The 72089-nt window shown below is 31.6% G+C and overlaps 3 protein-coding genes across 4 annotated transcripts; 1 reads left to right on the top strand and 2 right to left on the bottom strand.

The window, feature by feature from the left end:
* Positions 1-5629: 5629 nt before the first annotated feature.
* On the bottom strand, positions 5630-7353 carry SRG2 (salt responsive protein 2). Its single transcript, NM_001247299.2, has one exon. It carries the CDS (start codon positions 7286-7288, stop codon positions 5789-5791), a length of 1500 nt encoding a protein of 499 aa, NP_001234228.2. The 5' UTR covers positions 7289-7353; the 3' UTR covers positions 5630-5788.
* Positions 7354-28595: 21242 nt separating this feature from the next.
* LOC101262831 (uncharacterized) lies at positions 28596-33419 on the top strand. 2 transcript variants are annotated; one of them, XM_004243693.5, is made up of 5 exons: positions 28596-28815; positions 31868-32042; positions 32613-32696; positions 32779-32982; positions 33062-33419. In XM_004243693.5, the coding sequence occupies exons 1-5, from the start codon at positions 28771-28773 to the stop codon at positions 33154-33156; spliced, it is 603 nt and encodes a 200-aa protein (XP_004243741.1). In that variant the 5' UTR covers positions 28596-28770; the 3' UTR covers positions 33157-33419. The 2 variants fall into 2 exon arrangements, with proteins under 2 accessions (XP_004243741.1, XP_010324039.1); XM_010325737.4 differs by having other exon boundaries at positions 28630-28815; positions 31868-32088; positions 32608-32696.
* Positions 33420-34350: 931 nt separating this feature from the next.
* On the bottom strand, positions 34351-40184 carry LOC101263332 (U-box domain-containing protein 34). The gene is made up of 9 exons (XM_004243695.5): positions 39869-40184; positions 38549-38670; positions 38350-38465; positions 37329-37450; positions 36985-37220; positions 36736-36837; positions 36040-36468; positions 34941-35684; positions 34351-34839 (listed from the first exon to the last, which is right to left on the bottom strand). Exons 1-9 carry the CDS (start codon positions 40059-40061, stop codon positions 34663-34665), a joined length of 2241 nt encoding a protein of 746 aa, XP_004243743.1. The 5' UTR covers positions 40062-40184; the 3' UTR covers positions 34351-34662.
* Positions 40185-72089: the final 31905 nt, after the last annotated feature.

The raw sequence follows: 72089 nt of genomic DNA, 5'->3' as shown, positions 1-72089 counted from the left end.
CTCACCCCACCCCTACCCCATCTACCTTACGTCCCTTTTTCCTCCCCAACTCTACAACCATTTTCTTGGTTCTTCTTCTTTTTTTAAAAAAATAATCATTAGATCTTAGGCTTTTTTTTAATTTATTTTGAAAATTATATATGACATTCTTCTAATTTTTTGAGAAAAAATGTGTCTTGTTCTAAAAAATCTTTCCAAAATTAATGTGATTATTTTTAAAAATTTTGTTCTTAAAAACGTTTTTAAAATTAGTGTGATAGTTTTTTATTTTATTTTTCATATTTTGTAATGATTTTTATCATGATTTTTCATGCGGGGGGGGGGGGTGAAATAAGTGGTAGGGCTAAAAAATGAAGAAGAAGAAGAAGGAAAAAAATTCAAAAAAACAAAAAACCTCACGCGCTCAAAATGGGTGCATCACACGCAATATGTCAAGTCAGCAAAAAGTGTCAAAATGACACAACAAAACTCAACATAAAGTGTCTAAAATAAACAACGTCTAGTTAGAGTGTCTAAGTGAAAATTGATATCAACTTTAGAAAGGCTACTAATTGATTTAGCCTATAATAATTTGTAGTGTCAAATATTTATGATATTACTTAAATAGTGGGGGTAAAGGGTTAGCCAATATGCATTGTATATGTACATTAATAATAGGAAATGTCATTGATATTAGGAATTTTACATGGGGTAGCAAATATTACATGTACTTCAATAATCATAGTTATACTTCAAAAAAAGTAAATTGTACATGCTTATAGTTAGTTTTTTCCAGCATCTCTTTACCAATTTTATTGGTTTCTCTCCTCTCCTCTTTCTCCCTTTCTTACGTGTCTCCCTCTCTCCCTCTCTCTCCCTTTTTAGTTGTTTCTCTTGCTCACTCCCTTCTCTCCTTCTCTTGTTTCAAATTAATGAGTAATAATTTAGATATAAACACTCATTATAATTTAGATATAAAATTAAAATAAAATAGCTTTTTTTTGCTTTTTACGCATTAATTGTAGGGGTGTATATGGTCGAGTTGGTTCGAATTTTTTAAATATCGTATCAAATTATTCGTGTAAAATTTTCAAATTTTTAAACCAAATCAAACTAATAAACAAAGATTTTTTTTTGGATTTTTTAACCTCGGGTTGGTTCTGATTTTTCAAATACCAAATCAAACCATTGTGTTGAATTTTTAAATTTATAAATCAAACCAAACTAATAAACTTCGATTTTTTCTAGATTTTTAGATTTTTTGGTAAAGTTTGCATACAAACATATAACTAACTTGTGCTCCAAATATTTCTTTAGTTCAACCAAAATACAATTATCTAAGGTGTTTCTTAAAAAGATAACACAAAATATGAGAAGAGTATTGATGACAAAAAAATATTCAATGAAAAATAATAATGAAATCATCATATAAAATAAATATTGTAAAGTTATAATGAAAATAATCATAATTTAAAAGTATTAAATCATTCTAAAATAAGTTTAATAAGTATTAGTTACATTACTAAATATTTAAGGAAAATTAAAATTAGATATGTATTTTAATTGTCTAAACCAATGTAAAACTAAAGAACAAATATTCAATATTATTGTCATTATTAGTGTTAAACTGATTTTTTTTTTTGCATTAATATTAATTTGATTTTGATTTAAGTTTTATTATAATTATCAAGATCTATGAATTATAATATTTATTGGACCATTTCGAATTCTAATTTGATGTATTAAAAGATAAAATTATGAAATAGTATAAGAAATATTTTAAAATGATATCAAAGTAACTATTTTTATGTATAAAATAAAGTTTTTAAATTACATATATAAGTCGGGTTGATTTAGTCTCGAGTTGACTTTTTTTTAGCAAAAATCAAATCAATCCTAATATAGTTAAAAAAAATTCAATATCAAATTAAATCAAATCAAAGCACTAATTAAATTTTTTTTTTTTTTGATTTAACTCAATATGTGATTTGATTCGATTTCTTATTCTACTTTTTACACCCTACTTAATTGAATTAAATACCATTAATTGCACAGAGTATATTCAACAAGATTGTTCGTTGTCAACGTATTGTTGGTTGTTGCTGTCATCTTGACTTATTCTAAAAATAGTAACATTAATCTAAATTGAGTTAACCTACATAAGATACATAAAAAAGAAGAAAGAAAAGGAAAACGTTATTGTAAATGTAACAGTGCCCACCGGCCAAGTTGTGAACCCAACGGTGGTCCCTATTATGTTATTTTAATCAAACATGGCATACCTCTTGTTTCACGATAACTTTTTTTTGTTTTTATTTACTTGTTAATTTTTAATTTGATATATTTATTAAAAATAAATATTAATATAAATAATTTATTATGTTATCTGATTAATTGACTGGCTCCTAATTACATTTACTTAATAAATTAAAGATATATTGGTCGAGGGTCGTTCAATGCCTTTTAAAATGAGACAATCAATTATCATTTTGTTATAATTATTTATAGGCTCCTAAACTATATTTATGTACTGTGTTAATAAATTGAGGACATAATAGTAAGAAGTGGCTCAATATCATTATAAATAGGCATGAATTTATCATTTTATCCCGATTAATTTATAGGGACCACAATATAGTTACTCACCACATTAATAAATGAGGACATAATAGACATTGAAGACTCAATGCCTTTAAAAATGAGGCATTAGTCTTAGACCTTTAAATTTACGGTATCGTTTTTTTCTAGTAATAATAGAATTGTTATAAATATTTTTTTAATATAATTAATAAACAAATTATCCATCTTTCTTTTCGTTCATTTCGAAACATTAAAGAATGTTTCTTTCTTTTTATCAATTTAAATTTAATCTTCACCTGTCATGTTTAAGACCAAAAGATTATATATATATATATATATATATATATATATATATATATATATATATATATATATATATATATATATATATATATATATATATATATAAAAGTGTGAGAGAGAGAATTTAAGACGATAAGGAAAAATTATTAAAAAGAAGAAATAACCTTGGATTTTAAAATAAAAAAAATAAAAGCTAGAATTCTCATTTATTTTTGACTTAAAAGTCACTTATTACCTTGGCCGCTATGATAATTAAAAAAAAATTATCTTTTTTAATTGACAAAAATAACAAATAAGAAGATAAATCAAATTTAAAAATATTTAATAAATAATTAAGAATATAAAAAGCATCTTTTACTTCTCTTTTTAAAGCGAGATAAAAAACTCTATTATACTTTTTATATGGGCGCCGTTTTAATTTTGTTTAGTTCGTCATTACATTATATTTTGTAACCAAAAAAATTTATCTATCCAAGTACAACAAAAAATATATAACAACTTCGTTTGTAATGAGATGATTCAATTTTGCTCGAGTGCACAAATTCAGTAGGAAAAATAAAGGAAAATGCAATTGTAAGTGTGAATTTTTTATAACAAAAATTTCGTATTATTTTTTTGTCCCAAGTTATGTCATTATGCTCTTTGGGAGTTGAGAAGTTTATTCTACAATATTTTTTACAATGTCTTTTAAGTTATTAATTATTATAATTTTGTAATAGCTTTTAAATAAGTAGATTTTATTGATAAAACTTTTGTAACTTAATAATTATCAAAGAAAATAGTGTTTATTAACTTGTTAAAAATAAAAATAGTGTATTCATACGGATAAAATTAAAACGAAAACTTTAGGATCATCTCAATTAGAGTTGTCAAAATAGGTTGACTTAATCCAAACCTAACAGGCTAGGGAGTTAAATGGGCTAGTACGACTAGCTCTTTTAATTAAAGGGTCGATAAAATAGAGAGGCCAATCCAGTTTTAAGCGGACCACGGGTTGACCCTTCAACAAAAAAATAGACAAAGTATTGAACATTGATGTTTGATGAACAAGACATCAATACATCCATAAATTCATCCATAAATTACGCATGCTTCAGTAAATGCTTACATAATAGCCGAGATACAATATTCATAAGATTCATCCAAGCAAAAAAATATTACGCGATCACTATTTTAATAAACGGGATAATAAAGGAGAAATGAAAAATTAAGTGTAAAAATAAAGTAGAAAGAATAATAGAGTAATGAATATAGAATAATGAGAAATTTTAGTAGGCTAATGGCCGTAAATTGTAAAAGATATGCAAAGAAATTAGACTTGATTTTATATTTATAATTTAAAAATATTTATTGACAAAATCTTAACAAATAAAACACTACTTAAAATACATATAGTAAAATTTTGAATTTACAATCAACGGCCTGACCTCTGAAGCTTGTGGATTGGATCTATGAGGCTAGCGGACCAAATAAAATAGATTAAAAATTCTCATTTCTAAATTAGCTGAAAAATTTAAGTCCAACCCCCTAAATTTAAGGGTTAGGCCGATCTAACGGATCAATCCTATTTTGACAGCTCTAACACCAATGTGTCTCGATTTTCAATTAAAAATGCTTTTGTTAAGACTATTGTCTTCTTGTGAAAGCTATTCACCGTCATATCTACATTAATTATTTATGTGATTGACTGATTGACTTATTATATTAATAAATTAAAGACATAATAGTCCGGGTTGGCTTAATGTCTTTAAAAATGAGGTATGAATTTATCATTTTATCTCGATTAATTTATAGGGTCCTAAATATATTACTCACCACATTAATAAATTGAGAACATAATTGGCATCAAAGGCTCAATGCCTTGCAAAATAAGGCATCCATCTTAGGATTCCAAATTTGACATGTTCCTTTAGAATTAATAGAATTGTCATAAGTATTGTTTGATAAAATAAATAAATTATATTATGTCTTTTTTTTAAGTTTGTTTCAAAATATTAAAGAATATTTGTTTTGGTCAAATTTTAAATTTAACTTTCACCTGACATGTTTAAAATTACAAGATTAAAACAATATTTTGATATATATATATAGTTTAAGACCATAAAAAAATAAAACATTTAAAAGGGAGAAATAAATTTGGATTTCAAAAATAAAAGTTAGGGCTCTGATTTATTTTTTGTTTTAAACTACTAATTAACTTGAGCCACTATCATAACAGATTAAAATTATTTATTTTATTTGAAAGAAATTAACAAATCAAATTTAAAAATATTTGACACATAAATAGGAATATAAAGAGCGCCCTTTACAAAGAAAATAGATGTTTAATAACTTGTTAAACAAAAAAAAAAACTTCTACCCACACAAATGAAATCGGAAATCAAAATTTAAATTGAAAATCAAATTTTAGGGTCACATCAAAACAGATGTGTGTTGATGGTCAATGAAAATGCTTTTGTCAAGAGTAGTGTCTTCTTGTGAAGATAGTATTCACTATCCTATTTATGTGAATTAGTGAGGTGAACGAATGTTATTAGGGTTTATGAGGTTTGTTTAGTATGATATATTTTTATGGAATTTGTGAGTTATGTTATAATTGACAGATTATCACAAAGTACTCATCACATTACAGAATGCTTATCCACAAAAAAATTTGAACTCTCAAATGAGTGAAACTGAAACCACACAAATTCTCCCCAATTTCACTTGTACTAATCTCTATGATTCAAAATTATATATGAACATAAAAAGCAAAACATAGATATTATGTAACAACAATTGAAGTTTCCATTTGATATCCAAAATTTTGCATCATTTCTATGTATTGTATTTGACTATTATTCTATAACGTGACACCATATGGCGATAGAAATAAAATTACTCGCTTGCCCCTTATACATAAAATTGGAACATTTAGAACTATTTGTTAAAGGAAATTAGTGCCTGCATGATTTTGATGCAAGAGTTGGTGAGCAATCTGATCCCTAGCTTGTACAGCATTCATTGACCTCACAATATTTTCTGGAACCATTTCATCATCGAAAAGATCAAATCTCAGCCCTGGATTCAGTTGTTCACCTCTCATCTCGCAAATATTATGCAATACACAGCAAGCCCCCAATACCACAGGCAAATCTTGAAGCTTCACTTCTGTTCTCTTGCGTAAGCAGCTCCACCTAGCTTTCATTCGCATAAACGCCTCTTTAGCAACCTTTTGGACTTCCCCTACTTTTTCATTAAAAGCATGTTGAGTCCAAGTAAGATTTTGGCGTGTGTAAGGAGCTAATACCCAATCCATTAATGGATACCCTGAATTTCCTACAACCCAAGTATCCTTCAACTGTCCCCTGTTTGCTCTCTGATACAGAGCTGATTTTTCCAATACTTTGTCATCAGACATCGAACCAGGCCAACCGATGCAAACATCTGTGAAAACCCCTTTTGGATCCACAACACCTTGAACTGTAACGGAGTATGAAGTTTTCTGATTCCTTTCTGTATGCCTTTTGTTGAAATAAGCAGCTACACTTACTTTTGGGGCGATTATTGGAACATGTGTTGTGTAAATAGATCCACCTACATTTGGCATCCCGGATAACATCTGGAATTCACTTTTGATCTCGTTCATCTTGTAATCCTCATTAGGCCATTGCACGAATTTTGGCATGAGTACGCCTTTAATTGCAGTGCAAACCTCTAGAACAAGCTTATGACATGTAGATATGCCTAGGCCAAAACGCTTGGAAACTTCACGAAGTGGCTCTCCTGTAGCCAATCTCCAAATGCAGACAGCAACACGTTGGCGAACTGGAATTGCTTGACGAAGCATTGTGTCCTTTTTAGTGACTACAGATTCCAATTCTTCACAGATCATATCAAAAGTTGCTCTGCTCACCCTAAACGCCTTTTTAAACTCCTCTTCTGGAAAATCAGGGCTATTACACTGTTCCCACCATGCTTTAGACCTGTCTTTCACCCATAACCTCCTTTGCTGTTGAGGCTGAGATTCCTCCTCCGAAGTTGAAATGAATTCAGCAGAACCCTGACGAGACCTTTTGTTATTCGTACTCGCCATTGGCTTCACTTTCTCATTTATCATTATTAACCCGGTAGGTTGTTGATTCGAAAAGTCAAAAACAGATTGATTTTGATTTGTGAATTGCTTAAGGTTCGTTTTGTCTTCTTCCTTATCAAATCCCAAAAATTTGTTTAATATATCCTCAACACTCTTCAAAGAGCCCTGCTGTTCAACAACTTGTTCCAAATCAAAATCAAAATCATCAACTCTTTGCTTTTTAGGAAGCGGTTCAGCAACTATCGGAGCAAGAGTATCAGTAGTAGGGAAGTCAAAATCTTGAAAAAAACTGAAGAAATTAGGAGAAGGATAATCTTCCTGATTGGGAAATAGGAAAGAAGAAATTTCCATTAAAAAAAATATTGAAAATATGAAGAGAGAACGGAGAAGTGTGTATGAATGAATTTGGATAGAATGGAAGTGGAGAGAGTGTGATGAGAAATATATATGTGTGTGTGTGTGTTGAGAGACACGCTGATGAGTAAAAGGAAACGTGTGAAGGGACGCGTTGTGATGGAAGTTTCTGGGGGTTTGGGGTTTGACGGTGACTATTGAGTTTGATGAAAAATGGATAAAATAGAAGCAAATAGGAAGTTCTTTTTAATAAAGTAAGCTTACGCGGTTGGGTATGTAAGGGAATAAAAAAACCCATAAACTTAGCCACGTTGGAAAATTCGGACTCCAACAACGAACTTTCCTTAACATTATTTTATAATAATATCATTAATTAATTATTATTATTATTATTATTATATCAATTTTCCTTTAGTATTATCAATTTGCTTTTAATTAGGACCTGTTTGACCTCACATGAAAATAGGTTATGAAATGAGATAAAATTATATTTTTTTTTAATTTTTATATTTGTGAAAATCATCAAAATTGTTTAAATTTTTTATATGATCCTACTATACAAACACAATTCGTATCAAAAGTTACAATAAAAAAAATCATTAAATTAATATTCGATAATTAATAATCTCTCTAAGATAATATTTTTTTCTTTGATCCTGACTCAAGCAAATGAAAAAAATTACTCGTTTCGATAAGATTATAAATTTTCAGGAGACTCCTATATAAATATATGATCTCATTAGTATTGGATTTTTAAAAAAAGTATAAATAAATCTAAGAAAATTTAGTGAATATAATTATATTGTATTTTATTTTTTTATGAAAATTTAAATCTAGTTGAAACGCATATTTAACATTTCTTATTACGTTCAAAAGTTTTGATGTCACCAAGACTGCATATTTTTTTGAGTGTATGTTGAATGATCTCTTTTCTACGCACATCATGCTTTACATATTTGATTTATCATTGTTGATTTTATGGTACTTTTTAAATGAAAAGTCATTTATTTTGGATATAGTTTCAAGAAATTTTCTATGTTGCTTATATAGTTCATTTTCTCACTATCATATATTCAATATTTTAGTAAAGATACAATGATTAATATTTAATTATTAAGAAACAATGAACTATGTTTAATGAATTTATTTTTATAATAAATTATTTAACAAAAAAAATATTACAATTAATCCTACACATAAATTGTACTTTATGTATAATGAATTTATTTTTAGATGAATTTAATAAATATGATACATAATTTAATAAGGTACAATGATTTTTTGGTTGTATTTATTGTAGTATATGTGTAATAAATTTGTTCTTTTTTATGTGAATTCAATTGATTTAATGCATAAATTAATAAGATACAATGATTTTGATGTTATCAAAATTAACCTTCATTGAATCTAAAATCACTCTTTAAAATTAATAAGCACAATATTAATTTATCAATTAAATAAATATTTCTACAAAATAATAATATTTCATGGTCTCACTACACTATTTTAGTGAGATTACGGTATATTACACTATCAAAAATTATTCTACAAAAATACATAAAACTTATTGATTGAACTTTAGTTTGATAAAAAGAAAAATTGAACGAGCTGTATGTACTACTTTTTAATATTCTTTCTATATAGTACAAATATTTTCCTCACATTGGGCATGCATTTCTCGATATAAATATTTTAGAGTAATAATATGAACTATAACTATGTACAAAAAAGATATCATAATCATTGTATCTTACTAATTATATATCATATTTATTAAAGTCGTATAAAAAATAAATTTTTATACATAAAGTACAATGTATGTGTATGATTCATTGTAATATTTTTTTAATTAAATGATTCATTATAAAATAAATTTCATGAGTTAGTGATTCATTGATGAATTATTGACTCGTTGTAAAAATAAACCATTATACATAATGTTCATTGTTTATAAATAAATCAGACATTATTCATTATATCTTTACTAAAAACATTCAATATATGAATTATAATGATGGGAGAATAAACTATATAAGGGACATAAGAAGTTTCTTGAAATCACATCCAAAAAATGAATTCTTATTTAAAAGGTTTCACAAAATCAACAATGACAAATCAAATATATGAAACATTATGTGAGTACAAAGAGACAATTCCACATGTACTCAAAACGATTTGTAATTGTGGCATTAAAAAAATAATGCGATGCAACAAGAAATATTAGAGATGAGTGTAACTAGATTTAAATTTTAACAAAAAAAAAATTAATAGAATTACATTTCACTAAATTCTCAAAAATATATTTGTACTAGTAAAAAAGTTATTAATTTATAATGTTAATGAGACCGTATATTTATCTAGGGATCTTCTGAAAATATATTATTTTATCAAAATGAGTAATTTTTTCTATGAACTTAAATCATATCAGAAAAAACCTTATCTTAGAGAAATTATTAAATACCAAATATTAATGTAATGAGATTTTACGACCCATAATAATAGTATTATTCTAATTTGTTATATTGTATGGAGGGTCCTATTAGGATAAGAGAATATTGCAATCCTATTAGGTTAGGATTAACTCAAGACGATTATGTACAAAGGTAGAAAAATTCTCCCACAAAAATTCTGTCTTTATCATTTTCTAGCTCATGTTTTACACTTCTTATAAGTTTGACACTTGAAACACTTTTAAAACAACAATCTAAACATATTTATTTTTGTCACAGTAAAAACAAATAAATCTAAACATAGCTTATTCAACAAAAATGTTTCTGAAAAAGATAAATAGTTTAGTGATTTGGCCAAATTAGCTCTAAACTGTCTTTCTTAGTAAAATTACGTATCGATATCTAGTATATCTATTAAATTAAATAAACCAATTTAACTACAATAATTTTAATTAAAGTGATTATATATATAACTTTAAAAAAAATCTATAAACATATTTTAGATTTATTTATTTCCTTATCCTTATTTATTTGTTTATTTTTAACTTGATACACCTATTAAAAAAATAATAATTGACATTGTAAATTTACAATTTTATCTCTAGTAATTGATAGAATTTCATAATTAATTTACTCATTAAAGAGATTTTACCTTTTCAAATATATTAATTACTCTAAATAAATTAAAAATATAATAAATAAAATATATTATCTTTTCTTCATTTATCAAAAATGACAAATAAAACATTAAATTAAACAGATAAAAAAAACAGAGGAAGTATTCGCTAATTTAATATAAAAATTAGACCTCTCTGTTTATCAATTAATTAGTAGTTGGTGAAGCTAAGAAAAAAATGTTTTTTTATGACGTCAATTCATGTTTGACTACCATAACTTATTTCAACACGTGGTAAAAGTATAATTTAATTGACTATCATATCTTTATTCCAATTATACAATAGTTTAATTAAATAAGAGGTCATACTTCTAGAGTTTCTACTAATAAAGCCCGGTTGTTGCTTTTTTTCAGAACAAAGAGATTTACTTTGACCCACAAATAATAAATTTATGATGCTAATTGACAATTAATGAACAATTTATTGTAATGAACAATTAATTGTGGGACACAAAGTGTACCACACCCCCGATTTAATATTACCCGCCTTTTTTTTTTTGTCCTTTTATACATTTTATTAAAAATTATAAATAAAAAGAATATTTTTATTTTTAATTTTTTGTAATACTTTTTATTTATATGTCATAACTCTTACTCATCAATATCAAAATTAACAATTTAAAAATATTGTTGAATTATTTGATATTTATATTTTTAAAAATAATTAATTCTAAGAATGAAATGAGAAATGTTTAATTAATTCTATCTTGATTTTTGAAATCTGTAAATATCATTAATAATATGAATGTATACTACAAATTATTTTTATTCAAATATCTTAGGTGGGCAATTGAAAAATTGAAAGTCTTTGATCTAAAGAAAACAATTGTCTCTACCATTTAAAATATTGAAAAAGAACAGAGATGTCATTAATTGTGAAAAACGTGCTATTAAATACATTATTTTAATTTTATAGGTTGCTTCAAGAGATTAGAACAAGAAATTCCAGAATCTTTGGTCAAGATTTTAAGCCAAGGAATATAGATAGTCAATACAATGTGTTATCACATAACATTATAAAAAATAAGCTTAAAAACAAGAAGACGGGAATTTGTTTTCACTTCTAATTCTTAATTTATATCCTATTTTTAGTCCTCTACAATTCTATAACTAAGCTTATATTAAAGTAGGCTTCAACTAATTATTTGAGAATATCTCAACAGCTATTCACCAATCAATCTGATCATTTTTTTTAAAAAAAAAATCACTCAAAAACATTAGTTGGATCCGTTGTGAGCCTTGACATGTTATTAGTACTATCAATATATTTTTTTCACACATAATATAGGGAGATCATGCTATTAATTTAAACTTATTGGAATATAGCAAAGCTAATGTTGGATATTAATTGTTCTGAGTTTCTTATCATAAATAAGTTTTTCTTTTAAGAAAATGTTTAAGATTTTGACTAGTCTTTTCTTGTAGGAAAATGTGTAGGATTTCTATAAATAGAGGGTTGTTTCTTCTAATTTAATCAACATTCACAATATTGTCCTAGAGTTTTTGTTATAAGGGAGAATTTGTGAAACTTTCTCGTATTCCGAGTGAATTGATTGAGATTATTTCTCTCTATATTTTGTATTCTCATATTTATTGTAGATTGTTCATCTCCTTTGTTGTTGTAGGTCGATTGACCGAACCACGTTAAATTTTTGTGTCTTTTTATATATTTCTCGTTTGACTTCTTACTCATGTCTTTCGAGGTTTGCTTTGTTAGCTGCCGCATGACACCTAATTTATTAGGATCCTAAAAAGTGGTATCAAAGAATTGGTTATTATTGATTATTCATTTGGATGATGGAGGCAAATATGAGCAATATGGTTTGTTTGAATGGTAGTAACTATCACACATAGAGAGACAAGATGAAAGATCTTCTATTCGTCAAGAAGATGCATTTACCTGTGTTTGTTTATGATAAACCCCAGTCCATGAGAGATGAGGAATGAAAATTGAGCATTTGCATGTTTGTGGCTATATTAGACAATGGGTTGAAGATATTATTAGAAATCAGATTGTGAATGAGACACATGCCAGAAGTTTACTGGATGAGCTCGATACACTTAATGCTTCGAATAATGACAACAACAAATTGTTTCTATTGAAACAATTGATGAATATCATGTATAAAGAGGAGACTCATATTTCTGATCATATTAATGATTTTCAGGGTATTCTTGATCAGCTATGTGAAATGAATGTAAAGTTCAATGAAAAGATATAGGGACTTTGACGTCTTAATACTCTATCAGACTCTTGGAAAACTCTTTGAGTTTCTTTGACAAATTCTACTCCTAGTGGTGTTGTGATATCTTGAATGAAGAGATGAGAAGAAGGTAGCTGGATTCATCTTCTTCAACTTGACACTCAATATTTTTGTTACTAAAAATAAGAGAGACACAAGTTCAGAGCTCAGAATTACATAAATAAAGTAGAGGTAAGTCAAAATCTAAATACAAAAATGTTATATGTGACTATTGACGCAATAATGAGCATTTCACGAAATATTACTTTAGACTCAAGAGATATATGACAAAAGAAAGAAAGTGATATCGAAAATCATGCTTTTGTTGTTGCTAATAATGATATTCTTGTTACTTGTGATAAAAATGTCGTTGATACGCTCAAATTATAGTTTTCTAAAGAAGTATAAGCGGTTGTATCACGTAAAGAACTCAATTGTTAGGTTGGGTTCGATTCCACGAGGAAAATAGTTTAGACTTAACTTCAGTCCACCATTACGTCTATTTAGACAAATCCTTTCCAAAAATAATTAACTAAAAGGGGGGGTTTTGTGTAACAAAAATGTTTAATTATTTCTAAATAAGACAAATAACAAGTTTATAACTTTAGTATCTATCAAGTGATAAGAGAAACTAGGGTGTAAGTGTTTCTTGTAGGTTCATAACGCGGTAATCTTAGCTAAAACAATCATTTTCTAGTATCTTGCATGCAAAGTGATAAGTTATATATCCCTAATTTCTTGGTATGGCAATCAGAGAACATCACTCTATACCTTCGTCCGGCTACGTGTGTCTACTTTACTAAACCTTACCTTTACCTCATATTAAGCATCATATTCAATGTATGACTAAGTTACTACTTGCACCAATTGAAACTTGCCTATTAGATAGTGTATACTAAATCTATGTTGATGATTCTTTTCCTATGAACTACCTCCTTGGTCCGGCAAGTAGAAATAGGATAAGTTCTAACGTGTGCACTCATTAAAAAGACTTCTAAACGAAAAAATTATCAATACATGCAAAACCCTATTCTAGAATTGTTATTTAGCTAGTTTTACCTTGTTAATTTCCCATGGTTCCCACAACCCTAGTTGTGAATTTAGTTACCCATGCTAAGAATTACACAATTTATAATTGTTAAACAAAGAAATCATGTGCTTATTTTAACAAGTTTGAGGAAAACCCAGAAATATCACTTGAATTCACTAAAATATTGAAAGAAATGATTCCGAAAGATTAAAGTGTTTCCTAAAAACCAAAGTTTAATTTCCAATAACACAAATCTAAAAAATAGTAAAGAGACTAATCCCAAAAACTAGGTTTTTAGTCCTATTTATAATAATAAAGTCCTAAAATAAAAAGGATTTCTATTTAAGGAAAAAATAATCTGTCCAAAACGCGTCTGCCGTCGATGACCCTACTGACGGTCCGTCGATGGAACGACGGACCGTTGACAACTTCCATCGGTCCATACTTCAAATCTTTTTCAAATTCCACTTGTTCAACACTTTCTGTTACCATCGATGGACCAACAAAACAGTTCGTCAGTGGACCTACGATCTATTGATGGCTTCCATTCCTCCATACTTGGTGGTTTCTTCAAGCCAGGTACTGGGACTACTTTCTATTACCACCGACGGTTAGCCATGACGGTCCATCATTGGATCGACAGAACATCACTCCTACGTAGCCCCACACTTGGTCAGACTTTCCCGAATTGATTTCAGCTGCTTGGACCTTCAGTTGACGATCATCACCTACGGACCATAACATGGTCGTGGACTGTCGGTGGCTCCGTAGGTCACTACTTCTGCAAATTTCAGCACAGTCTTCCAACTTTTTTGTTCCGGACAGTTTTCCTGCAAACACAAAGAAAATCACATTAAAAATACTACAAAAAGACGTTACACAAACACTAAACTTAAGGAAAAAGCATTAGAAATACCATAAAACCACGGTACATCAGTCATCAATCATATTCGTGATGAGTCTAGATGGTTTTTGAATTCTAGTGCTACTTGTCATGTCACGGCCAGGAAGGAATTATTTTCTTCTTATACCCTAGGTAATTTTGAGATGTTGAAAACAGACATAATCACGGGGTCTATGTTTTTGGTATTGGGACAATTCTTTCGAAAAGTAACAATGATTCCAAATTAGTTCTCAATAATATCATCCATTCTTCAAATGTTCACTTTAATTTAATTTATATGAGATACATTGATGATGAGAGTTATTTTGATATCCTTGGTGCTGGACAGTGGAAGCTTACTACTAGTTCGATGATTGTATCTCATGGTGACAAGTAGTATAACTTGTACGTTTTTCAAGGCTCCATTTGTAAAGGCTTAGTGAATTTGGTGGAGAATGATACTTCATTAGAGTCATGACATAGAAGACTGAGTCATATGAGTGAGAAGGGGATTGACGGTTTGTTCAAGAAGAATTTTCTTTGAGGAATGAAACAAGTAGAGTTGAAAAAATGTGTTCATTGCTTAGCGATAAACAGAGTAAAGTGTCTTTCCAGAGTCATCTTACTTCGAGGAAGCTTGATTTGATGGAGTTGATATATTATAATTTGTTTGGTTCTTTTAAGGTAAATTCTTATGATAGTGCACTTTACTTTGTGACTTTTATTGATGACCATTGTCGTTATCTCTAAATATTCTTTTTGAAGTCAAAGGATTAGGTATTTGATGTGTTCAAGAAATTTCAGGCCTTGGTTGAGAGACAGACGTAGAAGAAATTGAAATGCATTCGTTCTTGTAATGGTGGTGCTTATATTGGTCTTTTTTTTATAGATATTGTAGAGAGCAAGTTATTTTGCATTAGAAAAATCCTTCAAAGACTCCTCGATAAAATGGTTTAGCAGAGAGGATGAACATAACTCTAGTATAGAGGGTTAGTTGTATACTTTCACATTCTTTTTTGGCAGAAACACTAAATAATGCTGCCTATATTATCAATTATCTCCTACCATTTCTTTGAATGGTGATGTCTCTGATGGAGTTTGATCCCCGGTGAAAATGTTTCTTATGATCATCTTAAAGTTTTTGGTCGAACGCCTTTGTGCATGTTCCTAAGGATAAGAGTTCAAAGTTGGATGATAAAAGTAGGCAATATATATTTGTTTTTTATGGTCAAGATGAATTCGAGTATCGTTATTTTGATCCAGTTGAGAAGAAACTTGTTAGAAGGCATGATGTTGTGTTCCTTGAAGACCAAACAATTGAAGATCTTGACAAAGATGAAAAAGTTGATTTTGAAAGTAGTGAAAACCTAGTCAATGTTGATCCAATTCTTTTGACTATTCCACCAAGTGAAAATCTTCAAAACGATGAAATTAAGTTGATATTGAAGATGGTGATCATATTCAGAATAACCAGTATGTCGTTGATGCTCCAATGCAAGACAATGTGGTTTATCTGAACCAACTATTATTGATGCTCCAAAGATTTCTGTCAAAAAATCTACTAGAAAGAAAACATCTTCATCTCATTATTATCCTAATGAGCATGTACTCTTGACTGACGAGAGAGAATCAGAGAGTCTTGATAATGTTGGATTATCGAACCCAAAGAACTTGTCAATTAACTATTTTTACTCAATTATACTATTCTAATGATTTATTCTTGAGTGTCAAAAGTGTTTTATTTTTATTTATAAATAAAATAACACAAAAAAATTAAATAAGAAGATTACTTACAATCATTGAAAAATTCTAGGGCTGCAACATGCATTAGATTTCATGTATCGTATCTCGGGCAATGAACTAATTTCGGCTATCAAGTTACTGATTTACAAGTTTAATTGTATGAGTCGAGTCTCTAGACCTCTAGTCTTCTACTCTAATTAGTTGTCTAACTACATCGTTAAGCGGGGATAACAAACTCAACTAACAAGCAATTATGTCTCATCCTGTTTTGTAACCAACCAAGTTGTTCGTTCGGGCTTCAATCCTGAACACAAATCAACTCAATGAAAGATCAATATTTCTATATTCTCTGGTCTATCTACCCTACCCTCTCCCAATTTTGAGAATAGACAATATATTTATCTCTAGATGACTAGTCAAGAAATACTAAAAGAAGAATATCAAAAATTAACTTAAACAATAACACAAGAATTAATTAAAAAACCTTTAATATTCAACAATCAATCCATAGCTACATCCCAAGAACTAGGCATTTAGACATTAATCTCTAAGAAATGAAAGAAGAAGAAAATAACCCTAAAAAAGTATCAACGATTTTCAACTGATGCCCTGTAATTCATCTCTCTAATAATTATTTTAATGGAATGTTTATCTATATATCCATAAATAAGATAAATAAGTCCAAATCAAATTAGAAAATGAAATCGAAAACGAATTAGAATTTCTGTACGCGTGAACCGACTCAAAATTTGAGGGACTTCATTGGCTGTCGCGTAGGAGTAGTGTTTATTTAAAAGTGAATTTCTCTTGCTGCACTTCTTATTTTTAAAATATTATTATATTCAATTAAATTCGTTAAATTCCATGCTAAAAAAGGACAATATAAATAGTAAATGTGAGTTAAATAATGATCACAATATATATTTTGTGGCCTCACATCAGTTATGTTACCTAAAGACATTATGGTAACCCAGTTCCATGGTACAATGAAATTAATTTTGATGAGACATTCTCTTCAGTTGTGAAAATGTCATCCATTCATGTGGTTCTAGGCTTGACAACAAGTCTGGACATGGAGGTTGAACAGATGGATGTTAAAACTACTTTTTCCATGGTGACTTAGATAATGAAATATTATGAAGTACTAGAACGCTTTGAGGTCAAGAGAAAAGAGAATTATGTTTGCAAGTTTAAGAAGAGCTTGCATAGTCGAAAACAAGCTCCTAGGAAATGGTACAGGAAGTTTGGTTCCATTATGATTTAGCATGGTTTTAAGAAGACTTCTGCAAAACATAGTGTTTTGTGCAAAAATTCTCTGATAGTGACTTCATTATCATTTTGCTTTATTTGATTACATACTTGTTATTTATTATAATGATTGTAGGATTGAAAAGTTGAATCAAGTGTTTGAATAAGTTTTTTGCTATGAAAGACTTAAGACCAACAAGACAGATTCTTGACATGTAGATTGCATGTAAGAGACATGCCAAGAAGTTTTGATTCGTCACAAAAGAAGAACATTCAGAAAGTACTTCGTAGATTTAACATGGATAAGTAAGAGACAGTATCTATGCCGCAACAGATTTAGATAATGATGATTCTCCTACCCTTCCTTCACAAACCAGCACCCACTCTTTGGCATCCATATATAGGAAGATTTGGTCGTCGTTCAGAAGATTCATGGAGGCTATGTCACGACCCAGAGGTCTCTACTAAATGTAACATGGCGTACTTGACCCCGAAGGGGTCTCATACAAGCATTTAGTATTATCATAACATAACATAATAGAAAAGTAGGGAAAATTTAAAACTTTTACAATCAAAGTCATTTTAATAAAATCAAGCGGAAGACTTTACCACACCTTTGTTTTCAAACCATCTATTAAACTCTTGAATATAATTCTTGGGATGCAGGCCATACAAAGTCTAAAACATAAAGAAATTACATAAGGGAAATATGTGCTTGTCCTCAAAGCTATGAGGACTCACCAATTCTTCAACTCATTTTGCTTCTTGGAAACCTAGCCTTCAAGGAAATCAATCTCCAAATCCCTACATTTGATTAAAATGTAGGCAATATGTGTTGGTACAAGATGTACCAATTAAGAAAGCTAGCACAACATCATAATAGCATCCCAAAATGGTTGTTCATAAGCATAATCTCCCACATAAGAATCATATAATCATAAGTCAACATAAGACATAATAAATGAGTATAGGAGATACATCATGTTCATGAAATAAAATCTACTTAGACTTTCATGGTGACATACTACAACCTTAAGTCTTTCATATTACAAAAGAACTATATAAATCCCCCTCAAAGTATACTTGTGCAAGGCAAGGATAGAATCCCATACTACCATCCAAGCTAAGTACCTCTCTTTGGTCATTCTTGGGCATAGTTCACATTCATAGTCAAAACGTAGGTTTCATGTCATAAGAGCAATATACTCTTAAGTAACCTCAAAGTAAACTTTTGCAATGCATGTGTCACATCTCATACTACCACACACACACAACATGGCCTTGGAGTCACTATATTCATACTTACTATTCATAAGTGTCATTCTAGACCTACTTCATATTGACAAGCAACTATCAACTTAAGTCAATCATATATTGGAAGGCAATTATAGCAACAATCCAAGTTAAGTCTATACTACATAAGAGAACACTTCATACGTTCTTGAACTCATATTTGTGACATGTATGAATAACATCCCATACTATTATCCACACTAAGAACCACCTTAGGTTATCATACATACTTACGTTTTAGAGACTACTCCGTTTACTATTTGTCACAGTTATTTACTGTACTTTTCTATTTAGTACTAGGTAATTCACAACATATGAAATGATTCTATTTCCCTATTCAAGGCTACCAAGGAATAATCCCTCAATAGGATAGACCATGCTATCATATTGCTAACATAACTATATTATGCTAAACTAACTACTTTCCAAGCTACTCTTGGAAAGATACAAGTGTCCTATCCTAGCTACCATGAAATAGTCCTATACTAACAAAGTCATGCCACCCTTACAAGTATACTATGGTATAAATGCAATCTATTCTTATGAGAGTGATCTCAATCCTAAGATACCCTTAAGAGAGTATGAGTCTTCAATCCCAAGCTACCATGAATAACCTAACTCAAGTTACGCTTGAAATACATCTTACCATGCAAAGTCAAGCTACCCTTAGGAGAGTATGAATCCTCAATCCTAAGCTACCATTAGGAGTATGAGTCCTCAATCCAAAAGTTACCATGAGATGATCTTGGCCAAACCAAGTCATGGTACCATGAAGGCATCACAACAATGACAGTTCAAACTACCCATAGAAGAGTATAAATCTTCAATCCTAGGCTACCATGACTATTTCTAACTCATGCTACCATGAAATGCATTATAAAATGCCAAGTCAAGCTATCTGTTATGAGAGTATAGATCCTCCATACTAAGCCATAAATCTTGGTCTTATCCTACCAAGCTAAGTTATACATTAATGGAACAATGTCACAACTTCAAGGTATTATAGACTAGCAAGCTTTAATTCATTTTAGGTAACTAACTCAACCTAGCATAATTCTATGTGAGAAAACCTTGAATCTCCTTGAATATTCATGACTAAGTGTGTATGGGAGAAACAATAAACAACACAATCAAATAATTTTGGATTTACCCTCTAAAGCCCTTACATTTATGTCTATAAGACCTACTTTCAAGCTTTACTTCTTACTAACATCTTTATACCTAGATTTCAAGGTATTTCAATCACATCCTTCATAAGTAGGTGATTTCAGTCATATTTAATCATAAAGGTTCAATTTCACATTTACAAGTCGATTTCTTCATATTCAATCAAGTCTAATTCTATTAATTATTATATGATTCTAACTTTGATCAATTACTATGCATGACGTTGATTTAGGAAGATAACCTTTGAATCTTCACTTTCACTTCTAATGGCATAAACCTACAAATATAACATTCATAAATTTCTACTAGGGTTTAACATACAAATCACATGAAATCATCATAATATAATTATTAAATACTAAGAAAGTTATAATTAGGTATTATTCACTAGTTTGGAATCACATCTAAACTCTACACACAATGTAAGAAGGAAACCCTAGCTCATTGGGTTTCTAACATCACAATTGGGCGAAAACTAAGGGGGGATCTATGGGGGAAAGAACCCATAGATGAATAATATAAACGTACCTTGATTCAAAACACTAAATAAATCTTGATTCAATAGAGAATTTTGACCTATCCTTCTTCTCTTCCTTCTTCTTTGCTTCTAGAGAGCGAATTTCTTGAGAGGATTTCGGGGTCTTAGATGAATGAGTTAAAATGATTAGTTTAGGGGCGTATTAAACTTATATAGGTGGTAAATTAACTAACTAGCCGACCTACCTTAATCCCAAATTAATTAGTTAATCAATTCCCAAACCCTAACTTAAAACTAAAAATTAAAAAAATGACTTGGCCTACACCCACCCATCCACGGACCGTGGATGGGTCTACTGCCCGTGCAGGCAAGTCGTAGATGCTATCTGAGGCTTCATATTGCAGGCTTTAAGCATTACTTGACCCACGACCCCCATCTACGGAGCGTGGGTCCACGTACTGGTCGTAGATGGCCAAATACACGTGTTGCCAATTTGGCAGTTTTGGGACTGTCTTAAGAGTCCTCCCCAAGGACCCCTTTGGTATTTCTTAGGGGGTTGTACCTTGACTCCCTAACCACTAAACCTTCATTATAAGTAGGGGAGTCGTTTTTACGAGTTTTAGCCCTACAACACTCGAAAACTCTTATGAGAAGCTCTAGAACTCACTAGTTCAACTTGCTAGTTTTCAAGGTGTTACATTATCTCCCCCTTGGGATCATTCATCCTTGAATGAGGATTCTACATACTTTTTAAAGTAACAAATCTATTCTAGAAGCCCATCATGCATGTACTACATCTAAATGCACACAATCAAGGAAGAAAACTTCAATTCCAAGCTAACACATTCAATACAACACAAGGGAGTAGGAACTACTGCTACCAACCCAAAATGCATGAAATTCTGTATCTATTCATTTTCGAGGAAGAATTATCATCTCCTAGCAAAAACATGCTCAACACACATTCGTGGTGCCTAATGCAAATCACTCTTAAAAAGTATTTATTCAAGGAAGAATCCTTTCAACTCTAAAACAAAGGAATGCTCATACTCAACTCATGAAGTCTATAAGCTACTCTATTCAATGTACTACAACATGAGAAAAAAATGCATATAAGTCATTTCTAACAAGACCTTAACATTTTCATGAACATGCATATAAGAAAATCATGGAAACACACAAAACACATAATAAACCTACTAGATAGACACACTATAACCCCCTTGGGAGTAAAACCTACAAAAAATTTGCTAAATATCATATATGCTTAAAAACAACTCCAAAGTCCAACATAAAAAGTCACAAAAGACAAGGAATCCATAAATTTACTAAAGCATGAAACACAGACCAGAAGGTACATGAAGAGATCACTTTTGATGTTCTCTAGATTGGAGAGCATAAAACCTATTCTTCTTTTGATGTTCCACATCACTACTACTAGTGGCAACTTGATTACGCTCTCTTCTTGTAACCTTTGTCTTAGGGAAATCTTTCATCATGTGACTACTCACCACAACTAAGCAACCTTCTCTACCGGCCAAACATTTACCCTCATGCATCTTACCACACTTACAGAAAGAGGGCCATATGGACTCACTACTTATCCCTTGTGGCTTAGGGGTATATACTCTCTCATCCTTATGCTTAGGGGTGTTAGAAAAGCCTTGTCCGGAAAATCTTTTTCGATTTCTAGAACAACCATATTTATCAGATCCATCATGAAAGGATTTATCACCATCCACCCTAGACCTCTTTTTCTCCCTAGTTTTTTCTTCCTTGAGTTGCTCTTCGATTTGTTTGGCATGAATCATGAGGCATGAGATGTCCATATTATCAACAAGCATTGTTGTACAACATTCTTTTGACAATAATTTGGAGACACTCGTCACATACCTATTAATCATGTTCCTTTAACTTGCTACCATAGATGACTCATACTTAGACAATAGAGTTAAATTCAAGGAATACTTTTTAACACTCGTACTACCTTGCTTAAGATTCATGAACTCTTGTAATTTAGCCTCCCTCGCCTCTTGGGGGAAGAACCTAAATAGAAATGTATTCTTAAACATCTCTCAATCTATGGGACCCGCCTCTACCGGCCTACCATTTTTCAATTGCTCATACCAAATTTGTGCTACATTCTTCAATTGTGGCTAGTTCTGCTTTTTCTACCAAACTCACTTCCATGATAGCTAGGACCTTATAAACCTCTTCTATGAACCTGTTTGGATCTTTTTCCATTATGGATCCACTATGCTCCGGTGGATTCGTCCTCAAAAACACTCTTATCGTAAAATCACCCATCCCTCTTATTGGTTTTGCTGGAGACACAACATCTCTATTCTCTTGTGGGGTCAAGGCTCGAGCCAACAATTACATAGAATCCCTAAACTCCGCAAGAGTGATATTCTCAATTAGAGTGTCATTTGGATATTGAGGAGGAGCCTGGGGTGGAACTTGGAGAGGAACATTTTTTCTCTCCATTGTCTTCCTTTTCTCTCCTAGCATTATCCCTCTCTTTTTCCATAATCTGAAAAAATCATAGGGCACACATTAGATGAAGGACCTACTAGAGCTAAACTTTTATACATGACTTAGAGAATGAAGAAGTGAGATTTCTTAAACATCAAATAGACTCCAATCATAAATGTGGCGCGCTTCACATTTATGAACAAGCCTATGCTAGACATGTTTGAGACAATCCTAGAACCATTCTAAACCTTGTGCTTTGATTACCAAGTTTGTCACGATTGAGGGTAGATGTAACATGACGTACTTGAAACCAAAGAGGTCTCATACAATCCCTTAGCATAATCATAACATAACATATGTAAAAAGTAGGAAAAATTTAAAACTTTTACAATCGAAGTCATTTTCATAAAGTCAAGCGGAAGCCTTTACTACACCTTTGTCTCAAACCATCTATTAAAATCTTGAATAATAGTATTGGGATACAGTCTATACAAAGTCTAGAATATAAAGAAATGACATAAGCAAAATATGGTTTTGTCCCCGAAGCAATGAAGACCCACTATTCAACTCTTCTAGCATCTTGGAAACCCAACCTTCAAGGAACTCAATCTCTGAAAGCCTATATTTGATTATAATGTAGGTAATATGTATTAGTGCAACATGTAACAAGTTGAAAGCTAGCATAACGTCATAAGAGCATCTCAAAATGGCTAGTCAACATAAGATGTAAGCATAAAATATAATAACATGTACATAAGCATAATCTCCAACAAGCATCAAATAATTATAGGTCAACATAAGACATAATAAACGAGAATAGGACATACATCATGTTCATGGAATAGCCTCTACTCCCATACTACAAACAAGGATAAGTACCTATCTTTGGTCATTCTTAGGCATATTGGCTTGACATATCATGACACTTCTTCTAATTCTAAAAGCGAATGATCACAAGTAGTAATATTACCCAGCCAGGGGTTGGGATAGAATTAACAGTTAAGTATGAATTAGTTCAAGCTAGTCATAGCTAAATACATTCACGAATGAAAACATAAAAAGTTTGAGGGGGTGACACAAGTTTCAATTATTAAAAAAGAGGGGGGTTTAGGTAATTATAAACTAAAACATAAAATATAGATATGAATAGAGAGTTTAAGATTCTAGGGATGTGATAGGAACATAGGCTAAAATAAAAAAATTCGGGTACAAGCTATTCATAGTAAATCGCTGTAAGTTTGTGACTAAGCTAGACTTTAGTGGGGATAATTTCTCTCGAGCAACTTATCCCGAATCAAATCGGTTTCTCTCGAACATCGATAAGCCACAATTATGCCTAGTCTTTACCTTAGCCCGTTCACTTTATCGAGCTGAAAGGGTCGGATAGGGTTTAGGATTCACTCCCTTGAGTTAAACATACGTCAACCTAATAACCACAGGCTATTGATTCAGTAGTTTTGGTGTTAAGACCTCTCTTTCTTGAGCAAGCCAAAGACACGAAGGTGAAATCATATTTGCAACTACAATCCCATTAAGTTCATACAAAACTATTGAACGAAATCATATTTAAAAAAATCAAAGACACTATTAGTTATCAAGATCCAGCATTACATTCAACCCATATTCACATAATCACACCCCAAGAATTGGAGTTTTAGCTAGACATAGTCAAGAGATTGAAATCGATACCAACTGGTGTTTTTATCAATAGGTACAATAAGAAAATATCTTTACCAAAGTCTACAATGAAAATTCTTCAATACCCATTTCCATTTTCTTGGTGTTGGAAACCTTCAAGTCTTCAAAGATCAAGAACAATGTCTCACAAAATCTCTAAAAACTAAAACTGGAAAATATATGAATATTACAGTCTCAATATATAAAAGTATGATACTAAGCTAAAAATCTCAACGTTTATTTATAATTATCGAAAAAAATCTGGGAAGGACTATTCGACGAAGTTAGTCAGGATTGCCGATCAACTTGTTAGTCGGGATCGCCAATCAACTCGGCAATCAACCCTTTCGTATATTTCAACGCCCTCTTTCTTTAGCCTTCAACATCTTAGCATTTTGGATGGGTGATTTTAGTCTTGCTTCGCGGAATGCTCGACAACACGCCGACTCCTCTTTTTCATTGCTGCCTTAATCCTTTCCATCAGGGCTCAACTCACTAGAACATTAGGCAAGAAAAGGCCACTTGGAGACTCACCAAATGGATTAAGCGATCCTCATGGTGTCTTTTCTTCATTCTTTCAATTACCTTGTTCCTCTTTGCTCACTTGTGTCCATGCTTTGCCTCCAAGTCTAAACACTTGAAACTCAAGGTTTTTCATCAGTTTTTGAGACAAAATATGCATTTGATGACACTAAATCTACCAAAATATATCCCTAAATATGTTCAAATTGTGGACTCATCGATAGTCAAGACTTAGGTTTTCATGTCATAAGAGAACTATAATCCTACGTAACCTCAAAGCACACATGTGCAATGCATGTGTAGAATATCATACTACCACACACACTAAGCATGTTCTTGGGGTCCCTCTGTTCATGCTTTCTATTCATAATTGTCATTCTAGGCCTACTTCATATTGACAAGGAAATATCATCTTAAGTCAATCGTATCTCGGAAGGCAACTATAGCAACAACCCAAGCAAGTCTATACTACATATAAGTAGCTTCAAGTCATACTTGTGCAATGTATGAATAACATCTCATACTACTATCCACACTTAGTACCACCTTAGGCTATCATACATACATACTATTTGGGACTAGTCCCTCATTACTATTTGATATAGTCATATAAATTCTCTATTTAGTACTATGCAAGTCACAACACATGAATGTATTCTATTTCTTAATTCAAGGCTACCAAGGAATAATCCTCCAATAGGGTAGACCATGCTATAATATTGCTAAAATAACTATATTATGTCTAACTACCTACCTTAGAAGACGCAATTACATCCAAGTCCAAGTTACTCTAGGAAAGGCATACATGTCTTATCCTAGCTACCATGAAATAGTCCTAGACCAACTAAGTCATGCTAACCTTACAAATAAACTATGATACAAATGGAAGATATCCTTAGGGGAGTGTGATTCTCAATCCTTAGCTACCCTTAGGAGAGTATGAGTCCTCAATCCCAAGATACCATGACTAACCTACCTCAAGCTACCCTCGAAATGCATCTTACCATGCACAGTCAAGCTACCCTTAGGAGAGTAAGAATCCTCAATCCTAAGCTGCCCTTAGGAGAGTATGAGTCCTCAATCCTAAAGCTACCATGAAATTGTCTTATGGTGTCGAGACTCCCGGCTAGAACCCCCTCTTTATGATATGTTATGACTTGTTTTGGGTTGTTGCCCCCCCCCCCTTTGGGCATGCACTAAACACTCCCCCCCCCCTTTTTTTATTAGCATATGTATTCTAGTTCCAACATTAATAAGCATAGAATAATGCTAGTTTTTGTTTTAAAACCATTTTCATCATCTTTGTAGTAGTTCCCACCTATATTAACTACATAAAATGTCTTGTGAATGAAAAATAAAATAGGGGGAAAAGGGTGAGGAGATTTTGTCCCTCCCTCTCCATTATAGCGGCCTCTACTATAGAGGAAATACTCCTACCATAGTGAGATCATTGTAGCGGGATGCCTCGCTATGACATCCTCAACGAGCAGCCCAAAAATTCTTGTCATAGGCTTCTTCTTATAGATATTCATTTAGAAAGAGAGTTTTAACGTTTATATGATTACGTTTTTATTGAACTTTGATCTTTTAGTTCATAACTTCAAGATATTAAGTTCATTTTACCGTTCAAAACTTTAGAATATTGTCTTTACCTTTAATTTTAAATTTAAACTTGGGTTAGACTTTATTATCCTAAAGTTAGGTATTTTGAATTTAGGCTTGAGGGACATTGTATCTTGAAGTTTCAATTTTAAGCTCTTGTTATATAATTTATTTGTTGTGGTTCTAAGTCAAATAATTCGAGAATAAGAAAGAAAAACAAGAATAAGATTTGGCAACATCTTTTCGGGACTCAAGTGGGCCTTTTTTTTTATTCTTTTACGTAGTAATTAAAAAAAAAGAAAAATTACGCGGTTAAGCAAAACTTATACTATTTAATTACTCATCATAGTTATAGTTTGCTATAATTACCACTCTCGACTAACATTATACATTAATTACGTTGGCTGACTTCGAGTTTGTATAATTAGTATGTATAATTCGCCAGGATATACAAATACAATATGTATAACATACAATTATTTAACCTATATACATATACAATTCACGTCTCTCCCACTATCTGACCTCTCTCGCTCGCCTCTCCCTCTCAATCTCGCTCGCCTCCCTCCTCTCTCTCCCAATCTCTCTTGCCATATATACAAATGCATATGTATAATATACAATTATATACACATACAATTCACCTCTCTTCCACTCTCTTCCCTCTCTCGCTCGCCTCTCTCCTCCCTCTCCTAGTCTCACTCGCCTCTCTCCTCCCTCTCCCAATCTCTCTTGCCATATATACAAATACATGTGTATAATATACAATTATCTAACCAATATACATATACAATTCACCTTTCTGCCACTCTTTCCCCCCCCCCCCCCCCTCTCTCTCCCAGTCTCGCTCGCATCTCTCTTCCATATAACATGTAGCTACAAATTGTAATTATCAAACTATAGCTATGAACAATAATTAATTATTTTTAAGTGGCTATATGTGAAAGTATCCGTTAAAAAAAAAGCTACAAGTTCAAAGTTCAATTTCTTTTTTTAAAAATAAAATAAAAAGAAGAAGAAAAGAAGGATCATCAATTGTAAAAAAATAACTGTATACTTAAATTTCAAAATTATCTAATCCTTAAATTAGAGTTGAGTAGTTCAGACTTCAATCAGTATACTTGTAAAATAAAAGTGATGAAACTTATATGATTCGATAACATGTTGATTGTGACATGAAAATCTTCATGTATGTGGCTATGCTTTGTTCATGGTTTGATTTGGCTCAATTTTTTTTAAAAAAAATTAATCAAACTAATTTGATTATTTTTTTTTAATTAATAAACTAAATGAAATCAAATATAATATAATTTTATCAATTTGATTATTATCTATTTTGATTGGATTGCTCAATTATTAACCATACACAAATATATAATCTTTCTTTTATCTTTTTAAACTTAAACCTACTAAGTGCTAAAATATTTATTAGGTAAATATAATATCATTTCCATTTGGATCAATTTCTAATTAAAGTATGTATGGCTCACGCTAAGAAGCCGACAAGAAAATGAGATAATTGGTTTAACTTTAATTTAAATCATTTAGAACGCCTCATTAAAATTTAAATAAATATATCAAAAAATGGTTAGGCTTTTCAAATAATTTGAGCTCTCCTATCTAAAAAGTTTTTTGAATTATAATTTTTCAAAATTTACGAATACATTATTCCTTTACTCAATATATAACAAAAGATTATCAAATAATATTTGTATTAAATATATTATATACTAATAAAGTTATAATATTTTTTATAAGGATAAAATGATATATTCAAATGTTAAAATAAAAGAAAAATTGTCATACTTAATTCAAATGATATAAATTTTTAGAAATTATATCGTTTTACATGACCCGAGAGAAAGCAAGTGGTGCAGTTTGGCTGAAAATCATGAGCCACTCAAATGGAGCCATCTCATAATCATATATTATTAGCGAAATAAATATAAGCCCCAGAAACCCAAAATTGAAACAAAAAAAAATCAGTCTTCAATGGCTTCTCTGCTGAACCCACCTCTCACTCTGCCTCAAAACAAGGTAAATATTTACATATTCATCTTCAACTGTTGACATTTATTTCCTTTGATGATAAAAAATTTGTGTCTTACCCAAGATTTAAACAAAATGGAGCCCCTTCCGCTTTCTTTTTGGTGTGATTCTGTTCTATTAATTATCCGTTAATGAACAAGAGGATTCCCTAATGAAAATGGCTGAGGTATATTAAATAATTAGTACAAAAATCAGATAGTAAGGTAAGGTTAAGCTCTACTTTGGAGTAGATAATTTTTGGGTTTTACAATTGGAAGACACTACAACACCCTAGGCCTCTTTTTACTAGCAAATTGGTTATAACTTATAAGCTCAGTGCAGTGGCTTGTATCAAAATATAGTTTTAACTCTATTAAATAGGCCATGCTTTGGTAGATAGACGTATGTCTTTGCTAAATAATCATTGATTGATTATAAGGTGTTTTTCCAATATCTGAGAAAATTGCCAGATTAGATGGCCCCCCAGTGCTTTGGTCTAGTGGTAAGAGATAAACTTGTGATATGTGAGTCAGGCGCACGTCACAAAGTAGTGATGTGTGAGTTAGAGGCACGTCACAAAGTATTTAAGCGGAGAAGGGTAGAGGGGCGGGCTCATCATCCATTGAGTTTTGTACCCTGTGTATAGTTAGATATAGATATACCTCTTATTTTTCTCCTTTCAAACAAAGAAAAATGGTTGAAGTTTTTGTATTTGGAATCATGTTAGGCCTAATTCCTATTACTTTGGCTGGATTATTGTTATTGGGATTTCTCGGATGCAAAAAGAATCAAGAATAGCTGTTTCTTCTCCATTCTATCTTAGGTTGAGGCTCATGTTGTCATTCACACTTGTAATTGAAGAATAGGAAATCATAATTAACTCCTTGATTAAAGAAAGAGAAAAAGAAAAGAAAACAATGTTGCTTCTTGTTTGTTACCAAATTTAGATTAGACAATCTAAAAGCTTATTTTCTCTGTGCTTTTTATGTTCCAATTAATGCTTTCTATGTAATTGGAGACTATGAAATGGTGTTCATCTTGTATTTCTAAGATATTTAGAACAAAACTTTGAAGAACTTAGTAAGACACAACAAAGTTTAAGAATATTTTCACAACTAGAAAATTAAAACTAGTAGAGAAACTAGAATTAGAAACAGATTAGAAAAAATATATGAAATATTTTTCTCAAAGAAGAATTGTTGTCAATCTGTGTTTAAAGAATCTTACTGATTCCAACAAACTTTGCAGAAACACGAAGTTACCAAAGTTTAATGAACCAATGAATAATAGAAGAACAGAAGAACAGAAGAACAAAAATTAATTCACAAATCTAAAATTTGTAACATATACCAGAATCTGGAAAAACAGGAAGGAGATCAAGCCCGTTGAATGCACCTTATATTATTCCTATCTAGTATCCGAGATTTGATTTGAAATATGTCCTCTCAGGATAGAATGATCTCAATCACCAGTGTATTGATACCCAAAACGCTGGTGCCAGTGAGTCACTTAACGGCAGTAAAGTATATTTAGAATACTAGATTTAGTAGTAATAGTAGAAGAAGTTCAAAAATTTTATATTTAAAATGAGAGGAAATCTCTCAATTTATAGAAAACAAAGGATAATGCGAAAAGGTTCTTATTGTGCTTTACTAGAAAGGTCACAAATCTTTGGAAAAGTCACAATCTTTCAGAAAGGTCGTCACCTTTCATAAAGTTATAACTTTTCATAAAAGTCGCAGATCTTTTTCCAATGATACACATGATAACAAATCAAAACTGTTAATTCTTAGAAACTATTTTCCTCCTTAGATAAATAATAAGAAGGTTACTTGGTATAATCTTTAACTGGAATACCACAAATTTTTTTCTGTTACATTCTCACTTTGACCTTACTAAACAAAACAACAAATTATGGAGAAGTAATTCATTTATCTTCTACTTCCATGATCAGATTCTCAGAATCAGTAGAATACAAAAAATACTAACAGTATAATAATTTCCTTAAGATTGTTGTTCATCTTGTATTCCTAAGATATTTGGAACAAAACTTTGAATAACTTGGTAAGACACAACAAAGTTTAAGAATATTTTCACAACTAGAAAATTAAAACTAGTAGACAAACTAGAATCACAAACAGATTAGAAAAGATATACGGATTATTTTTCTTAATGAAGAAATGTTGTCAATCTGTGTTTAAAGAATCTTACTGATTCCAACAAATTTTGCAGAAACACGAAGTTACCAAAGTTTAATGAACCAATGAATAATAGAAGAACAGAAATTAATTCACAAATTTAAAATCTCAAATCTAAAATCTGTAACACATACCAGAATCTGGAAAAATAAGAAGAAGATCAAGCCCACTGAATGTACAGTGTTTCCTTAAGGAAATTATTCCCCTCTAGTATATGAGGTTGATTTGGAATATGTCCTCACAGGATAGAATGATCTCAATCACCAGTAAATTGATTCCCAAAACGCTGGTGTCAGCGAGCCACTCAATGGCACTAAAGTACACTTAGATTATTAGATTTAGTAGTAATAGCAGAAAAACTCAAAAATTCTATATTTAAAATGAGAGAAAATTCCTCAATTTATAGAAAACAAAGGGTAGTGCGAAAAAGTTCTTATTGTGCCTTACTAGAAAGGTCACAAACCTTTGGAAAAATCACAATCTTTCAGAAAGGCCGTCACCTTTCATTAAAGTCATATTTTTTCATAAAGGTCACAACTTTTCATAAAAGTCGCAACTCCTCATAAAAGTCGCAACTCTTGATTTTCCATTCACACCTTTTAAAACCAACATGGGAAACATTGAATTCTATTGCATTATGTTTACTGTTTTTCTTTCAGTTTTTCGTTTGAAACAGCATTATATTATGCTTTTTGGTATCCTATACGCCAATGACACTCGGTATTTTCCTACTAATGGATGACTCAAGAATGATATAGAAGGCAGCTTCACCTGTAGTACCACTATTGATGCGTTTTGTTCATTGTATCTTTCACTTGGTTGGTTTTCTGGATATGTTCTTAAAAAACCCTCTATATATTCAGCTGAACCCTGGGGGTGTCTTATCTGTATCTACTAGTGGAATACCAAACAAAATTTTTCAACCATCTTCAACACGATGGAGCCACAGGCGGCGTTTGATGACGAGAGCTAAACCATCGGTGGAAATGGATATGCTGGCAAAAGATTCTGTAGGCACCGACGCTGTTGATGATAAGGGTGATCTTTCTTTTTCATCTCAAGCAGCACAGTCAAAATTTTCATTGTATTTCTCTATACTCCTCTATATCTTCCTTCAAGAAATAGCTATTGTTGAGGATCCATGAAATTTCATCCTTTGTACCCCTTTGGTCATGCGTGCAATTTAGAACCATTTTTGTTACTGTGTGAAGAGAATAAGTGAATCTGTTCCTACTTTTATAATCCTAAATCTATGTAGACTCCGAAAAAAGTTTATAGTTCCAAACTATCTTAATAAATGGAAGTTGGAGGTGTGATATTCTTGTTCGAGATTTTGATACATGTACAGTGAGTGAGTGAGTGACCATAATCTTATTAATGGTTCAGCTTAAGGGTACGTGCGGTGACATGGTGAGTACACATTTATTGGTAAATTTATACCATATTTCAAGGTTTAATTTCATATGGTTCGATAGGTTTACACCAGAACACTTTCACATAAATTATTTGATCACTAAATATTGAATGGGAAGATAAGATTGTTTGGCTAAACTGGTCTTCTAGCATATTGTTTGTCTAATTTTGAATTATTATTTTGATTAAGTGCAGATTTTGGAGTTGTTTGCATGCACCACGTTGGGATACTATGTGAAAACCTTGAGAGGTCCTTAGACTTTTACCAGAACATTCTTGGTAATTACACTTCACTTTCTAAATGGAAAATTACAGTTGAAATACATAATTGCGTAGTTCTGAAAGTTCATTGATTGATCAGGGCTAGAAATAAATGAGGCAAGACCACATGACAAACTTCCCTATAGAGGTGCTTGGTTGTGGGTGGGTTCTGAGATGATACATCTAATGGAGCTTCCAAATCCAGATCCTTATACTGGTAGGCCTGAGCACGGGGGCAGAGACCGTCATACTTGCATAGCAATTCGCGATGTGTCTAAGCTGAAAGCTATTCTTGATAAAGCTGGTAATTCATTCACCTTATGACTTGAAAATGGTAAAAGAAAAGACTGGATATATATTCCGCTCTTTGTTTTCCTTTTCAGGCATTCCCTACACTCTTAGTCGCTCTGGGAGACCGGCCATTTTCACTCGAGACCCTGATACTAATGCACTAGAATTTACTCAAGTTGATGCTTGACAGGATCTGGACTGCTTGCTCTCCAATTTGTAATCCTTATATATAGTTAAATATACAGCTATTGTGAATATATAAATAGGGGATATTCAACAAGTAGAATCTATTGGAAGCACTTCAGCTATTAGTGGTTATGGCTTATCAATCCCCACAATGTCATGTGCTATTTATGTGATTTAAACATCTGTGGTTGATACAATTTTCGCGAACATGTGTACTGTTTACTCCTATTTAAATAACACCATCTGCAGAGATTTATGCCACAATGATGGAGTCCGAAGCCTAAAGGGTAAAAAATGTTAACAAAAATTCCAAAACGGTATATGAAATTTCTTTTTAACCAAAAGGGCAAAATCGCTGGCGAAGTAGCGATTTTGTCCACTGAAAAAAGCAAAATCGCTGCTATAGCAGCGATTTGTTAAATTTGCTTTTTTTTTTTAAAAAAAAATATATAACAAAATCGCTCCCTCGGGAGCGATTTTCAAAATAAAAATTTTTTTTTTAATATTTTTTTGATATGTCGCTGCTTAGGTAGCGACTTGTGTATAATTTTTTTTAATTAATATTTTTTGTTTTTTTTTATAAAAAAGTTTAAATCAATTTTTTAAATCAAATAGCTGCCAAAGCAATGATTTTTAATTAATTTTTTTTAAAATAAATAAATAAATAAATCGCTGCCATTTTTTTTAGTGATTTAATTTTTAAAAATTAAAAAAGAAATAATTAAAAATTGCAGCAATGTAATTTTAAAAAAATATTTTTTTCATTTAAACTTTTTTAAATAAAAAAGCAAAAAAAAAATAAAAAATTAAGGTAATGTCGCTGCCATAAGCAGCGACTTACTTAAAAAGGTATAAAAAAATTTTGAAAATTGAAAATCGCTCCCTCGGGAGCGATTTTGTTTTAATTTTATTTTTTTTAAAACAAATTAAATTTAACAAAATCGCTGCTATAGCAGCGATTTTGTTTTTTCCAATGGACAAAATCGCTACTTCGCGAGCGATTTTGCCCTTTTGGTTTAAAAGAAATTTCATATACCGTTTTAGAATTTTTGTTAACATTTTTTACCCTTTAGGCTTCGGACTCCACAATGATGTATCACTTGTTCAGCATCATTGTATTTGATGACATTACATTAGCCGACTCGCAAGGTTGAACGATTTTATATGTATGCTGTTTGTTTCTTCATCCCCGGAATTTGAAAAACAATAGCATTTTTCTGGACGATTGCCAAATGCAAAGAAAGCAGTGTTACATGTTTCTGGGTTCTAAACTATCACAAGCAATATAATGTTTACAAGAGTACAATTGTCGGTACTATACACTTTTTAAGTAATGTCAATGAAGAAGAGTGACACTTCTCTTTTATTCTCTTGACAACCTTCCAACAATATCTAAAATATGTATGAACTGTTTTCCTTCCAAATCTTTCCTTTAACTGCTTCTTCAAGCCTTATTTGGTTATGATATATGCACAATTTACAGAGTTATTGAATTCAAAGGCCGTTTTTAACGTGACCTCCAATCTTGTATGGCAAGGTGTAATGTGAGGTTTGGGGTAAGCATCTTGTGCTGCAATATCTGTTTCGTAACAGGTGAAATGTTATGTCTGTCAACCCATGCCTTTATTGCTCTGTGCTCATATGTAAAGCCATCGGCTGCTATATGTGGCTCTTCCATTACTTCCTGCAAAGAATAATAGAGCAGACAGCGAAATGAGATACAAGGTTGCACAAAAGAGCACTTCACAAAATTATCAGATTATCTCATCGAATTTGAGTTCTTACCTGAAGAATTGGACAGAAGTACTGGCTAGGTGCCCTAAGGTTTCCCAGCACCCTGACATGCATCTTTGCGAATTCGGAAAGTTTTTCCAGAAGTGGAAGAACTTCAGTCACAAGATCTGGTCTATCTCTGCATCTAAGCTTACAGCATTTTAGAGCCATCTTAGATAGCTCCTCTGTTTCAATCAATGGCCAGTCTACAAATGACTTATCAAGTACATTTGCGAGCGAATTAGTGTCTATAGCTTCTTCAAATTTCATAATAAGGCCATTAGGATGACAAGCCGCCAATAGTTGAAGTGTTATTATTCCAAAAGCATACAGATCAGACTTAGGTCTCAGAGTTCCAGTTCTTAGATACTCTGGATCCATGTAAGCAAAGGTGCCAGCAAGAACGGAGTTCCTATATTCTGTAACACTTTCTGGAACAATATCGGACATAATTTTTGCTAAACCCACATCTCCGATTTTACTCACGTAATTTTTGTCCAACAATATGTTTCCTGGCTTTAGATCTCGATGAACGATAGGATCAGGCTTTGAGTTGTGCAAGAATGCAAGAGCAGATGCCACTTCAAAAAGTATCTGGAATCGAACAAACCAGGGAAGAGGTCTGTTTTTTCCTTGGAAAATGTGATCTTCCAGGCTTCCATTTTCCATATACTCATAAACAAGGCAGCCATTTCCTGGAGAGGCTCCGAGCAGTAAAACAATGTGTGGGTGATGCAACTGGCTTAGAACCTCAACCTACAAATGATCGAATACGCGATTAATCAAAAGTTGGAAGTTTAGCCAGAATGACATTGCGTCAGTTCCCTAAGTGAAACTTACTGGCACAACATAGGCATCTTGTGAGGTACTATACAAGCACATTTATATACAAAATCAGAAAATATTTGGCTGTAGCTCTTTAAAAGAAAAGGAGGAGACTGAGAGGAATCTATTAATGATATGAAGTCAGAAGTACTATTTTGTGCAGATAATAATGCTACAGAAGTGTTTCAGACAAAATGTGCATGCGCTATGAATGACAAGTAGCCATGGCCAAGAATGCATAAATCTTGAATAACCAAAAAATCCAAAAAAATATGGGAAAGAGAACCTCTTTTAGAAACTCCTCTTTCTTTAATGATGCATTCGGATGAAGAGCTTTGATCGCAACAGGGGTATGATCAAGGTTGCCTTTGTAAACTATTCCGTATCCTCCTTCACCAATTATCTTAGACTCAGAAAAAGAATCAGTAGCCACCTGAATTTCTTCTCTAGTCAATCTCCTATACCTTCCATCACATGACAGTAGTGTATCGACAACTTTTTGTTTTTCTAAGGACTGTTGGAGAGCCTTCGACTCTGCTATCTGCCTCTCACAAGCTTCTTCAGCGAGCAACTTTCTCGCTATCTCAACCTCTTTCTCAGTTTCTACATGTTTCTTCTTCAGTTCAGCAACTATTTTCCTTAGGCTTTCTTCTCTTTCCTTGGCTGCATTCACTCTTCTTGATTCTTCACAGAATTTTGAGGAAAGTAATTGGACCTGAAAGACAGTCAGAGAGTCATGTTCTGACATGTCGATAGCAACAGTAAACGAGAATATGGTCAGGCAATAGGTATTTTTCCCTAGAGGCTGAGTTACTATACTCCTCATGATGTTCTACCGTCACTTCAAATGGAACTCAGATTAGGATAAACAAGAACTTGATTCTGACAGACAGCATAAAAAAACTCTGTTCATTTCAGTATGAAAGAAGAGCACTCAAGAATTATTCATTTTGAGGTGAAACAAAATAGATCAAGATTTTACCTTGTTTTGGGCATGGATCAGATGTTCACATGTTTGGTTGTACAATGTTATGGTGTTTTGCAACTCTAGCTGCAATCTTCCCATTTCAACCTGAATGTCTGACTGCTCAATGACATAAAAAAACTACCTCAACATACTAATACGTTTTCCGGTTACACATATATTATACTCTAATATGATATTGGAATAAGAAAGTACAATATTCAAGAGAAAGCTTGCTAAAAAGAATTAAAAAAAGTTCAAACTCACATGTTCTGAGTAAGTGGAAGAATGGCTACTCTTGACTGCCTCCAGAACAGCTGCCGATTCTTCTAGATTGTGAATGTATCTTTGCTGAGGACTGATATGATTAGAAGTATTCACATGTAAAAATGCTGGAGGATTGAGATGTGTAAAGTCTGCAAGTGATGATGCTCTGCTATGAAAATCCATCGAGGCACAAGACGCAATGGATTCTTGTTGATTGATAGTATTAAGTTCAGTCTCTGTTTCAGAATAGAAATACTTGTTCGAAGTTAGAAACTACTATACTAGGAAAGGAAGAAAGAGATGACCAAGGAGATCAAGGTAAATGACTGAGCTTTTCTATGTACCAGTAGATAACAAGGGATTCAAGGAATTTTTAACAAGTCCATTCGATGACACCACATAAACATCAAAAGACTCAGGAACATGCTTGAGGATAGCTGATGGTACATCTCCATCCTTCTGCTTCCTGATTAAAATTGATTAAAAGTTTGGCACATCAACAATTGAAAATCAAGAATCACCATAGTATCATGTGAAAGGTCAAGTTGCTTCCCATAGATCAAAATCATCAGAGTAACACAACTCCAACTATGGAGCTTACAGAAATTAGATTAATCATATGATCAACTACAGTTTGGGTAACTCTTGATGAAATGTAATAATCAGGACAGGACCTCAATATTACCAGTCAAAATTTTCATATTAAATTATAACTGGACAGTAAATTGTTGAATTGCGTGACAATCTCTGATCAAAGTTTAATTTTTTCAAAATGGTAAGCAAATGTTCTGTTACTCCACCATCACTGAGATGGTGCTACATGTTACAATTGTAGCCTGACAGAAAACACAGTTCAACGACTAATCTGTGAGAGTACTGAGAAAATCTACGAGCCTAGCAACCTCATACATTTTCCATTTTACACCAACAAGCGAGAAGTGAAATGTTTTTGTACTTTAGTGTTGGAATGTTTTCTTCCTTTATCCCGAAACATCGTTGATTTCTTCATTTCTATATCACACACCAAATACAAGCTGGGATGGTTCTCCATATCCACCAATATAATTTGTTAGATAAGTGAAGCCTTTTTTATTATTATTATTATTATTATTATTATTATTATTTTATATTGCAGTTTGTACTAGTTTCCATACGTCAGAAATTTGAAAAATCTGTTAATGAATGAGGCAGTAAAATTCAAAAACATTATGTTTCTGGCTTCCATACCATGGAAAAGAATATGAGCATCATAGAAACCTTACTGTGACAACCCATTATCTTATTGAGCACTGTTATACAACCGATATAACACATTATACATCTCTAACAAATGCATATCCAAGAAATCTTGAACCAATGCCATACCTGCCAAAGTAACTGGGAGAGAAAGAGCCCAACACTAGACTATTAATCCCAGCCTGAGCTACATATTTTAGAAGCACTGTTGCAGGATTATCCCCTTCCAGCACCACAGTTTCAACCTACAGGATGATCAGACAGTAGCACATATAACAACAATTCTACCTTTAGACACATCTAACCTACTAAGGAAGAGAAAGCTTACACTTTTTCTTGTGCATAGATTCTTAAATGGGATAAATATTTCTTCACAGTTAGCCCTCATATCCTCTATATACATTTCCACCACATTATCATCAAGCTCGTTAACTGGAGTATTCTCTCCTGCTATAAAATTCATGAGTCAAAGATATTACAAACCCAGAAGACTTAAATGATAGACACTTGCTGACAGATCAGTTATAATATTAGTATAACCTTTTAAATAGATCCAATGATCAATCATCAAGATCAAACTGAGTAATCTTTAAAATGGTGTGTGAAAACCAAGACAGTTCAGTCGCAAGTAGTACATACCAAATACTTAATGAACCTGATCCAATCAATCAGCACACATTCATGAAAGGCAAGTTAAAAAGGTAGACGTTTTGAAGTTCTCTTCCTGACATACAACAACTGCCCACATTTTTTTCACAAAATTTACCACCATAAAGAAAATAGCTACCACAGTATAGTGAGTGTGAACAAAGTTCTACATTCGAAATTGAATAGCAGCTACATATAAGTGTAATGATAGAGTGTTAATACTACGAGGCTTCCTGAAAATGTACATTTTGACCCAAGAGGAGACAATATCAATCTATGTTAAAAGTCTTTTTTAGGTTGGTTAAACTCTACATGTGCTATTAGAGTTGATGGCTTGACGAGACGAGTATAGAAATGATTTTGAGTAGATCAGATATTTCAGCTCTTGAAGGGTTAAAGAGCAATCCCATCAGAGTGATGGTGTTTATTGTCGTGGCTCATAGTTTGAAGATAGACATAGAACGTGAAACTTACGGACTTCTACTGGCCATAAAATGTTCTGGATGAATTGGTGGTACCTAGTAAATCTCTAATAAACTCGTGAATCTCAGTGACAGGTCATATGGTGTACGTAGTTTGAGGAGGAAATTGTTGGGTGCAGACAAGGTTCCACATAAGAAGTTGATGAGAAGTAGAAACAACATACAAGTCTAATGATACTTTTTACTAGTCCAAAACTTATTGAAAAAGTAGTGAGGTTTAGCCCAACACAGATAGTATCATACAATGCTAAGAGTCACATTTGAGCTGGTTAACCCATTCAAATTAAATTATTCTATTCTTGATTACGGTACTTATAGATCCCTAAGTAACAAAGAAAATGAAATTTACAACATAAATAATAGGGTAGATTGCACTGACACATAATCAATTGGAGATACATTTCAAAATCCCTAAGAATATCATAATTTAGTAGGTGCCGAGTATAGTGAAGTAATCTAATTATCCATATATGATTTATCAAATACGAAAAGAGAGAGCTATGAAGCAGAATTTTTACAGGGAGTTGGAACTGCGATGACGGTAGGCATGACATGAATGAGGAAAAAGCGATGAGCTTTAGGCAACAACTTCTCTATAGCCCACCGGACGGCTCGCTGACTACCCCTCCCTTCGCCGCTCTTAACTGCCACCGCCACGTTGACCATCGCCGCAGCAGCAGCTGACGGCGGACTATCCCCGTCGACCTTCATACTTTAGAAAGTGATGAGCACACTCTTAGCACAGGTTTATTAGTTGGCAATAAATAATTTGAGGAGCAGTGAAACGGGTTCGTTCATTCATTGGCGCCGGTTCCAAACTTATCAAGTAGGCATGGGCCGACCACCCAACTTTTTATATTTATTTTAATATTAGTTCTTGACACATGCATTGCACGTGTATATTACATGTTTAAATGAAAATAAAATTTGACTCAATCTTTGTTTGTTAAATACATATATGAAAATGTCATAGAGAAAAACAGTAGTTACTTACTCAAGGGACATATATATATATATATATATATATATATATTAGTATCCTAGGACCATCGGGTGGGGGGTGGGGGTGGGGAGATTATCTCCATACAGGTGATCATCATGGTGGATGTTTTCAGCCATATGCCAGATTTGTAATAATATAACCATGAATAAATAGCAACTCTAGTGATTCATCTTTTTGGAGTTTGTTCTTAATAGATCGATCCTGATATTTCAAATCGTTATTCTCCTATCAAGACGCCAAGTATATTTGTTCAAGAAGCTAAGATTGTCTCATTCTTTGAATTCCATTCAGCCTGAAAAACTCTCTTTGTAACAATCCAAATGATGAATATGAGTATATGTCAGTCATGGTAGTGATGTAGCCATTTGCATTCCATATAATGAAGGATATAAGCCTATTTATAGTGATGTAACCCTTTAAATTCCGTACATAACTGATTATACTCTTCATTTTCATGCATCCTTTCAAATTTCATAATAAAGTGATCAAGTCATTTCAACTTTCAAATTTATTGATATTTTGATTAAGTCTTTTCAACTTTCAAATTAATTGTCTGAAAATATTGTTCAATAATATTATTTAATTACTTTTTAATTTATTGTAAGGGCTAAATAGTAATTCAACTTTTAAGTTGAGAGCTTCCCACTTATAATAATAGATGATACAATAACACTGATATGTTTTTTTAGGAAAAAGACTCAAAAACATTTCAACATATTAGAAATCGTTCAGAAATGTCATCTATTACATTGAATTGGCCCTTTCTTCCACCTAGCTATGAAAGTAAAAATTCTCTTGACCAATTAGATATGGTTCAGATTTAATTTGCTCTTTCTTCAATCTATCAGATAAAAAATGTTTTTTACTTCAAAAGTGATGAAACTAATTTGTTATTATGATTAGCTGATATTGGTAAGATATTTAAAGAGGATATGCAACATTACTTTTGAGATGATGGATTTGGGAAAACTGATTAAATTAGTTTCTCGGAATGAAAATCAAGTAAGTGAAAATTGAAGTGTTCATTAGTCAAAAGAAATATCCAAAAAGACATTTTGAAAGAAAAAAAATCAGAATGAAAATTGCAAAGAGATAACTACTCTAATGTGTTAGAAGGAGAAGTTGAGCAAAAATGATGATGAAAAAGTGGAAAAGATTCGTTATAGGAATTCGGCTAGATATCTATATAACTAGTTTATATGCTTTAAATCTTTCTATCAGTAGCAAGTAATTGTGCAATTAGCACTCATTTTAGAGAAGCTAAAAAGGGATAAATTATAATAAGGAAACACTAACTTATATACAAATTTTGAAATACATGTTGGAGGGGTATTCAGATAGTGACTAAGTTGGTTCTTCTAATAATATGAAGAACACTTTTGGTTATTGTTTTAAGAGAAAATACATAATTATCTAATTAAATTTGCACTTTTTTTTTGAACTAGACATTTAAAACTTGTGAGGGTCGTATATTACCCCATGAAACTACAATATATCCTCTTCATTCTGTTAGTGAAAAAACTTACAAGATAATAAAATTGTAAGATTACAATTAAAAATAAAATGAAGAAATTAATCTCTTCAGGTTGAGGCGCGGATATCTCGCTCTCTTTAAGTAGATTCAAGCTCACTGCAACAAATGTTTTCTCCGGTCCAGCAGTAGTCCTCTTTGACTTGTCCCCTCCAGGATACAACAACCTTCACAAAGTAAAACTCAACAACTCTGGACAAGAGTTGAGTCCAAAGCTCCACAAAAAAGATCACCTCCCTTCAACTAATAATAATTCTCTTTTAGACTAACTCTTTCACTCTTTGTTTTTTCTTGAGTTTTGTGTGTACCAAACCAAATGAAGACCACCACTATTTATACTACAAGAAGTCTTCCTAGCAATGAATAGGAAGATAATGGAGGTAGTAAATAGTGAAGATAATGACATTAGGAGTTTCATAGATTACATAGGTTACAATATGAGTTACATAGGTTACATAGCTACAAAGAGTAATGGAGGAATTAAGAATGAAATAAAGTGATTGATAACCAATGCTAATGGATGATGTAGAAGTTATCCATTCCAATGTTTATTGGAATGTTTTTATCTCTACAATGAATTCAACCAATAAAGCCAAAAGTAATGGCATTACATGGCTACCAAGTCACAGATGAATAGCATGATTAAATTGGTAGTTTAAAACACAAATGCCTACCAATATTCATTCTTATAACTCCAAAATAAAGCAATTAAATATGTTAAATATTAATATTAAAATGATGACCTAACAGTCCCCCGCTCATTTTAATATTTAGATAAGAGAGTATATCAGTTGAAGGAAGGCTACTATGCATAATGAAGGTGTGCTCTACATTGAACCTCCACTTAGTTAAACAGTAACTTTTACTCCAGAGTCGTAGTGGTCTCAGACTTGAACTATGACTGCTTAAGGGAAATAAAATATCACTGCTCACACATAATAATCAAGGTGTTGACATGAGCTTTAACTGCCAGCACGTTATGGTCATGTGCTATCTCGGTTTCATGAGTGCATTTGAGAATAAGCTCCATTCTCATAGGAAGCGACCTACTTCCACACATCACATAGGTGAAATCTGTCGAGAGTGCTCATGTAAGATTAACACTCCACCCATATGGGCTACAGATATCTATTAAGAGTTTTATCAACTCAACCTTCACAAACTACAGGAAGTAATGCACTCACATCATAGGGAGGGAAAAATAGTGCATTTTTCACAAGAAGTCATCATATGATTAGTTTTTCCCTTTGAACCTGGTTATAGGATCTCTAGTCCCCAGGTTGGGTTTCCTCATATATATATGACTCAAGGATTTGTAGGCTTCAATCCAATCTCCCTCGATGTGCTCCAGACCTTTTCTCTTGTTAAGGCCTTCGTAAGAGGATCTGTAAGATTATCACAAGATTTGACATAATCAACATTAACGGTACCATTTGTCAAATACAATCTTACATTACTGTGTTTCCTCCTTATAGGTCTGGATTTACCGTTGTAATAATGGTTTTGAACTCTACCAATTGCAGTGGTGCTATCACAATAAATTAAAATAGGAGGAATTGGTTTTTCAAAATAAGGAATTTGAAACAATAAATCTCTTAACCAATTCACTTCCTCACTAGCTGAAGCTAAAACAATTAGTTCAGCCTCCATGGTAGAGTTAACAATTATAGTTTGCCTTTTTGATCTCCAACAAACAGCACCACCACCTAAAGTAACGACATAACCAGTGGTAGAACAAGAATCACCTAACAAAGTGTTCCAATCCGCATCACAAAAACCTTCAAGTACAGCAGGATATTTTTTTATATAGCAAACCACAATTTTTCGTTCCAATTAAATATCTCATAACTCTTGTTATAGCATGCAAATGTTCATTACTTCGCTTGCTTGTAAACCTGCCAAGTACTCCTACTGCATATGCAATATTAGACCTAGTGCAATCAGTCACATATCTCAAACTTCCGATTATACTAGCATATTCCTTTTGATTTATTACACCATTTTCACTTCCAACAGGAAATAAGTGAACACTTGAATCAAAAGGAGTAGCAACATACTTGAAATCATGAAAGTTATATTTTTTCAAAAAAATTTCAACATAATGTGACTGGTCAAGAAAAATTCCCTCACATGTTCTTGTTATTTTTATTCCAAGAATAAAATTTGTCTCACCAAGATCTTTCATATCAAAATGACTTCTAAGAACATTTTTAGCTTCATCAATAACATTCATGTTAGAGCCAAATATCAACAAATCATCAACATATAGGCAAATGATCACATGTGAATTATTCCAAGATTTATGATATATGCACTTATCACACTCATTTGTCTTAAAACCATTTTCAATCATGCAGGAATCAAACTTTTCATGCCATTGCTTTGGTGCCTGTTTCAAGCCATATAGAAATTTAGTAAGTTTACATACTTTGCTTTCTTGGCCTTCTTCAACAAAACACTCGGGTTGGTCCATATAAATTTCTTCATTTAGGTCTTCATTTAGAAAAGAAGTTTTTACATTCATTTGATGAATTTGCAACTCAAAAATTGCAGCCATAGCAACTAAAAGTCTAATGGATGTAATTCTTGTTACCGGAGAAAAAGTATCAAAAAATTCTAGGCCTTCTAGTTGTTTAAAACCTTTTGCAACTAGCCTAGCCTTGTATTTATCAATATAACCATCCAATTTCAACTTTTTTCTTAAGACCCATTTACAACCAATTGTTTTACAACCAGGTGGTAAATCAACTAACTTCCAAGTTTTATTAGAAATTAGAGATTTCATTTCATCATTTACAATCTTTTTCCAAAAAATAGAATCATGTGAAGATAATGCTTCTTTCAAAGTTAGAGGGTCATTTTCAACATTGAACACATAAAAATCAGGACCAAAATCTTTTTCTACTCTAGCTCTTTTACTTCTTCTTAACTCAAAATCACCAACTTCTTTATTTTTCAAAGTTGAAGTAGAAGAACTAGGTAGTGACAAAATATTTTGTTCAATCCTTTGACCTCCACTATTTTTAGTATCAAAAGGAAATTTATTTTCATGAAAAATAGCATAACCAGATTCTATTATAATATTATCTTCAAGATTAAAAAATCTATAGGCTGTACTATTTGAAGCATAACCAAGAAAAACACAAGTAGTAACTTTCTTACCCAACTTTGTAATCTTGGGATCCATTAGCCTCACAAAGGCTAGACAATCCCAAACTCTTAGATATCCCAAACTTGGCTTGTAACCTTTCAACAATTCAAAAGGTATCAATTTAGATTTTTTATGAGACACACGATTTAACACATAACAAGCAGTTAAGATAGCTTCACCCCAAAAATTTAAAGGTGCATGTGACTAAATAAGTCAATTCAACCAAAGTTCTATTTTTTCTTTCTGCTACTCCATCAGACGAAAAAGAGTAAGGAGGAGTAGTTTCATGAATTATTCCCAATGATCTAATAAAAGAATTAAACTCATTTGATTCATATTCACGGCCTCTATCACTTCTAATTCTTTTTATTTTTCTTCCAAACTGATTTTCAACCTCACTGAGATAAGTTTTGAAATTTTCAAAAGCATCACTTTTATTTTTCATCAAGTAAACATATGTAAACTTAGAAAAATCATCATTGAAAGTGATAATATATCTATTACCTCCACGAGTTAGAATTCCACCAAGTTCACAAATATCAGTATGAACTAATTCTAACAAATCAATTTTTCTTTCAACTTGAAAATGAGACCTTTTAGTGATCTTGGCTTTATTACAAGACTCACACTTTTCTAAATTCTTTTTAACCATTGGGATTAATCCTAAATTACTCATGATTTCAACATAACGATCATTAATATGACACAAACGAGCATGCCAAAAATTAGTAGAAGAAAGCATATAAACAGAAGTAGAAGTTTTATTCATTTCAACATTCAACTTAAACATCCCATCACATGCATACCCCTTCCCCACAAATATATCTTTCTTCACTATTACATATTGATCAGATTCAATAATCTGTTTAAAGTCTGCTTTATTAAGAAGAAAATTAGACATCGATTTTTTCTCATAGAAGGAGTATAAAGTACATCTTTCAATGTTAATATCCTTCCAGAAGTAAAACACAATTCAACATCTCTCTTTCCAAGCACTTGAGTAGTGTGAGCATCACCAAGCATGATGAGTTTGGGCTCCTCAAAATGAGTATATTTTTTAAACCAGTCTTTGTCATAACATACATGACGTTTTGCACCAGAATCATCCCACCATCCATCAACATTTTCAACCATGTTTATGTCGGTAATCATCGCCACAAAAGGTTCTTCGGTAACGTTTGTCTGAGGGTTAGGACCACGTTTTCAGAATCTGCAAAATCGAGCAATATGCCCCACTCTTGCCCCAAACAAAGCATGGTCCCTTTTCTTGAACTTAATGATTTTGTGCTTGGTGATTTTCACCATTATTTTTCTTGGGAGGTCTACCATTATTTTTCTTGAATTTTTTTTCTTTTAGGCTTTAAAGAAGTATTTTTGTGAGTTTCAGAAGTAGCATTATTCGAAGTAATTAAATTTACCTTTGATGTAATGTTGGTCTCTTATGTTTGTAAAAGTGCATCTAGGCCCCTTGTTTCTTCTTCCATGTGGATTTTCATTATTAAGGTTTCAAGAGAGGTTTCCTTTTGTTTGTGACGCATAGTTTTTTATAATTCCTTCCAAGAAGGTGGAAGTTTATCCACTATGCCACAAACAATAAGGTTATCTCCAATTTTTACCTCGTTGGACCTAAGCTCTCCAACAATCATGATGAAGTCTTGAGATTGATCTACCACTAATTTGTTGTCCACCATTTGGAAACGAAAAAATCTACTAGCTGCATATTTTTCGCTCTAGCCTCTTCGGTATCATACTTATTCTGCAATGCCTTCCAAATTTTCTTTGCACTAGAGTAAGTTTCATCATAATAATCATAAAAATTATTAGATAGACAATTAAGAAGATACAATCACCATCGTACTTTTCCACTTTCTCTATATGAGAAATAGTTTCATCATCATTCATAGTGGTGATGTCTTCTTTATTTGGATTCTTCTCGGTTAATACATAAGAAACATTGAGAAGACTTAAGTAGAAAAATACTTTACCCTTCCATCTCTTGAAATGGTTACCATTGAACCGAAATGGCTTGTTAAGATCTCCCATCTTGACATCCGCGATTTTTTCAATTGTAGCCATCTTTGAATCTCCTTAAAATTGTTAGTGAAAAAACTTACAAGATAATAAAATTGCAAGATTACAATTGAAAATAAAATGAAGAAATTAATCTCTTCAGGCTGAGGCGCGGATATCTTGCTCTCTTTAAGGAGATTCAAGCCCACTGCAACAAATGTTTTCACCGGTCCAGCAGTAGTCCTCTTTGACTTGTCCCCTCCAGGGTACAACAACCTTCACAAAGTATAACTCAACAACTCTGGATAAGAGTTGAGTCCAAAGCTCCACAAAAAAGAACACCTCCCTTCAACTAATAAGAATTCTCTTTTAGATTAACTCTTTCACTCTTTGTTTTCTCTTGAGTTTTGTGTGTACCAAACCAAATGAAGACCACCACTATTTATACTACAAGAAGTCTTCCTAGCAATGAATATGAAGATAATGGAGGTAGTAAATAGTGAAGATAATGGCCTTAGGAGTTTCATAGGTTACAATGGGAGTTACATAGGTTACAAAGAGTAATGGAGGAATTAAGAATGAAGTAAAGTGATGGATAACCAATACTAATGGATGATGTAGAAGTTATCATTCCAATGTTTATTGGAATGATTTTATCTCTACAATGAATTCAACCAATAAAGCCAAAAGTAATGACATTACATGGCTACCAAGTCAAAGATAAATAGCATGATTAAATTGGTAGTTTAAAACACAAATGTCTGCCAATGTTCATTCTTATAACTCCAAACTAAAACAATTTAATATGTTAAATATTAATATTAAAATGCTAATAACCTAACACAATCTTCTCTATATAATTGTGTTCTCGCCAAAACTGGGCATGTAAAGGAATAGTATTATAGCCCAAACCAATGTTAAAAAACCATGTGAAATTTTTTAGTTGATTTTTTTCATTGATAAATTATATTCATCGTTCCGTCTTCCCCAAATCACCATTAATAGCCTTTAAGAAGCTTTTTCAACATGCCAATAATTGAAAGTCACCATTCTTTTTCAAATTTTATATTTTAAAATGTAATATTATTAGATTCTATCTTCTTCCTTTTAAAATTTAACTAAGTAATTTTCTCTTTTCTAAAACTTAAAGATTCAAATGATGAAGCTAATAGATAAAGAAGGCGATTTAAGATGACGACGATGATTTAAATTTTAGTTTAATAGAACTTCTAATTTTTATATTTGATTATTTGTCATAATATAGTAGTGATTAAGTAGTGCAATGATGGAGTGTTGTCACTATACTATGATTTGTATTGGTGGAATTCAAAAAATAAATCTCAAAAATTAGAGGCAAAGTAGAAATTTAGAAGAAAAAAAATTCAAAAAAAAAAAGAAGCAAAGAAATAAAATAGCAAATCAAAGGTAAAAATGAAAAGAATTAAAAGTTAAATAGTGAATAACATGTGACAGATTAGGGTTAGTGCGTGATTTGCACCTGTCTTATTACAACTGGAAATGACCGAAAGGAGGTATATATGCTACTTTAAAATAATTTTGTAGAGATAATAGAACTCACACAAACTTTAGGTGTCTATTTTAAAAAAAGGTATAAATTCAACGGGGATGATAATGTATTTTTTCTTGTTTTACTGTTGATTCAGAGATATTCTTTTGATGTTTTAAAAATCAAGACATTGTTTCACAATTTACGGTTGAAGTTCATATCATTGCAGAAACAATTGCAAATCAGTCCTTATAGTTTAGAAAAGTACTACTTGATATGAAATTTACAATAAAAAAAGAAGTGCACATAAGTGATTATGGATAATCAAGCACCTTTTTTATATCGAATAAACATATTTTTCATGTAAAACCAAGTATTTTTAATATTAAATTATTCTTTCTCAAAGACGCACATAAAAAAATATATTAGGTTAAATATTGCAAAAAAGAAATTTTAACTTACATATCTGTTTACAAAGCCTCAGCAAACATTAGATTTGAATTTTTCAGAGAAAGACTTAAAATTTGCATCTACTAAAACAAGAAAGAGTGTTCATTAATTGTCTGCACTAACAAGTCAAAAGAACTTCCTAGACTTTCTTCAACTTTTAACCATTGTATTAGCTTAGTTATTTTTTTAGGAGTTTATTTCTCATGAAAAGTCACTTGCAAAGTAATTGCTTTAAAATATAAATTTTAATTATTCTTTAAAAAAATTTAAACATCATTCATATATAATACAAAATAGAAAATAACTTTTTTTTAGTATATACACATGGAGCCTTGTAAGCGCCACATAGACTAATAGAAATTGTGACATGATAAGTTAACCGTACAAGGGAAAATATGTAGCCAAAGTTGGATTAAAAGAGCAAATATATCAAAAAGAGAAAATAATTGTTTTCGTCCCTCTGTCTTATGTTGGTTTTGGTCCCTATGAAATTTCACTAATCATACTTAACCTTTAATTAATTAAAGTTAGTGATTTCAGTCCTTGTACTAACAGTGAATGTTAATTTAAACAGATAACTTATTGATGTCAGGGGTAATTTTGGTATTACAACAAAAAGTACTTCTATGCAGAGAACAAAATCTAAAGCTAGACAAGTTTATAACTTCTCCCGTAACATCCTTTCTTATACACAACCATATCTCAGCCCTATTGTGTCTTCTTCGATTTAATGTGGATTCAATCATCTCATACAGTATTTATGTGTTTTCGTTTGTTGATGAACAATTTTTCTCTTTAGTCTCCTCCCCATTCATATGAGAATACAATCCAGACACTCCTGCAACACTGGAAAGAAATCATCAATATGCTTATTGATGAGAAATCGAGCTTGAAGCTTTCACCTTACCAACTAACTGAAAGTTGATGATTGTTGATCTTGACGTAAACATTAGAAAAAATAAAACTACCAAATCAATTTTACCTACCTTAAACTTAAGCTACCTTGTACCAATTTTTCGTAAGCAAAAGCTTCATATATAAAATCAGATAAAACATTAATCATAAACTTAATCGTAAATTCAAATGAAAACAACCGAATTCAAGAAATAGAAAGGTTGGACCGAAGCTTGCAAAAAAAAATCGAAGAGGGATGAAAAAAATACCTCTAGCTCAAATCGAAAAATAGTGAAGAAAATTCAAAAATTGATAAAAATCTGAGCAAAATTTCTTCCGATATGAGCTCTGCCTTGAATTTTCTCTTAAAATTCCATCAACAATTTCTTGAGTTCATCCATTCTAAAGCTAAGAACGAAATGGGAGGGAGATAGAGATATCATTTTGTGAATGAGTTTTACTTTGAAGCTTCATTTTCCCAAATGAATGACATTACTTTGGGAAGTGCATTCACTGTGAAATGGGCTAATTCATGTGGACTCTAACAAAAAAATATTATTATTTATATATATGATTATTGTAATATCAAAATTACCCTTGACAGCAATAAGTGATCTGTTTAAATTAATATTCTCTGTTAGTAAAGGATTCAAATCACTTATTTTAGTTAATTAAAGGTTAAGTATGATTAGTGAGATATCATAGGAATTCAAACCTATATAAGACCATAACAGAGGGACAAAAACAATAATTTTCCCATAAAAAAAGTATAATCAAGGATAAATATAACCCTTTTATATGAGTTTACGAATAAATATGACTCCTTTCCGTTTAAACATCATTTAGTTCAATGACAATTTGTTTTGGTAACAAATATTGCTTCTCGTTCTTTTTGCCTTTATTTATATTTCTAAAGTTAAATTGAAGCCTAAAACTCCAACAAAAATACCTGCAAACAGCTGTGATAAAGCACCTCATGAGGATGGTTAGTCAGCAAATACTAATCTAGTAGCTACAATTAGCAAGTTGAAGTCAATCTATCTAGGAGGCTGGTCAGCACCAATCAATCTTTACTTCAAAGTAGTTTTTATATTGACAGTGCCAAAATCTTAATTAGGAGATGTTAAAATATAAAAAACAAGTGTCAATCTGTATCACATCAAAAAATATTTTTACCGACTATACAATGTAATTTTCGGTGAAGAGTCAACACTCCTCAAGCATATGTGATTGAAAGACATAATATATATATTGGAACCTAAATTTGGCTTCAAATTTTAACTTTGACCTCCAACTTTCATTATGCCCAAACAGACGTATTAATTATCCAACTTTTAAATAAATAAACACATGATTCCTACATGGCAAAGTACACGTAGGATACCACGTTGAACAAAAAATGACATGTGGACATGTGTGTCTACTTGTTCAACTTTATACAAGTTTAAATGTCTAATTGTGCACGCCCAAAGCTGAAGGGCATAAATGTGATTCGAAGCCAAGTTAAAAAACATATTTATGTATTACGCTTGAATTTTTCTAGTTCTAGTTAAAAAAAAAAACAAACTATAAGTACCATTGATATATCATGTTTTTTTTGGGTTATAGCATATTTGTAGCTATACATTATATCACTGAAGTAATATCAAAAAATTTAAATTAAATTATTTTTAAATATAAAGTCATATACTCTTTTCATCCCAATTTAAGTGTCTTTAGTTTGACTTGACACGCAATTTAAGAAATTTTTTTTTTTGAATCTTATAATCTTAAATTAAAAATATGTGATAGTCTTTTAAATTTTACAGTCTTACACGTATCATATGAAATAATAAATTAAAAAAAAACATCCTAAACATAAAAGAGACTTTTTTATTTGAGAGATAGATCTTGAGGGAGTTTGTCATATTTTGGAACATAATAAAAAGTAAACCAGTTGCACGTAAGATGGAAGAGATCGAGGGAGTAATAACCTAAATAGCATAATATCTATTTCCTTTGTTTAAAAAAGAATGATCTAATTTTTATTTTAATTTGTTTAAAATTTTTTGTCAATATTTTAACTTCAATTTCCACGTAATATGTTTAAGACTACAAAACTTAAAGACTATCATGATATATTAATTTGACATAACTTTAATTGATAACCACAAGATTAATTTTTTTTTAACTTCATTTAAAATCAAACGAAACCAGTCTTTTTGAAAAGGAGGGCTTATAGAGGACTAAATCATTGTGTCTAAAGAGGGCTAAGTCTTCGGTGGCGTAGGCACATAGAGACTAGAGTAAAGACTGATATGTCTATCAACCAAGTGAATAGTCATCTAATCCAAGGCTCAAAGCTCTGAACATATATAATCAGAAGCGAACTTAAGATTTTGAAGATAGAGGGATACTATCTATAGTCTATAAAATCATTTATTTTTACAGAAGACAAGTTAAGAGTACATTTTAATTTCACTTGTACAATTACTTCTATTAAGTTGATTAATTTAATCATCCAAACCGTTAGTTGAACTATCCACGTCTGTTACTAGCTATATTATGAAATGCCTAGCTAGGAAAATCATTTGTTGCTCGGACTTTAATCTGATTTGAGGTTATGGTTATGGTTAAGGTAATGTCCTCCTTACATACCGGATAAAAAATAAGGTAGGGGTCAATGCTAAACCCCCTTGGGCAACATAACTAATACTCGTAATCATACTATTGATTTCTGTTCAAGATTATAGTTGAACTCCAGGAACTCAAGAGTATAAAGTAAAGAACACACTAAATTACCATGGAAAATTTTCTTGCGGAAGATCGTAAAAAACACGATATAAGATGAGTACGTAGGATTAATTTCAATCAAAACTTTACTAACTTCAAACAATTGTTTCACATTACAACTTTAGTACTAAAACACCTAAAAATCACTCTAATTGTATACCACCTTTATATACTATAAACTCTAGTCTTCAAAGAACACAACCTACACAACAAATTCAAGACTTACCGCAAACACAAATGAGAAATATTACAGCCCAATTATCTCCTAATTACAGACTCAATCTCAACATCTTTAACATGACTAGTAATCTAGTTGTTGGCTTGATGCAACTTGACTCTGTATCTTCATTTCCGCGACTACTGCTTGAGACATATCTGTTCAATTCTACAGCATCCTTGAGTCCTAGGTTAGAAAAAAGAGTTTCCCTTAGAGGATGTTGATTTATGTAAAGGAATATGAGATATTCTTACAAGTTACAACTTTTTTTTCCTGCAGTACATATTAGGACTTTGATTTCTTTTCCTTATTTTCTCCACTGGTTCTCTTCTATCTCAGCCATATACTGTCGCGTTGTATGTTGTACCTGGTCTATCTGTAGTAATAAACACAAGATAACAATAGCAACATATAAACCTGGTTCACGTTTTCAATCATCAAAACGACATACTTCTTGATTCCCCATTTTCTAACACCCCTCCACCTAGGAATAAGAGCCTAGATGGATATTGGAATTACTTTTTTTTAAAAAAAACTAGGGCTAGATAGGCATATGACATCTTGACTAGCAAAAAGGGCTAAATGAAGAAGAAAGAAAGACTTAAAAAATTGGTGTCTAGCTAAGTTCTAGTCCAAGTTAATAAAGAGAAGTATACTGTGTCCAACTTTAAAAAAAATTTTCCAAGTTTTGAAACTTGAGAGAAAGAACTCCAACAAACAACAAACACCACAAGGCACTTGTTTTGTTTGTTGATTGATTGATATTCATACATAGTGAGATAGAGGGGACAACATTTAATAAGTATATATGGAAATGACTTATAACATATGTAAAAAAGATAAAAGAGTTTTGGTGTGTGACAGATAGAGCGTGAGCACGCAGAGCTTTTAAACATGGGGAATAATCCATGAAAGAACCATGTGTGCTCACTCTCTTCTGTCACCCATCCTTAATTTACCTTGTATTTACGTATACGCATCGCGAATATCACCAATAGTTTCTCTGCAACCCACTAGGGTTATACCATAACAAGAACCTTATATAAACTTCTCTTCCTTGACAAAATTATGTCTTCCAAGCCTTGACATTTATAGATGGTGAAAAGTGGTGATCCCCCAAACCCCAACACCCCACCCCACTTTAGAAAGTGTGTTTTTAATAATTGATATGTGAAATTTACTGATTTAATTAATTCAGATTCATGTCGTGTTTCACTCTGCGGTTCTCTAGGAATATATACATAGATTCCGCTCCTTTTTATTTCTTTAAATTCTTATTTGAATAGAAGACGAGTATATATAGCATAGTGTAAAAATATTAATGGTTGAAATTTAATTAACTAAAGCAAAGTTTTAACCATGGTTAAGATCTTAATTATTCCATATATCCAATTCCATACTTCTTTTCACTGCATTATATATTCTTCCACTTCCTTATTTGGAGTTAATTGATCTTTTGATGACATCTTCTCTTTAAAATTTGCATTCAACAGGATAGTGATACTTTGAGTATTTCTTATATATATATATATATATATATATATATATATATATATATATATAAATATATATATATATATATATGCTTAATTGTGTTTTTGCCATGTGCTAGCTAGCAACATTCTTCAAGAAGCTTTATCAATCAAACTGTTTGTTTATCCTTTTAATTCTCTTTTTTTGTCCATACTGAAGAAGATTATAGAACATTATATTAAAATTGAATGTCATTTTACAAGCTCAATTATCTCAGGCACATAAGTGGTTCTTGTACAGTTTTATGATTACTTATATTAGAATTCTACATCTTAATTATAAGTTATATATATCAAAGTAATCTATTGTAAATATATTAATATTAGAATTCTACATCCTAAATGTAAACATTGGTGATTTCTATCACCCCCTAAAGTTGGAGGTTGATAATTATGCAACTCCAAATTTGCTTTAAAATTCATGTAAATATTGCTGTTTGATGATTCGTTGATGGTTATTGCAAAAAAATTTCTGTAGAAAATGAAAGGAGTAATTCCACCTATAATAAAAGAGGAGATGACAGTGTGATTCAGAGGCGAAGCCAAGATTAAGAGTTTGAGAGTTCTAAATTTTATTAATAACTGTTAACCAATTTTGTTAGGGATTCACAAATTAATATATATATATATATATACATTTAATTAATTTTCTAGTATAAGTTTAAGGTCTACGAAAAAGCTACAAGATTCATCCGAACCCATGGACCCACCTCGCTCCTGTGATTGTTTCCTCCACAAATTTGGCACGGATTTATGTGTAAGAGTTCTTCTATCACTACCAAATGATGTTTGTGTTTTATAGACTTGAAACAGTCATTATATCATGACTTGATCCTTTTCACTATCTTTTTCTCTCGTTTATATCCTACCCTCTCAGCAAATTAACTTATGGAGCTTGCCCATTATAACATTAATCTCAAAGTCAAATTTGTTTGGTCCAAGCCAGTGTAGTCAACTAAAGAATATTCACTCTAATCCACTCATAATTCTAATTATCACAACCTTTAATGTTCCTTCCTTCATAATAATGTCACAAATCTTCATCAACAGGCTTATTTTGGTCTTTCAAACAACATAGTGTAAACATTTTAGTTTTATAACAATGAATTGATGAAGAGATCCCTGGTGAAAGGGAGAGAGTGAAGATGAACTGGCCATTAAAGATTTTTTTCATAAGCTTTCCCAATAATAAAAATCTCTACATTTTTCATTGCTCCGGATATATTCCTTGGTTATATGATACAATATTGTAACCGATATATAATTACTTAAGAGGCAGATATATTCTTCTGTTGTCAAATACATTGGTCTCTACTGATTTTGTTGCGTCAATACATTCCTCTATTGCCGGATACATAACTATGAACATGATTCATAATAGGAAGGATGTACCTGATAGGAAATTTTTACAATTTTTTAATTGATAGTAGAAGCATTAGGGATTATAATATGTTAAGTTGGGTATTTATGTAATTTTTTCTATTATTAATTAATATTGTTCCCACATTTTGTGAAAGAAAGCATGCCCAATTAATTATTGCCAAACCAAAAGACAATGAAAAAAGAGAGGAAAAAAAAGAAGACCAAATTATATATATATATATATATATATATATATATATATATATATATATATATGTATGTATGTATATATATATATATATATATGTATGTATATTGTGTCTCTATCAAGGACCACTTATCAGATTAAGGCTAGTACACATGCACTTAGTCTTAGGCTTCAAATACTTTCACAAGAACCCTAGATATATAGGAATGCAATTGTGGAGAGGAATAAGCTCTTTCTTTGAGAAAAAAAATACCCAACTTTTTAAGATGCCAAGAAATATTGTAACCATAATAATTAAAAGTGCATTTATTTTATATTATATAAATATGATGCATGGTCCTAAAGTATTTTTTTCTGTTGTGTAACTACTTTAGTTCCTTAACTAATTCTTTTTTAAATTAAAATTAAAGCAAACTTTAAAACATACTTAGGAAGTTAGGTCTTCTTTTTTTAATATTAACATTTTGGAATCTATAGTATACCTTTTCAATATTAAGATTAGAAAATCTTATTTATTTTTGTTGAAAATAAATGAATTTATTTAAATAATATATACAAAAGATAATACAAAAATAAATTTATGATGGTCGAGAATAGCAATGATTAACAAACTAACGTAATGACTCTGAGAGTAGAATGACGATGATAGTTGGATATATTAGCAACAAGTGGTGCATGGTGGCTTTGTGTGTAGTATGTAGAGTCGGAGCCAAGGTTTGAAATTTGTGTGTTCTAAATTAATTTTGTTTAAGGGGTTCACATGTTGATATATATATATATATATATATATATATATATATATATATATATAATTTTTTAGTACAAATATAGAGTTCACGAAAAAGATAGTAAATTCGTTCAAATACATAAACCCCTACTTAACTCCGTCTCTGATAGTATTGTAGGTAGCTAGTACTATAGAATAGTTAACAATGGTAATTAGTAATCACAGTTGATAGTGATGTGATGATTTATAATTATATTGGTGATTGGTTATCCGGTCAACAACTCTATTCACTTTCTTGTATGCTTGGATATGTAATTTGAATTTTTAAATTATTTTTTTATAAGCATAAAAAACCTCGTAACTCGTAAGTTTTGAAAGAAATCAAAATTACCTTAATTTTTTATACTCTTATCAAATAAGCAAAAGTTCATAATAAAAGTATAAACAATATCATAATATTATTCTTTACAACATTTATTGATGAACTTTACTCTAATAAAAAATATGAATATATGTTGTAGTACACTACTCGCCGATAAAATTTAACATGCTAAATATTATCAGTAGTAATTATATCATCATGTTATATTTTGTGAATATTTCATAAGTACTCTTTTGGTATTCTCATAAAAAATTATGTAGATATAAATAGTAAATTTAAAAAAAATATAAACTATAAATTGTATTTTTGAAGTTTGGTCAATAATCGATAAGTTTTTTGATTAATTAATGATTACAGTTCCTTTAGTCATTGGATAAAGTGCAACATTTTTTTAGTTTCAATTTATGTCTTCTTTTTCTTTATTTTTTTATTTTAATTCAGCTAATCCATATTTAATAAGTTTCTAATTTTAGCATTTGCAACTTTAATTGATGACACATTAGAATTAACATGGAATGTTATAGGGATAAATTGCTTAATTATTTGGCGAAAGCTCAAGGGCTACATTGCTCTTTATCCTATATATAATGTCTAAAGGGGTGGCTTGGATCGATTTTTATAAGTAATTTATGAGTTAAAAATCATAAGTCATAAATTAGGAATCTCCAATTTTTGACTTTTTAAAGACTTTTTAGCTTTGAAAAATGCTTTTAGTCACACCGTTGGAGCACAAACTATTAGCGATGCATGAGGGGGCTCCAAAAGTTGTAGACCACAAACTGATACCCCTTGAGATTAATTTACGATGTGTTCGGTAACAATGGAAAATATTTTTCATGAAAAATATTTTTTTAGGAAAATAAATAGATTTTTGACTGACTTTTTTTATGTTGGTGGTGAGTAAAAAATATTTTTCAATTTTTTTAGTGTTTGATTTATGAATGAAAAATGTTGTTTGAGAAATATCTTTTATTTTTACTAGAATAGAGATAATTTTTTAAATTTAAAATATTTTTAAAAACAAACTTAATTTATTTTTGAGGGATGGGTGGGTGGGAGTCAGGTAGGGGGCTTGTGGGGGTGTGGGAGGGGGGGGGGAGGGATGAGGGTGAAGATATAAAAATTTGAAATTGAAAATATATTTTAAAAGCAAACTTAAATTTTTTTTGGGAGATGAGCGGGGCTGGTAGGGGCCGGGGGTAGGGGCGAAGCAATAAAAATTTGATGCTGAAAGTATTTTTTAAAAGAAAAACATAAATATTTTTGGGGGAGGTGAGCTTGTGTGTGTGTTGAGGGGGGGGGGGGGTTGAGGGTAATGTTGAAAAAATAAAATTTTGAAGTTTAAGATATTTAACAAACTTATTTTTTTTGCGGGGGCAGGGGGTGGGGGAGGTTCAAGGGTAGGAGTGAAAAAATTAAAATTTGAAGTTGCATTTTTCTTTAAAAACAATATCAATTTTTTTGGAGGGGGGGGGGGGGAGGGGGGCTGGTAGGGGGTAGTAGTTGGGTGGGGGTCGAGGGTAGGGGTGAAAAATAAAATTTTGAAGTTTAAAATAATTTTTTTTTTTTGGGGGGGGGGGGGGGTAAGGGAGGTTGGAAGAGAGTTTTGAAAAATGTTTTCCTTAAGTTTTGAAGGAAAATGAATTTGGTTTGGAAAACATTTGAACCAACCAAACATGAGAAAATTAAAAAAACATTTTCCTTCAAATCAAACACGCTCAATCTCCATTAAAACTATTCAACTGCTTTCAACTAATAAAACTAACACACTATATGATGCATGTACTTAATGGAAAAGTTGTTGATCACGAAAATGACCCATGTATATTGGGAAAAAATATGTTAGTGTTGAGAATATAAAGTAAATAAGTTAGTTTGATGAACATTAAAATTCAGTTTTTTGTTATGAACAGTAAAAGTTAGTTAGGTAGTTAGAATTAAGTTTGTTGTTTAGTGATTCTCTCTCTATATAGTTTACTTTGTAGTATTTGTAGTTTCTTAATTCACATTCAATGAAACAACATTCCTTCTCCATGTATTTTTTCTCTCGATTGCTCTCCTTCTCAAACTGATAAAGCTGTCTATCAATGGAGTTTGGGAGTTCACATTGTTGATTTTGTCATGCTATCAGAGCAAGGTTGCTCATGACTTCTTCATTTAAACTTGTGAGCTTCGTTGTGAATTTTGATTTGATTCTTTTCAGTTTGATCTTCTTCTCAATGAATTCTATTTGATCTGGTTGTTATCAATCGGATCTTTGATCTGTGAGTTTGATTTTTCTCTATCTATGATTCTGATGTGATTCTTCTCAATTTTCAATTTACCATGGTCAATTCTTCAGCTTATTCCATTCAAAGTGCTTCTGCATCCATTGTTAGGGTAGAAATCCATAATCTTTTTATTTGCATCCATCTGAGAATGCGAGTTCATCTCTATTACCTGCTGTTTTCGATTGGACTGGTTACAGATCCTGGAGAAGAGCAGTTCTCGGGACTTTATCTGTTAAGAGCAAGACATGATTCATTAATGGAAAGGTTGTGAGACCTGATCCCATCGATCCTAGCTTTCAGTAATGGGAATGGTGTGATGATATGATTACATCTTAGATTCTGAATTCCTTGTCACCAGATCTGCCTGATAGTCTCCATTATGTCAACAATGCTCAGGAACTTTGGGGAGAATTAGAAGAAAGATATGATCAAACCAATGGTTGTAAATTATACCAGCTTCAAAAGGAGATTAATGATCTTGTCCAAGGTACTTTGGATATCACTGGTTACTACACCAAAATGAAGAAGCTATGGGAAGAAATGAATACTATTGATGTCAATTCTTAGTGCAATTGTGTGCGCGCTTGTGGTGGTAAAACAAAATTGGTCAAGGCTGAATAAGATCGTAGGCTTATACACTTTCTAATGGGTTTAAATGAGATATATACTGCAGTCTGAAGCAATATTCTCATGATGAATACTTTGCCAAGTATGGCCCAAGCTTTTGCCATTTTGTCCCAAGAAGAGAAACAAAAGGAAGTAAAACCTCACAACCACACTACCTTGGATTCGACTTTTCTAAATGCCTTTGCCTAATCTAGTAATGTTACAGGTTCCTAAGGTCCTAAGAAAAAATTACTCCTAATAGGGGAAATACAGGAGGTTATGGAAACTCAAACACAAATGGTTTTAGAGGCAATTCTAGCACTCGAGGGCTTTCATTTTTTGTGATTTCTGTAAGAAAACAGACACACTAAAGATAGATGTTATAAGCTACATGGTTATCCCATCAACTCAAAGTTTTCCAAGGGTAAAAGTTCAAATTCAATAGCCACTGTGTGTATTTTTGAGGTTGATAGGAGCCAGTGTGAAGATGATAATGAGCTGAGTAAACAGATGCCTTTAAATCTGTTCAAAGGCCAGTATGAGCAGTTGCTAATTCTTTTGGGATCTCTAAGTGCTAATAATGAAACCAACAATTCTGAGAATATGATGAGTGGAGCTGTGAACCTAGCAGGTATACTAGCTTGTTATTCTTCAATTATTGACATAGGTGATCTCTCTTAAAAGTGTGTTAGATTGACTATTGATTCCTGGATTATAGATTCAGGAGCATCACATCACATGACTTATAACAAAGCCACTCTCACAAATATTAGAACACTATTATATCCCTTCTTGATTACTTTACCAAATGGTTATAAGGTTAAAGTGACTGAAATTGGTGATGTTTATTTAAATCCAATATTAACTCTAAGGAAAGTATTGTTTGTGCCTAGTTTTAAGTTCAATCTAATTTCAGTTCATTGTATTGCACAACAACTCAAACGTATGGTCAGTTTTAACTTTTCTTCTTGTCTATTGCAGGGCCCTTCTATGAAGAGTCCTCTGGAGCTTGGTAGAGCTAAAAATTGTCTATACTTCTTGTGTTCTATATGCCACAAGTGTCGTTCCTCTTTCGTTGGTAACAAAGAATCTTATGTTACTCCAAAATTCTTTCCTAGTCATAGTGTATCTCTAGGTAATAATAACAAAAGTTTAACTAATGGTGTATGTAAAATTCCATCTTCATCATCTACTGTAAACTCTCCTTATATCAATAAAGAAGCCTACTTCTTGTTCCAATGCTAATTGTTTCCCTGCCAAGACTTATACTGATGAATTCTTATGGCATGCTAGACTAAGCCATGTACCTTTTGTAAGAATGAAAAATATTTTTACCATACCTGTCCATTTTTTCACAAAACAACCTTTTACTTGTGCTATATGTCCTATGTCTAGGCAGATTAGAATGCCATTTCCCGAGAGAAAAACTTGCACTACCAAAGCATTTGAATTACTTCATATTGATTTGTGGTGTCCATACCACATTCCCACTCATGATGGCTATAACTATTTCTTGACTATGGTAAATGAAACCACTAGATCAACTTGGACATAACTACTTAGATGCAAAAGTAATGCCTTACAAACTATCAAAGCCTTCATCTCACTCATAGAGAACCAATTTCAAACCAAACCAAAAGTCATTAGGTCTGAAAGTTACCTCCAATGAAGCTAGTAAATTTTCCCAAGAACAAAGGATCATACACCAAAGGTCTTGTCCTTACACACCCCAACAAAATGGTGTAGTAGAGAGGAAGCACAAACACCTCCTTGAGACAGCTAAAACTCTCCTTTTCCAGTCCAATTACCTATGAGATATTGGGGAGGGGGGGAATGTGTCCTAATAGCTACATACATCATTAATATATTACCTACCAAACTCTTGAAAAATAAATCTCCATATGAGATGTTGTATCACAAACAACCTACATATTCTCATCATAGAAGTTTTGGTTGTCTATGTTTTCCCACTACTCTAAAAACTCATAAAAACAAATTTGAGCCACGAGCTACTCCACACATTTTTGTTGGCTATCCTTCCAATACATAAGGTTACAAGGTGTTGGATTTAACTACCAAAAGAATTCATGTGTCTAGGGATGTTATTTTCCATGAATCCATTTTTCCTTTTGTAATTGCTCCTGCTGGTTCCAGTTTTGGTTCTGTTTTAAATTTACTTGTTAATCATTCTACAAACTTAAATAGCATACCTAGCACAATTAATATTTTTGATACTTATGATTTTTCTAGATATAAACACATCACATCAAGTCACAAATAACCATGTAAACATTAACACTGAAGCCAATACTGAAACCACTGCACCATCTATGCGTGAACCTGTTCCTTCACCATCCATGCCCAAATCTGTTGCTTCATGTGATGCTCCACATGCCCCTAGGAGGACAACTAGGTCCCTTCATACCCCCGCTTATCTACAAGATGACAAATACAATTTAACTAATTTACACTCATCTACATCTGTTGCATCAAGTTCACACCGACAACAACACTCCCTCGCCTCTTTAACAACTAATCATGATAGTGTTTGTTTCACCTCTTTTTGTCCTGATAGTCAACAGTTGGTTGAAAACATTTCACATGATTGTGAACCTTGTTCATATGAAGAAGCAATCTTGTCTACTTCCTGGCAAAAAGCAATGACACAAGAGTTTGAGGCATTATATGCCAATAATACCTGGGAATTAATACTTTTACCAAAGGGGAAAAAGTAATTGGTTGTACATGGGTGTACAAGATATAACATAAAGCAGATGAGAGTGTGGAAAGATTCAAGGCAAGGTTGGTAGTCAAAGGATACACTCAATAAGCTGGAATAGACTACGCTGAGACTTTTCTCCTGTGGTTAAGATTACCATTGTTAGGACATTAATCACTTTGGCTGTTAAGAAAGGCTGGAACTTGTATCAACTAAATGTCAATAATGCCTTCCTTCATGGTGATTCGAAAGAGGAAGTTTTTATGACATTACCACAAGGTCTTAGTCTAGATGGTATATATGACATTACCACAAGGTCTTAGTGTAGATGGTATTAACATGGTGTGTAAATTGAAAAAATCATTGTATGGCTTGAAACAGTCTAGTAGACAGTGGTATGGCAAGTTGGCAAGTATTCTTTGTTATAGAGGATACACACACTCAAACAGTGACTATTCACTGTTTTATATAAGAACAAGATACTATTCTTTCGTTTTTGTTGCAGTATATGTTGATGATGTAATCTTGACTGGAACTGACCTAGAAGAAATTGAATCCTTGATGTCTTTTCTGCATGATCAGTTCAAAATAAAAGATTTGGGCAAATTACTTATTTCCTGGGGTTGGAGATACTGTATAGGCATGATGTCTTTTGATTTCACAAAGGAAGTTCATCACGAATCTTTTGAAGGAATTTGATTTTTTGAATTAGAAGATTGTTTCATCACCATTTGATTGTACTGAAAAATTGAAGGCCACTGATGGCAAGTTGTTGACTGATCCAACTCTTTATAGAAAGTTAGTAGGAAAACTTAATTTTCTCACAACTACAAAGATAGATATATCTTATAGTGTACATTATCTCAGTCAGTTTATGCAAACTCCTAGAGAACCACACTTGAAGGCAGCTTACCATGTCCTTAAATACTTGAAGCAGTATCCTTCACTGGGTATTTTCATCTCCAATACACCTGCATTCACTGTCAAAGCTTTTTGTGACTCAGATTGGTAGCTTGTCTTGAATCAGTGGTTATCTAGTCCTTATGTGTGATAGTCCTATTAGTTAGAAGTCCAAGAAGCAATACACAATATCTTTATCCTCTGCAGAAGCAGAATACAGGGCTGTAAGACAGGTGGCGGGAGAACTGGTTTGGCTTGAGAGATTGTTGGATGAATTATCAGTAAAGTGTTCTTTGCCCGTACAAGTTTTTTGTGATAGTCAAGCAGTAGTGCATCCACGAACGAACAAAACACATAGAAATTGATTGTCATTTTGTTTAAGATAAACTTCAAGAAGGATTGATTTCACTTCATCACATTCCAACAGAATCCTAGTTGGCAGACATCTTCACTAAGACCCTAACTGGGTTAAGCACACTACTTTATTACAACAAGTTGTCTGTAATTGCATCACCTCCGACTTGACGGGGGTGTTAAGAATATAAAGTAAATTAGTTAGTTTCATGAACAGTAAAATTCAGTTGATTAGTTATGAATAGTAAAAGTTAGTTAGATAGTTAGAATCAAGTTAGTGGTTTATTGATTCTCTCTCTCTATAGTTTACTTTGTAGTACTTGCAGTCTCTTAATTCACATTCAATGAAACAACATTCCTTCCCCATGTATTTTTTTCTCTCGATTGCTTTCCTTTTCAAACTGATAAAGCTCTCCATCAATGGAGTTTGGGGAGTTCACATTGTTGATTTTGTCAATTAGAGCAACTGACAACTTGGAAAATGAGGGGACGAAGGTAGCAGTTATTGTTGAACCAATATTTTTTGTTAGTTCCTCCAATGTATGCCCGATCTCAAGCTACGAACTACATACAATAGATTCACAAAACTATTTCAAAAGTATTTGTATATAGTTTGAGAAAATACGATAAGGATAAATGTGGTAGGGTGAGCGGGGATAAAGGTGTGGTAGGGAGGTCAAAGGGTTGTATAACTAGGTGTTGGCGGTGTCGTTCGGGTGGAAAATACATTATGAGTTTAAAATGACACTTTTGAAATTTATTTTCAATATTTAACGAGGAGATTTTTTTTCTTAAATTTTTTTATAGATAAAATATTTTTTACTCAGCAACAAAACATGAAAGATTACCTAAAAGATAAGGAATGAGTAGGATGATAATAAATCTGCTACGATAAGGATAAATGTGGTAGGGTGAGTGGGGATGGAGGTGGGGTAGGGAGGTCAAAGGGTTGTATAACTAGGTGTTGGCGGTGTCGTTCGGGTTGAAAATACATTATGAGTTTAAAATGACACTTTTGAAATTTGTTTTCAATATTTAACGAGGAGATTTTTTTTCTTAAATTATTTTTTATAGATAAAATATTTTTTACTCAGCAACAAAACATGAAAGATTACCTAAAAGATAAGGAATGAGTAGGATGATAATAAATCTGTGAACAGCTAGGGTGAATAAATCTAAGCATTACATTACAGAGGCGGAGTTAGGTGGGAGTTTGTGGGTTCGAACGAACTCAATAGCTTTCTCGTAGACTCTATATTACATTTGTGTTCAAGAAATTATATATATATATATATATATATATAACGCTAGATTTGTATCTCCGAACCCCCCTGTTTATTTTTGAAAAGGAAATTTAGAACCCTCAGGGGTTATTTGGTAGGCCGAATTAAAACAAATAGTCCATGTATTATAGTATCATTTAGTACTATGTTTGGTAGGAAATCGGATCTATGTATAACTAGTCAATGCATTAGTTATACCTCCTACATGGTATTATATATTATATTAGATAATACCTTCAATTTGGAGGTATTAATAATACATAAGATATAATATCACGAGGTATTAGTAATATATGGGATATAATCCCTCAAAACATTTTAATGATTATATATATATATATATATATATATATATATATTGTGTTTTTTGTGTGTGTGTGTGTGCGCGCGCGCATGTGGGCATGTGTCTGCGTAGGTGTGGGTGTGGACGTGTGAGTGTGCGTGTCTGCGTGGATGTGGGTGTGGGTGTGTGCGTGTGTCTGTGTGGGTGTGTCTGCGTGCGTGTTCATGTGTGGTAGGTGCGTGCGTGCGTGTATGTGTGTGCGTAACTGTAGATGGTTTATTCAATTTTACTATTGTTTACCATCTTTTCAATTTCAGAAGTTGCTAGTTTATTTTTTTTTAGATTGAAAATTGACATTTATAAGTGATCAATGAAAATTTTCTACCCCTTTTTGGCTTACGTGACACTATCATTGAAAAATTGTCAACATATGCTGGATCCAAAAGATAGTGACACATAAACCGAAAAAGGGTAGAAAATTATCTATAAAATAAATTCAGGGGGGTAATAGGACCTTAGTATATTATAAGTGTGTCTCTGAGATTTCGGGCATAGTTCAGGGGGATACTTATGCATTTTTCCAAAAAATAAAGCAAACATGAAGATCAAATTGTTCTTTTTATAGCTAGTTAGAAGACCATAAAAAAATAAATTATCCGACAATTATTTACCTTAACTCAATTGCATAATAATTCAAGAGTATGATTGGAATTTTTTTTTATAAAGTTTTAATCTAAACACAAAATGAGGTGGGAAACAATTAACCAAACACTTGATAAAATTAATTCCTACATTACTAATCCCTGCACTATTAATCCATCAATTACTAATTCCGATATTATTAATCCCCGCATTATTAATATTTCTACCAAACGATCCCTCAAACTCTCAATGTTAGCCCCGCCTCTCCCACACTATATATATACTTATAGACATCAACCCTCTTCATTATCATCTATAAAAAAAATATTTTCTCCATACCAGATACACTATTAATCAATATTTTCTAATAATCATAGCGCTCAAATCACCTTTTGCACGACACCTCGCAAGATATCTTATTTTTTGATTTCTCTTCTTTTCTAGTCAAACTAATTATATGACCTTTGACTTGCACCCTAATACGTAGCAACTAGGGTAGTTGTCCCATCATACAACCAAAAAACAAAAGTGAAGTAAAAGATGTAAGAAGTTTAGAGCAAATGAAGTGGACCACATTTATAAAACAAAACACAAGTGTGCTTCAAGAGAAATGAGGTACCAATATGTTTATGCATTAAGGTACGAATCATTATTAAAGTATTAGTAGTATATGCTTGCATGCTTATATGCTTTTTTCTTTCTCCATTACATTCCCAAGAATGAAATCTAATAATATAGTACTATATAATATAATATATAATACAGTGCTATAACAGGGAATGTTGTAAAGACGTGAGGTCATTCTAATTAATACTCATTTATATCCTCAAATTTGATACATCTTTTCTAAATAAATATTGTTTAATTTAAAGAATATATGCTTCCGTGTTAGTGAACATCTTTGTGTTATATAATAGTCACATGAAATTGTTTGTCCAAATTATATTGGCTCTAGAGAATAATACTTTTAGTTATTCGTTTTTACTTTGTTCCACTACCAATTATTTCCAAGAGTGAACATAGTTGATAGTAGAAACTATATATTATTGTTTCTGCAAAAACGAACTCAAAATTTGAAGACTTCGGATACATCAATATTATCTCATTAGCTTAAATATTTATCTTATTAGCTTAAATATGAGCTCTAAGATAAACTTAAAAATAAAAACAATAAAATAGCATTGAACCTAGATTCAAACTCAAGTGTCGTGGGTGGTTCCTCTAACTTATACAAACAACACAATGACAAATCTATAGTACTCTTCATGGGGACACAATTACTTATATCTTAATTTATGTTAGTTTCTCATGACAGATATATACTTATACACATGATCTTTTTCGGAGTTAACGGGTACACGTGCTCTTCACCCATCATATAGGTGGATCCACTCCTTGAGCCACTCGAAATAGGGGTTTGGATTAGACATAGTTTAGTAAATTCAAAAATTCAAATTGAAATTGAATTTTTCAGATTATTTTGTTTGATTTTTGGATTATGGATTTAATTTTAAAAAATTTGAAATTTGGATTTGAATTTTTCAAAAATACAACTTCTTTTTTTATATAGTTTTTATTTTTCCCAACGATTTTAGATAAGAAAGATCATATACCAATATATCCTATTAGGCTTATGAATAATAAAATATGAGATGCATTTGACTGTATTTTTTATTTTTGTTTTGAAGATCTTTGACACTAGGCCTTTTAAGGAAACAAATGAATTGATGTTTAAATTGCATAAAAATTTAAATGACTAAGTAGTCATTGACTAGATTAAGAATTAGTGTAGCATGATCTATTTATACATGATTTTACTTGGTTAGATTAGCTATGAATTTACTTGATAATAGTTTCATTGATTGCGATGAGAATGAGAACTTATCAATGCAATTTGACATGCATATTTTATCAGCATGTTCAGTTATAAGAAGGAAAAATATTCAACTTAAAAGCTCAACTTTTTAAAAAAATCATAAAAAATAACCAAATAAATTAATCCAAAAAAAAAAACCTAACTTATTTTAATTTTTAATTGGATATAGACTTAAGTTTCTTGAATTTGAAAATTAAAAATCCAAACTGAAATTTTCATATGCAATCCAAATAGCCTAAATAGCGGACCTTCATAATTTTGATTAGTTTTGAATACGTATATTACACTGTTCCACATAAATATTATAGACTAATTGGAAAATATATATTGAACGATATATTGTTGTTCTTAGATAATAGATGTAATTTTCAATTGAATAAAATTAATTTTGACATGCACCCGATCAAACCATTGCTTATACATAATTGTCTTTATCCGAAAGTATTTTATCAAATGTGTCATTTACCAAATTTATAATTTAACTAAGACAACCATCATAGTTTTACGGTTTCAAGTATATATGCTTAAAAGGTTTGTATTTGACTTAAATAAAGAGGAAAGATAAAATAGAAGGAATAATTTTTATTTTTGCAAAATTGTTTAAGGACACATTAGCGGAATAACTAATAGATAAGAGTCTCATATCTTTTGACTTTATGAGTTAGAAATCTTAACTTATGACATTTGACTTATTTTTAGCATTTTCTCCTAAAATTAAGTTCTTATAAATATATATTTTTTATTTATTCAAACACTAAAAATAGTTAAAATATTTAAAATAAGTCAATTTATACCAGCTCTAAATTGCCGGAGGCAGTTTATATTCCTGCTCATCAAGATTGGATTTTCTAACAACTTACTTCATATATATTTGGCAAAAAAAAATGGATGAAAGATCACTGATCTGATCATAAAAACAACCACAATAATAATGAAAAAAAAAACAAAAAACATGCATTTATCGATGATACACAAATAAGAATATTGAAAAGACACAAACAAAAAATTAATGTTGTAAACAGAATATATACTTGGTATATCAAATAATATGCATACATGTGGAAAAATGTATTTGAAGCACTAAGAAACAAAGAATAATAGGACAAAGACATCTAATTGTAGACCTTTATAGAGTAGAATAGGGAATGTCAAAAAGTAACGAAGAAATGATGAAAAATAAAAATAATTAATATCATAACTACATAATATAAGAAGTTGTAAATAACTTTGCAAAGAAATTTAAAATTTCATAATAAAAAATTAAGAATTTATAAAAAAGAAACGAACCCAAATATAGGAAGGGAAAAAACAACCAATTAGCAAAATGAAAGGTAATGTTAATTTTGTAAGATTTTTTTGGATCTCACATTCTTCGGATTATATATAACAATATTTTATTTTTAATGAAAATCTATGTGTAAAATTGTAACTGATGAGGGGATAAAAATAGGTGAATTTGTAAAAAATTGTGACAGTTTTAATTTAATTAGTGTAAAGACTCAAGACCATGTTACTGTTGGCTTGACTGACTTGAGTATTGATACATCGCTTTGGTTAATAGATTATGAATGAAAATGTCGCAATTTTAAAATTAAGATCATGATGAAATACATATCGAGGGAAAGAAATCACTAGATTTGATCAATTGCTATAAAAATTATTGTGACTAGGATTTGCATAAAAAAGATAATAGAAATAGGAATGAGTATAATCCACATACTATAGTCAGTAGGTTATATCAATTGAGTATAATCTACTTTAAGAAATAAACTATGAAACATTTGCACCTGCATACAGAAATGTCACATTCAGTATTGGTGCCACCATTTATATGGTAAAGACGCGAATAAGGTAAACATATAAGGCTATAGATAATACTCGTATCAATAAATAAGAAAGTTTCACAACACACAAACCTGACAAATGCAATGTAATGAATTGATGAAATATGTGGTGAAATCAACATTTTCACACCACCTCTCATATACACCTTGTCGAGCTTTAGCTTCTAGACAAGGACCTATGGGGGAATCGTTGTCCATATACCAAATCTCAAAATCTCATTAATTTTCCACCTAACTCGTGGTCAAGGATCAATGAAAGGTGTCCCATTTTCCTTCTCAAAATAATATTTCTCCACTTTCTCATATTCCCATGAACAATGATATGTTGAATGAGGATAAATGCGTCACAACAATACAAATAAAGACATAATCGATTAATCAAGGATTCAAATAACACAAAGTTTTTCCAAGCTCAATAAGTCATGAAACTGTTAGCTCCTTTGAAGTAAAAAACATTTTAATAATGCAAATATTTAACTGTCTTTACCATTGCAAGAAAGAAAGAGAAGAACTGGTCAACCACTAGACGACTAAGGAAAGAAATCTGCCAATTGAAGTCCATCGCACAACACATAAGAAAGGAAAGGAAATATACTTGCTTAAATCAATCAAGACAAGTCTGCATATATCAAGGGACATACTCAAAGGAACATGATCAACCAGAGATCAAGAAAAAGATCAATACACAAGGAAGGATTCAAGATCAGCCATAAATCAAGAAAGAGATCATCCCTGATTTTCTCATGCTTATATTTGATATGGACATGACTCAACAAATCAACCAAAATCCAATTAAGTATAACACAAATGATCCTCGATTCAAGTACCTTTGGGTTACCACGAAAGAGCAAAGCTATATAAACTTCTCTCAGCCATAGTTGTACTCACATACTTCACTTACTTATGCAAGTGTCTTCTATTATATTTTATAAAAATATTATATTCTTGAGAGTATACAATTGAAAAAGAAAAGAAAAAGAAAGATTTGAGTGTAAGTTATAGAGGTAGAGATTATGTCAATTAGAATATCTGGTTTGCACATTTGGGAACTTTCTCTTAACCTTTTGTGTTCCCAAAAGTTCCAGCTGCTCTTAAGGAAACCCTTGAAATCCAAGGGGACTAGACGTAGGCACCACACTGGTGTTCTGAACTTACTTTTCGCTTTTACTCTTTTATATCTTTTGTTACCAACCTGCAGGTGAATCTACTGGACCAACAAGAAAGTCGACTGGGGAATTGATTTTAATTCACCCCTTCTTACTTTCACTTTATATCAGAGCAGGTCTCACTATTTTCGTGTTTAACCACACGTGAGCAAAGATCTAAAATTGCACACTATCAGATCTTTGGAGCCTTACTTCAAGATGAACACTCTTCACATCGACCACTATACTTCAATGGACAACATTACTCTCATTGGAAAAATAGATTCATAATCTTCGTTTCTTCAACTGATCATCAAGTATATATAGTGATCAAGAAGGCCCAAAGCCTATTCCTGGACTAACTGAAAAGGATGACCCTGAAAAGCCATCTGATCCTGAATTAATATGACATTAACAAGAGGGAATTTAAAATAATGCTAGAGCTATAAGTTTATTATATTGTGTAGTGAGTGAAGCAGAATACGACAAAATATCAACATGTGATATTGCGACAGAAATGTGGCATAAATTAGAAGTGACGTATAAAGGAACCACCAAAGTAAAAAAAGCTCGGATCAGTTCACTCGTTAATGAATATGAGTTGTTCAAAATGACCGAAGATGAAAATGTTAAATCTATGTTTTCAAGATTTGGCAAAATTATCTAAGAACTGAAAACTTTTAAAATGGTATATTCAAATGAATTACAAGTCTGGAAGCTCGTTAGAAGTCTTCCCAAGGCTTAGGAAACAAAACCTGTCATTCTTGAAGATGGAGATCTATAGAAAATGACATATGATGAGCTTCAAGGCAACTTAATGGCATATGAATAGAATCATATTAATTAATACAATAAGGATGAAAAAAATGATGACATTTATTGCTGAAACATCTAAAATTGGAGAGGAAGCCAATGAAAATCAAGATGAAGGAATGACACTCATCAATGTGGAGTAAGACAAATGCTTAGACAAAGAATACATAAATCTAAATAGGATTTTAAGAAGAACGACTTCAAAAGAAATGATGATCTCTTTTACTACTGCGGATAACCAAGACACATCAAACAAAA

This window comes from Solanum lycopersicum, chromosome 7, assembly GCF_036512215.1.
Source record: "Solanum lycopersicum chromosome 7, SLM_r2.1".
NCBI lineage: Eukaryota > Viridiplantae > Streptophyta > Magnoliopsida > Solanales > Solanaceae > Solanum > Solanum lycopersicum.
This window is presented reverse-complemented; position numbering and strand designations above follow the sequence as displayed.

What these genes read in the sequence shown, in the direction of transcription:
- LOC101263332 (XM_004243695.5), bottom strand. Translation starts at nt 40,061, where the DNA reads ATGAAGGTCGACGGGGATAGTCCGCCGTCAGCTGCTGCTGCGGCGATG. An exon ending in CTTCCACTTACTCAGAACAT is followed by an intron (nt 36,838 to 36,984) that starts GTGAGTTTGAAC and finishes GTCATTGAGCAG; the next exon opens with TCAGACATTCAGGTTGAAAT. An exon ending in ACTTCTGTCCAATTCTTCAG is followed by an intron (nt 34,840 to 34,940) that starts GTAAGAACTCAA and finishes TATTCTTTGCAG; the next exon opens with GAAGTAATGGAAGAGCCACA.
- LOC101262831 (XM_010325737.4), top strand. Translation starts at nt 28,771, where the DNA reads ATGGCTTCTCTGCTGAACCCACCTCTCACTCTGCCTCAAAACAAG. An exon ending in GCACAGTCAAAATTTTCATT is followed by an intron (nt 32,089 to 32,607) that starts GTATTTCTCTAT and finishes ATTTTGATTAAG; the next exon opens with TGCAGATTTTGGAGTTGTTT. An exon ending in CTTTTACCAGAACATTCTTG is followed by an intron (nt 32,697 to 32,778) that starts GTAATTACACTT and finishes TTGATTGATCAG; the next exon opens with GGCTAGAAATAAATGAGGCA.
- SRG2 (NM_001247299.2), bottom strand. Translation starts at nt 7,288, where the DNA reads ATGGAAATTTCTTCTTTCCTATTTCCCAATCAGGAAGATTATCCTTCT.